Source organism: Sipha flava, unplaced genomic scaffold, assembly GCF_003268045.1.
Source record: "Sipha flava isolate LNK unplaced genomic scaffold, YSA_version1 42_pilon_pilon, whole genome shotgun sequence".
NCBI lineage: Eukaryota > Metazoa > Arthropoda > Insecta > Hemiptera > Aphididae > Sipha > Sipha flava.
Window position 1 is genome coordinate 874,467 of NW_020273159.1, and position 61,131 is coordinate 935,597.

Genomic DNA, 61,131 nt, shown 5'->3' on the forward strand with positions numbered 1-61,131 from the left:
AAATGCGCGTACACCAGTAACAGTCATCACAATATTGCTGTAAAATAGTGTTAATTTTAATTTCAAGAGACTGATGTTTTGGAACTATTTGACATGAATTTCATACAACTACAATTGGTTTCAAATATTACTGTTTTACCCAGGACTTGAAACCGGTAACCGTTTTTTCCCAGTAAACGGTTACGATGATTACTTTTTGGACTGGTATCCGCTTCTCGGTTCTCGTGTTTCGATGTAGAGAAGTTCATGGGCGCAACCAGAGCTCAAATATTGGGGGTGCTGAAATTACTGAAAATTAAATTAAATGATATTTAACTGTAATTACTATAGATTATAAAGATCTAAAAAATAACAGGAGTGAATTATACATTTGAACTTAGGGGTGCTAAAAACCCTATTGCACCTCGGTAAAGGTGGAAAACTATAACGGTAATAGTTTATTTTTAGAACCGGTTAATTAATCAATACTGTAAATCTCAAAACCAATTAAGATTAAGAAAATTTTTTTTAATTATATTCTAAATATTCGAAAATAATTCTAAAATAATTTATTCAATTATTTTAGAATCACAAAGTAAATATAAAAATGTAAAAACACCAAAGCAAAAATAATAATCCCATGTGTTACAGTTATTTTGGTAACCGGGAATCGATTATCGCTATTTCTAAAAAACCACAAAGACCGGCAACTGGTTCCAAAAAAATTTCCTGGTTCTCTAGACCCGGTAACCCATTTTTCTGGGAGCGGTTTCAAGCCCTGCTTTTACCTAATAATAATGCAACAATTTACTGCAAATTACGACAAATGTACTACTTCAACTTAAATGTATCTCATAAATACTATTTATGCATAAAACAATATGTATAAAATACATAACACATATTACGCACTCACCGGACACACATTTCATTACATTCATTTAGGTATTGTTATAGCATAATGTAGAAACAATTAGTTACAACATGGTAAAATCAAATGATATATTTTCATATTAAATATCCAACTATGCAACATGAATATAGTAAATATTATATTTATACAGAGTACCTATAATGCTTTAGTAAATTTATACGCAAGTGATGCCGCAGTATATATTAATTTACAAACACAATAACGATAATAATTACGACACACGCATAATAATAAGATGTTATGTAATATGTTTTTCATGGTTGGGATACATAGTAAATAAGTGTATAATATCCATTCTTACACACAGTAATATACAGGTTCTTGTTATTCTCCGAAGTAATAGTTCGATTTACTGACCAAAATTGTCAATACAGCCATATAGGTACGCAGATATAAGCACGCAGTGTTAGTAATCGTGAGTATTCATGATGATTTTTGAAAAAATGCTCGTCACATTTTTAACCTTTAACTATTTATGCTTATACACAATATTTTCTTTGTCATTGCTCGTTAAACGTTTTAGCAGCAATACAATTACACTTCTTAATGATTTTATTGATTTTTTTATTTTGTTTTATTAAAATTGTATAAGTTTACAACGGTAAAAGTAAAATTTATAAGATAAAGAAAAATTACGTATTGACTTCAAACATAAAAAAAATATTCATATATTTATATATTATGACTGATGCGTGATGAACATGCTTTAAAAATCATACATAGTAGTATATGAGAACACAGTGATCAAAATGGAAGAGGGTATGAAGTCTGGGAGGACTATCAGATTACAAAATTTACCGGTGCAAATTATCAATATTCCATCAAGAACAACGAATTTAATTAGATGATTTACTACATTTTGTTTAAATCTTAGCTTCATATCATATCTCCGATAAGTATGTATCATCAGTGGCGTGACGAGATGGGTAATCGAGAGGCGGCCGTCCCACAGTTGGGGGGTGGGTGGGCAAGGCCGTATCTAAAAATTTTTTCCGGGAGGGGTCCAAAACATGTATATTGTAATTTTATTGAATTAAGATTTTAACTCTTGATATTTGGTTAAAAATAAGATAGAAAAAGATTTAATCTTCTTTTATTAAAATTAATATCATATTTTCATATATGATATGATATAAAACTAAAAGTAGTCAATGATTAATTGGAGCTTAAGTCATTTTTGACTGAAAATATTTAAGTTGGTATTGAAATAAATAAGTATTTTAAACATTCGTAAAATATTGAAGAAATTTCGGGGGGGGGGGGGGGGTCCAGCCAACATGGACCCCCCTAAATATGGTCATGCGAGTGGGTTTTGACAAAACGTACTTGCCTCTGAAAATTTTTAAGTTCGCCACACCACTGCATGTCATCACTAATGTTCCTGCACCCGATAAAAAAATATATGAATCCACTAATACTAATAACATATATAACCGGGTCGACAACGTGTTAAACCCAGCATGAAAAAACTCCGATAGGTCACCTGAATAAATAAGTCCAGCTCTGGGAAGGTTTAGGGTAGATCGCCTTCTGTGGCCTATTATTATACCCGGACGACGCATAATAACAGGTATCATTCGTCCTTGGGAAATGGTATTTTTAAAACGAACAAATACTAAAGTTTCGGTAACCGTATTCATCGATAACTCGCTGGCAGTATTATATTGTCTTTCGAGGAGAACGCGACCAGTTATGAAACTAATTAAATTATTTAAATAACGAATCGAACGCATTTTTCATCTCGTTTTACTACATGTAATACGAACCGGAGTGTTTGACGGGCGCGAAAACGTTCCCGTGAAATTTTTTAATCAGCGTGCTGGTGGTTGTACGCGCGCGTTTGCATACATTCGATGTGCATCGTTTGCGGTCCCGTAACGATTTGTAGTAGAAATAACTGCGTGAGAGAAGGAGAGAGGTTATTTCGAAAAATGTTTAGATGTATCGTTTGTTTTTTTCCTACTGATTATTGTCGTAAATTATTCATACAACCGCCACCGTCGTAGTGGAAACGAAAAGACGGAACAATAAAAATCGACCAAAACCAGTTTCACGTGGACCGGGCGACGGGGAGGGGAGGGGCGACCCGGGAGCCATCGTACCTGTTTGTCCGTCGCGGTGTTTTCGTTGGCCGTGCTTTTCACGGTCGCCACCGTCGTGCGCGCGCGCTGCTTCCCGAACGTCCAACGGACGACCAACGTGTCGTCGTTATCAGCTATTATTGTGCGCAACAACCACGGGGTACCCGACGTAGATAACGACACATGTACGCGCATAGAAGGCGATCAGTGCCCCGTGGTGGGTGTCCTTGTCGTGTGTCTCGGATTTCCGCTTTCGCCGTCGACGTCTCTTTTCTCCTTTTTCTTTTTTCTGCCTACGCTATACCGGAACACGATCAGTAGCTGCGGACAATTTGCGGTTTTGTTCTTCCGCTTCGCCGTCATTGCTCGACTGACGGCTGTCGCGCCGCGTTCAACGGACCTCACCACCACCCGAAGAAGGAGCGCAATGCGCGTCCGCGCTATGGCGGTGCGCCACGTCTAGAAGAACTGCCTCTGTGGTGGCTTTGCAGTGGTGGTCATCCGTCCGTGCACCTCAAGACATCGCCGCGTGATGGTCGTGAAAAAAGAATACAACATCGATTGGGTGCTGCCCAAACTCAGGAACCGGCAGGTCTTGTGGAACGTCGCGTCCTGTATCACCCTGGCCGCAGTCGGCATATTCAGCAAGATATTCATCAGTGAGTGTCCCTCGCCTCCACTAACAGCTGCGCTGTTCATCATTTAACCATTGTTTTTCCCATGTTTTTCACTCGCATTGTATGTCTACCGTGTTCATTAATTTTATTTTTACTCCTACTTGCTGCTTTAGAATGGTTCAACAAAGCAAAAGTGTACAACCTCGTCTCCTTCGATAAAGCCATCAACCGACCTGAACACGTACCACTAATTACGGTTTCCAATCATGACTCGTGTTTCGACGACCCTGGAATATGGGGTGAGTGTTACATGCCGTGTTGATCTTGTCACACCACCGTTAAATTGGTCTATCCGATTGATAAAAATATTTATCCGATCATTTTGTATTATTAGGTGCGCTGAGTTGGAAAAATTTGTTCATGTCCAATAAAATGCGTTGGGCATTAGCTGCAAATGACATTTGCTTTACAAATTCATTTTGTGCTCATTTCTTTATGCTTGGTCGATGTGTGCCAACTATTCGAGGTGCCGGAGTATATCAGGTAGATAAGAAATGTTTTTAACCAAAACAAATTAATTTTTACATACCATACTAATTTACAAGAGTAATATTATTACTTATCAATAATTTTGATTAATTATTATCTAGTAATCTCTAGATTACTTAATTTAAATATATACATAAAATTATTTAAATAATTAAAATAAAATATATATATATATATATATATCATATATTGATTTCGAATTTTAGATAAATGTATGTTCATTTAAATATATTTTTGTTTTTTAAATATTTAAGTGCTTGATTTTACATACATATATTATGATTTTAAAACCATACATTTTTGATTAACTGTTTTATTATTCTGATGTCTGTTTGTATCGTGGTTAGAAAATATAAAACTTAAAAGTATGTTATCGATTTTTTAAGTATGTCATTAGAGGTCATATTGATTAACTCCTAATACTATTTCTTTTTTTAGTGTGTTACTATATAAAATGTATATGATTTAATCAACATTTCTTTACTATTTATTAAGATTCAAGTAAATATAATATTTACTTTTTTTATATCTAATTTAAGTAACTTATTCACATACAATATATAGTATATATAGTTATTTTTTAACCAGTTTCTTAATTTATTTTGGTAAAGCATACATTCTAATATGATTTTTAATAACTGATCTGTTTACTTTTTAAAATAAAGTTAATAAATATATGTAGGTCACACAATTAATATATATATATATTTATAGTTTATGCATAATCAAAATTTTAAAATTTGAAGCAAACTACGTCTTATTTTTTCCTATTTCAGCTTTTATTTATATACATATATTAAGTATTATATTTAAAGATATTGAATAACATAATAAAAACTGTTGCTTAAAGTTCAACTAAAAAAATAAAAATATTCATAATATTTTGTTTCGAATACTGAATATTTTTTATATAAATATTTGATTATAACTTTTTTGAAAAAATAATAGTTATAGCATCTTCATTTTATTTTGAATCTAAAAAAATTCCTTTAATTTTATTAAATATTACTTATCATTAGAATTGAAGTTAAACTAACTTTTTAGTTTTGATAACTAAGTAATTTTAATTTGACTATTATAATTATATATGCTTGTATTAAAATTACTAGAATATCATTAAAATAAAAATAATTATTTCAATGTTTTATTTATCTAAAAATATTTTAAAAAATATTAGAAAATTAAATATAAAAAAATTATCAATTGTATATAATCACATGCTTTAATAACTAAATGAAATTGGTCCAGTAATATTGTTTATGAAACAAAAAATAATTATTTTGCTACGAATATTATGAATATAAACTTAATTGCCCAGTTTTTTTTCAATTTTTCTATTGGTAACCAATTTTGTATCTAAAAACATTAATACTTTCAATGTAGGGTTGAAAATTGATTGAAAAATTAAAATACATATATTAACCAATTTTTAAACCAGTGTTTTGCTCAGAATCAAAAAAGAAACAGATTAATTAATAAAAGTGAAATGAATCAAGCGTAAAAAATGGATTTTTATTTTTACAGGAAGCCGTTAAGTTTGGTATAGAGCTATTGTCTAAAGGTAAATGGCTGCATGTGTTTCCTGAAGGTCGAGTCAACATGAGCAAGGACTACATACGTCTAAAATGGGGAGTTGGACAAATGATATATAAATCTTCTATTTTGCCTATTGTTGTACCCATTTGTCATGAAGGTATGGAAACTATACTTCCTAATGAACCACCATATTATTTACGAACTGGTCGAAAAGTAACATTTAATTTTGGTGAGCCTATCGAGTTAAAAGAATTAGTCACCAAGCTAAGAGAAACAAATGCAACTGAAGAAGAAGCACGAAAAGCAATTACAGATAAAATTGAAGAAGAATTACTTAAATTGAAAAGAGATACTATTTTGTTACACAATAAATTAAGCTCTTGACGAATTGATTCTCAATTGTTTAAACATAAATATTTTATGGTGATTGGAACTTTCCTTAACTAAATTATATCTGTTTTGATAATTGATATTAATATACATAGTTGATAAAGCATTATGTTTTAATATTGTTTTAAATATTACTAATATTTACTCAACGTCACATTTTTATATAAAAACTTAAATTGTTTGCTTCAAAATATTGAATGATATTCAAAAAGTATCTAGAATACAAATTATTTTTATTCTCAATATTGAAAATATACTCTATTTTTTAAAACTTTAAAACCTCAACTTTTTTTAAATTATTTTCTATGAGCTTCTTGATTAAATCACTTCATGAAATAATCACTTTAAAATCAACATTCTCTTAAATCTTCCTAAGACAAATCAGCTATATAAAATTTTTATTAAGCAAATGGTTAAATTTAATTTACAGTTGTATGTATTACGGGGAAAAATATTTAATCACATAAATCAAATTCTTTACGAGTTCTATGTAGTCCAGTTATGTCTTAGGGTAAAAGAATATTTCTATTTAGTATTTTTCTTAAATTTGGTTAAATTTTTTGTTTTAAACTACTATACAAAATATGACATTACTTGTTACTATTTCTAATAGTACATAGTATTCAATAATTGATCCATTAAAGTCACAAAAATGCTTTGAAAATTTTAATAAAATATAAATCATTTCTTTTTATCATAAATGAAATTTTTTTATAAATAATTAGACACTGAATAATTATAAAATGAAAACATTTGAAATTATATAAAAATAAAAAAAAATAATGTCAATGCTCAGATGTCTATACTCAATATTAAATTGTAAAAACATGAATTTATTATAAATGCTTTTTGACTTAATCTTTTATATGTTACATATATATTTTTTGACCTTTATATTTTTCAAGAAAAATTTTAAAATATATAACTTTTCTATGTTAAAATTACACTCAAATAAATTGACTTGTCAATAAAATGAAATAATTTCCGTCCTATCAAATATTTGTTGATATTTATTTAAAATGGCTTTTATTTACTGAAAAAATTGTCATTAAAATATACATAGCTCATGAATTATTAATAATTTAAAATATTTATTACCAACTTAATTTTAGTTTTTCATATATAACTATAAAATTATTTTTTACAATTTTAAAAATTTCAAATATTTAGTTTATTGTTTATTTTATTTGTAACCAGGATATCTAGTCAATTTCTTTACACAACTTAATTTTTAAAGAATATTTTATATTTAATTTTTCATTAACAGCAGTAAGAGACTTGATGTCAGGTTTAATTAGTTTTATTTTTCTGGTGTAACGTATACTTAGGGTTAATCTTGCCAATATATTTGATTTGATAATAACAGTTTATTTGTATGATTGAATAATCAAATTTTATTATTGTATTATTATATTAATATGTATTTGTTTTTATTATTAATTTTTTTTACTATAGTTAGTTAAGGTGTAACAATTATTGTATTTTTGTATTTTATATTGTGTACAATAATTGTTATTGTTCTAGTATACAAACATCAACAAAATGCAAGTATGATTAATACACATTTAAACATTGTCATGTAAACATTTTTTCATTGTCAACAATATATTTAACTTTATGTAAAATAGTAAATTTATATGGTATTATAATTTAAACAAAATCAGTGGTCATTGGTTACTAAATTTGGGCACATTGTAATTTGAAACATTAATTAATTATACCTACTATAAATTCAATTAGGTTGGTGTATTTACTTTAAGCAATATTGTAATTGTTAATATGTATTTGTTGTTACTGTATTTAATTAAGAAATTACATATCTTATGTTATAAAAATTAACAGTAATAATGGCGTGCCAGTGTGATAATGAATAATATATAAATATAAAATGCATTATTTGACGTTTTTACATTAGGATTACATTTATTGTAACAGAATTGATCTGAAAAATAATAATTTGATTCATTTGTCTGTTAAATTCAGATAAAATCAATTGAGTCTTGTTGCCATTAACAATACTATGCCAAAAATTAAATAATCCAATGGTTGATTAACCATCCAAAGCATAATTCTTGGTCAGATATAAAGCCAGCATATGGAAACATAAGTACAAGACTGATAAACAATTCCATCTTCTGCTGAAGTTGTTACTTAACTAACATCAACAACCATACCACTTGACACCCAACCAATTTAAATAATCACTGTGACTGCAAGATTTTCTGTATCCATTGACCAAGCATAGTGTCTCACTAATGATTGACAGTTAAACTTATAAGTTATGATTAAAACAAATGTCTATCGATCCATAATTTCAAAATTCCTTCACTCTGCAGTGATATACAATCTTGACATATGGGCTATACTTCATAATGGATGAATTTGTGTTATTAAAAAAGTAAATACTATTATGTAATTAGAAATATGCATTAAATTGTTATGAATTGAACGATGATAAATTGACAAAAGGTGATACATGCGTAAATCCTCAGATGTGCAAAATAGTCAGTTATAACTAGTGTTTCAATTTAATTTTGAAAATTTTGCTGGCCATTAATAAAATATAAAATTTTTTTTTTTGAAAGTTACAATTTGAAGCAAAGTATGAAAATTGATTATTATAACTATTAATTTCTTAATTAATGTTTGCATTTTTTTTATTATGAGCCAACAATATTTAGATCTACTTTGGCCTTCAGAGTCTTAAGGATCCAACACAAACCGATATAAAAACCATTTAAATGTAATAATATTTGTATGACTTCACCATTCTTTTTCATTCTATGTACAGTGCTTGCAGGTGATATGTTGCATCTAAATTCAAATGATTGAAAACCATAATTTTCTGTCTGTCTATCACACGCGCAATACAGTTAGATGTTTTTTATTTCCAACATACTGATCGATCAATTTATGTGATCAGAATTTGGAATTATTATTTGAATTCTTCTAAAAGTTTACTTTAAATTTCTTTTAAATGTTGTGCTTAACATACCAAAAACTTAACGTCTGTTAATTTTTATGTTTTCAATTTATTTCTATTTTGTGAAATTTTGGTAGCCAAAATCAAAAAATTTGAAAATTGATCTGAAGTAAACTAATTGAAAAATTCGTTTTAAAAGTCCTTATCGCGTCAATTGTTCGATTAATACGCTGGACAATAAAAAACGTTTTAATGTATTTGTTACGCACAGGGGCATATTTAGATTTTTTAGGAGAGTAGCTGAGGGATTTCCTTTTTACAAAATTTCACAATTAAAAACAAAAATTAGAATTTTAGTAAACAATTTAAATTTTAAATTTTTATTGTTTAATCATAATTTATTGTAAAAACTAATGAAATAAAATACCTGCATAATAATAATGAAAGAATTTTTATTAAATTTAAATTTAATTTTTATGACCAAAATTGTCGGATATACGAGTATAAATATACACTAAATAACATGAACAATTTGATAATTTCATATAACAATGATAATATGAGCTAGGTACTATATATATTTTATAGGATAAAATTAGAATTGACATTTTTTTTGAAATTTCGGGGGGCTACGGCCTCCTTAGTCCGTCGTAAATAAGCCCCAGGTTGCGCATGTGATAGATAAGACAGAAAATAGTGGCTTGTAATCAGTGGCGTGACGAACTCAACAATTTTCAGAGGCATGTACATTTTGTCGACACCCACCCACATAGCCGTATCAGAGGAGGGTCCATGGTGTCTGGATCCCCCCCCCCCCGGAAATTCCTTCAATATTTTACGAATGTTTAATATACTTATTTATTTCAATACCAACATAAATATTTTCAGTCAAATATGACTTAAGCTCCAATTAATCATTGACTGCTTTTAATTTTATATCATAATATCATATGAAAATATGATATGAATTTTAAAAAAAGATTAAATCTTTTTCTGTCTTATTTTTAACCAAATATCAAAAGTTAAAATCTGAATTCAATAAAATTACAATATACATGTTTTGGACCCCTCCCGAAAAATTTTTTTATATATGGCCTTGCCCATCCCCCCCCCCAAAAAAAAAAAAAAAACTGTGAGGCGGCCGCCTCTCGATTACCCATATCGCCACGCCATTGCTTGTAATCCCTTAAATTCAGTAAGCTAATTAATAATTGTATTATATAAAATCATTTTTTGTAATATAGTGCGGATACATTGAATTAGTATGGATATATTATTTATTAGGAATTATACTAAATAAATCAATAAATTATTACTATTCGGTTAATACCAAATAAAAACTTTTTAAAAATAATGTTACATTTAACTATAAACTGAAGATGCAATAACTGAACTGTATTTATATACTCGTAAACTTTTGAAATTAAAGTGATTGTACCTGTTGGAGATACACAAATATTAATCTCGGAATGCCCGGAACCAGTCCGATATCTTATCAGATCGATATATTTGCCGGGACCGCCGAGAATATTCTCGAGATCGACTATGCTGTCGTCGCGTTCATATGATTGTATTTTTTAGTTCTTTTTTTTGTGATTTTCCATTAACCACGAGATTTGTCTCCGAAATATATCTCTGTTGGTTGGAGTCTCCGCTATTTCCTGTCATCAGTATACTTGAGTTTCCGTCGCACGTGTTTAGAGTTACCCACGGTCGTGTGGGATAGAATCCGACGGGACCCTTATTATTGTTTTTTAAATTGTAATTTTACTGTCACACATTTTTGTTCATTATTATAAGCTGAATTATTATTGCAATCAGTGTGAGACGCCCACTTGCAAAAATTTAAATTATTAATATATTGTAATATACAGCTATAAAAAAAATTAAATTGTCGTCTTTCCATTTTTTAAAGTAAATTATCCCGCGACACCCTGACCGAACCGAAAACGACGTGCGAGTCTTAGATCTCTATATTTAACTATATTATATTTTAATTGCGAACGGTAAAGACGTAGACGTGGTGCCGCGTCGGCTTAAGCGCAAACAACAGTATTTATATAGTTGAGAAAAAGTATATTTCTTATTTTCTATATAACATAATTCACTTGTTACTTTTCAATTGATATGACTTGTAACCAAGGCTCAATACAGAACACCGGAAATTTTACGATTTAATGGATGGTATAATGTCACGTGTTTTGTATACAGTGTGCGTTTTAATAACACGTTAAAACTATGATGTTTTATTAAATTAACAATAGTCATTAAAATACGAGTCTGACGAGTTGGTATGAAAAACTATGTTCAGGTGCACACGGCATTGTCATGCAATTAAATCAATTTCGGTCCGGTGGCGATCATTCTTTGCGCCTATTCTGCACACATGGGCGTTATTTGGGGAGGGGGTAGACTATGGCAAATGCCCCATTCTAAGAAATTTTAAAAAGTCAGCAGTTCTTTGTACTATGATCAAATGCTAAAATCGGTAAATCGTAAATTTTTATTTACTATTTTGTACTCAGAAATCAGATAATATTCTCGTTTAAAAACATGTTCATGGTTTATTAAAAGTTGAGAAACACTGGTTCCTCCCCAGTTTATGACAATCATTATTACGTGAACCTTATAAATTTTATTTTTGATATATTATATATTTCTATGTATGTGACCTTTATAAAACAGTTTTCGTGATATCGAAACAATAAAAATTTAGCTCATACAGGCGCGTACTGGTCCATCGGGATATCGGGAAAATTCCAGTAAGCCCTCTCAAAAAATATAAGACCTGGGCCCTATTAAATAAATACCAATATTTTCAGTTAAATTCAATAATTTTATAATTTCTAACAATTACAATACAATAATGATGGATAGTCGAGTTCTTAATTTAGTACCCAATGGGAAATGAGTAAAGAACGCAATTTTTCGAATAATTTAATTGATTTTATCATTACCATGACATTACCAGCAGAATCGGTCTGTAATTTTGCTGAAGTTTGGCCGAAAAAACGACTTGTATCAGCACGGGAGTACAGTAAATTTAAATATATTGCAATTTCTTTAGGCATATTTACAATTTTGTTTTTTCCAATAACCTGCTTGATGCATTAACCGTTTTTATAACTAAAAAAAATCTATCTGACGTTACATTCGTTGGTCATAAATCCATGTATTTCTTAAAAATATCATATAACTCCCCTTTAATATTAAATGATCATGAAGAATTTTTTTCTGAGTAGAGAAGTCAGTTGTTAATGGTGAAGTTAATGGTTCACTACAATTACTATACTGATTGTCATTTTTCGTATTTATGCTTGTTTCCATTCTTTGCAGTCAAATTATCACTGGTTCAATTATGTGACGTAATCACATCGTCAATAAAAAAGAACACTTATCAAGAATAATTAATGAAATTATAACAAATGCCGGGATAAACGGGCCAAAAACGCCACAGTAATATTAACAAAAAAAGTAATAATACTTATGATTTTTTTGTCTTAGCCCTTAAACTATTACAGTTATTATTTAATTGGGTAAATTGAAACGTTTCATATTCTTTGTTTATCATCATGACAAATTATTCATTACTTTACATGTTTTGTTCCGAAAAAATATTTTATTGATAGTCTATCGTCCATAAATATTAAATATTTAAATATGTAGGTAACCGTAATTTTTTAAATATTATGAAGTTAACAAATTTAATCAATTGCCCCACCCTTTCAAAAGTTGAAATGACGCCCTTGTCTGCACAGCTGATACGAAGTATCCAGTTCAATGTGTATTTCGTGAGCAAACAGTGAAATGGTGACAACTTTTGAGTCGAGTCATAAATAACGTATTGAATTTCATTAATTATCGTTCTTTCATCGGAATAATTATTACATTCGTTACTAAACTAATGAAGCGCTAACTTTTCGCCAAACGAATCACTATTGATTTATGTAAATTCGTAGTTACATAACTGACGACGCTGAACTGCCATTACAGAAATGATGTGAACATTCAAAGAGGTTTATAGTTAACAAATCATAACGAAATGTAGATACATATAATATTCATTTCGTTACGATTTAAAATAATTGCCACGTTCGTACTATCTAGTACCTATATGTAGTTCATATTGGTATACGAGTGTACTAGATATTTGTAATTTTGGAAATATTTTGTCTATTTTTTTTCATTAGTTTAACCATTATTTATTTATTTTTTCTATCAAAACTTTATACAGATAAATGACTTGATACGTAAAAATAATGTTGATTATTTGAATATTTATTTCATTTCAAAATGCACGTATCATAATATAGAGATTACAATTTTTCATTAAATGACGCCATCGCACTCTAGTACCTTTTTTGTAAGTCTACAACGACGTACGACGTACAGATCACTAACAGATAATAAAACTGCAAAGCCTACATGATAATGGCTGCTTTAGAAACAGTATTCTTAAAATAGATGTGCTATAATTACTATGTATATTGTACAATGATAGTTAATTTATTTTAATAACTAATCGTCCGTTTGAAAAACCAGGGACGTGTATTATTAGATAATAATATACAAAATGAACGTTACCGCTGTACATTTTTTTTTCATTTCGCATTTCAAATCAAATTATTTTTTTTATAAATATAATTATAAAATAAATGTTCAGTATTTTTTATTTTATTTTATTTTTTTCCTAATAATAAAGGTCCAGTGACCCCTTCAACTTGGACATACCTTGGGGGCCCCGGGGCCTAGGCCTAAATACGCCATTGTATAGAGGTATAATTTCAGTATTTTCTGGATTTAAATATATGTTGTCATCAGTACCTATATTCGATATAGAATTTAATTTGAATACAATTTAGAGGAAGACTTAACTTTTTTGTATAACTATTGAGTGAAATTGACTTCATAAGTTAATTAGTTTAAGCTACTATGAAAATTAATAGTTTCTTATACAATATTACGTTGAAATTAAGTACATATAGAAATATAACGATTATCATAAATACTAAGTCGAGTTAATTTATCAACTATTTTAAAATATACGAGTAAATTTTCCGTCTGGATTGATAAATATGGATTGGGCTTTTTATTTGTTAATCTTAAATGTTCATCATACTTTAATAAATTAAAATCATTGTAGAATAATCCATCTAACGTAAGTACAATGTTTTGATGCCACAATTTAAGTATTAAATCGAAAACACGTAAATTTACGACGTACCACACAAATTTGCGTAGTGAATAACAACGTATCGCCTGGTGACAGATCATTGATTTTAGAATATACTACTTTTAATATATTCTAAAAGCAATACTAAGACTAGTCTCCAGAACTCCGTATGAAAACCGCTATCGTGGCGAGTCCCACTAAACTTTGTTTTACCTCTTATATCTAAGAATTGAGACGGTGGTTTCTTGACCGACTCGACCACTATATCGTGATTCGCAGAATAGCTATCGCGTCGTCCATCATTACCGTAAATTCCAAGAATAGCTCGTAACGTATGTTGTGTTTAACATGGTAATTTGTATGCATATTGATTTGTGCATAGTACAGACGCATCCATGCGTACACTATTATTTAGACGTATATAAAAAATATAGTTGACAAGTTATATTATACGAGTAGTTGAAATAATATTTCAAAAAATTAAAATAGATTTTTTATTTGTTCACGTTATAATTATTGGGGGGACAGCGTCTCAAAGTTTTCCATGACGCACCGTCCCAGAAATGCACATATTTTAATCAATTTGATTACGTCGAAAATATTGAACTTCATCGAACTTTTCTTTTTCTATTAAAGAATAATCGATTACAGTTATGACGTGAAAGTGTGTTTAATAGTTAATAATAATTACGACTCTTAATTATTCATCTTTCTAACATTAATCCTTAACACTGTTTATAGCTATGTAAGACTAGTGTTTTAAAAATAAAATCATTTTAATTTTATTACTATGAAAACAGTGATCTGTCTATGACAAAATCCAATAAAATCTTAATAAAAACATTCCGTATTAAATGTACGCCTTTTAGTACAATAACAATAAAATGGTTACATGTTTAATAAAAAATATGTGTTTGAATTCGAGATTCGAAATTTATATTTGTAAAGCATTTTTCTTCCGAACAGAATTTTTATGCAGTTTTCTATTACAGCTTTATTTTCGACAACTATAAATTCAGGAAAATATGATTGCCACACGATTTCAAAATAATTTCAGTACCAATACAATATCACTGATTATAAATACTAGTATTAGAATAAATAGTACTTAAAATCTAAGTACTACTTATCAATGATAATACAAACGTGTGTAATGATTTTTAAATATAGCTACGTGACAAATATTTATGTCAACTTTCAAAAGTGTATTTATATTATTCTTTAGTATCTGAAAACTTTTTTACTAATTTCAGGTGAAGTGCTTTCCACTCAGTTCCCAATAAATATTTTTAGAACAAAATTAAACATAAACGTAATATGTTTATCGTAATTTACAACATGTAATAATCGTAATATTATAATATTTTTATAATATGTATATCCTGATATATTATATAACGATACAAAATTATAAATTGAAAACAACCATTAACAGTTGAAAATATATTCTGCATAATTCGTACACTTCCTACTTATACATAACAAATAAATAATTATAGTTTTTGTAAAAATGTGCCGAAGTGTCGCAGTTCGTTTTCTCAGTGACGAATTAATATATATTATTTTAAATTACCATTTCAGATGATAAAAATTAATTTGCTTAATCACTTATTAAGGTTATGAAATGACTACCTACCTATTTATTGAAATGTTAAGAGACTTACATAATTATTGTTATTAATATTATATTAGGAAACATGATGTATCATTATGTAATAATAAAAACATGGTATCATTTTTAAAGTGGTATAGCATAATAAATCGACAAAAAAAATTATCCAACCTACGCTTAGAGTATAATATGTTTTGTCGAGTTATTGTTATTGTCTTATGAATATACAACGCACATTGTACTCATAATCTGAGGATGTATTTGAAGAGGTAACGCTTGATAATTACATGATTTAGAAATATTATTTAGGAAGTCATAATGATCATTAGGTATCGAAGATAAGTCGACGGATCGAGTAATATATCACGAAAAGTTAATAGTTATACGAGTATATAATTTAGATGTGTAGACGAATTGGAGTCGATGCGGTAATGGGAAAAGTACGTATTTTGACATATATAGATATATATATATTTAGTTATCACGTTACATGTTAAATGGATATTCTTAGTTTGAGTTCAATCGATAAAATCGGTGTCAGTCAAAAACTCGAATACGTTTATTTTATTTTAATCGTCGTAGTTTAGTAAGATTTTGAAAGAAGCGAAAAATGAATTGGTTAGTGATACAATGGAATTTTTTATTGTGAACATTTTCTTAGTTAGTAAATATTAACCAAATATTTCTCGTATGGGTCAAAATATTGGTGGGTGGTACTCAATGAGTACATCAAACAAGTTTCTTTCTAATATTTTCGATAGTTTACCGTTAACACTGTAAAACTTGAAAGTATTATGTAATACAATTTGTCCAGCGTTAAGAAAACGCCACACTTGCACGTATTGTCTCCATATTACAAACGTAGAACATCGTGAATTTACATTGAGTAGTTCAAATGCTGTTCAAATTAAATTTAACAATTTAATAATTGTGTTTTTAGCTTTAATATTACCGTAAGTTAACATACTATCAAACATAAAAGGAAGAACAATATTTGTGTTTTGTTGGTCGATATTTTTCGATATTTTAATTTTCAAATGAGTTTTTTTTTAACTGTAATATTTTACAAAATCAATTAAAAATTAAAACAACGTAAAAACCAAATTTTTTTTCAAAAACCATACATTTTTCCAATGATTCACAGAGATTCTCAACTATAATTTTGTCATTTTATTTCATATCATCATATATATATATATATATATATATGATAGCAGTATCATTGAATTGAAATTTAATTAATAATTAATAATTAATTTAATTTGAAAATTCATATTGGGTCGTGATTATTGATTACAAGTGAAGTGATCGGTTTTGTAAAATGGGGGCTAGAATATTACTGATGCATTTTGTACGAGGCCTCTCTAGATTTGCCAATTTTATTTAAACCCTTAAATCCATCACTGATCATTACGTTCTCGGTAATGTCAAAAGATCACTTGCTACTTTTTACTTATACTACATGTTCCACGTAGATACTGTAAAACAAGCTTTAAGAATATAGTCGTGTATCCGTAAACTCACGCATTACACGCATTATAATTTGGTATTATATTACATTGCGAATAGAATTGTAATATTTTTACTAAAATAATATGCATTAAGGCATCGCTATGTAATAAGCCTATTTTTGGTACTGATAAATATTAAAATTTACACATTATGGCGTCTTCTAATAGTTTTCCTGTAATCTAAATAATATAATATAATGTTATTTCTTACAACACATGTATTTTAATACCAGCAATGTACTAATATTGAATTTCTATGATTTTTAATGTCAAGATATATTTTTCACTATTTTTGACAAATCAGATTTGTACATGCTGATCGCAATAAGTCAACAAGAGTTGTTGAATCAGCAGATTTCAATGAGCATTCTTCGGATATTTTATTTTTTAATCAGTGGCGTCATTTCAGTTTTTTTTTAGAGCAGGGCAGTCGGTATGCTCTAATTAAATTGCCGACCTGGCGGCATATTTGACCAAAGTGCCGATAACGAGGAGAAAAGAGGACGTTAAACCTGTTTAAAAATATAATGATTTATGCTTTGTATACAAATACCCGTGTATAGTACACGTCTCATTTCTCTAATTTACAACATGTCAATGACTCTATAAAAAATATTCTGATTTTGATTTGCAGATTTCAGAATAGCTAAGCTCTAGACTGTGTTTAACGCCCCCCCCCACCCAATGATGCCACTGTATTGAATATCGAGTTTCACGAAAATATGCTGATGTGAAAATGGTTAATAGTTAGTGGGCGACTTTTCGTACTGATTTGTAAACTAAATTCTGAAATTCAATGCATCCACATTATCATTCTCTCTTTCCTTCGAAAATTATTTCCACATTTTTGTAATTTTTTAACGCAATAAGTTCGTCAAATACCTTCATTTAATCGTATCCCGAATCAAAATCATTCGATAAACATTCTTAAAATGAGTATCATTCCTGGTAAAAATGTTCTTATTTTCACTAGTCTTTTTAGCACTTAAATAAAGTTGTATACTTTTTCTTATCGAGCCCACGCATTCTTTTTGGACCTCATAAAAAATTAAAAAAAATATTAAACTTTAATAGCCGCAGGCAGGGCCGGCACTAGCAAATATTGATGGAGAGGAGTGTGTTATAAATATTCAAATTTGCCGACTACTTTCTAAAACAAAATCCTACAATGCTAATTTAAATTAATATGTTTTAACGATTGACAATCATTTAAATAGGTCATTCATAGATGGGGGGGGGAGTATTACTCTCCCCACCCTCTTAACACCAGCACTGGCTGCAGGTCCGACGTTTGCTCGCTCACACCCTCCATCCCATCACCATCGATTGCAAAAACTTCACCACCGCCGTTGACGTCTATCTTCTGGGCAAGGTCTCGGACCCGTGTACCGAACCGGGAATGAACAGGCAAAGGTACACCGCGTCGCGCGTAGTAATCGTACCGCAACGAACTAACACGTTGCCAGCAAATGTATAATTGGACGGGGGAGGGGCAATAATTTTGGGCCCTTGCATCATTGTCCATTTAATATTACGTCTACTATTAATTTTAAGATAACGTTTTCTACGAACATGAAAACATATTAAATATAATAGTTAATGTATACGCACACATGTTACGAATAATAATCAAATTCATAATAAATTGTATTGTCGAATAGTTATCACAATAGATTTATTAAATGTGTTCAGCACGTTTTCAACACATAGTAAAATTAATTCGTGCGTGAATTTAAGAGGGGCTTTGCCTATCCAGGCCCCTCTCCTGGTTACGTGCCCTCGCAAACGCCGCAGTAACATCAATGATAATAATCTCATTGGCAGTCAGCGCGTCGCATTTCCGCAAACGCGTTTTCGCTCCGGTCACAGCATTCCGGACGCGACTCGTTCTCCCGGACTGGTCCTGGATCCCGGGAAAACGCGATCAACGTCCGGTTCGACAACGCCCGGGATGATCGACAAGCGGTCGGGCGGCCGTTGGAATTTATCGTTACGTAACGCGCTCCGATCTCGGTGACGTGGTTATCTAGCCTTCACCCCATCCCCCGCTCGAGCGAACGGAAGAAAACGTTTTTTTTTTTTATTATTTTTATTTTTTATCTTCTCCCAGCCGCGGCGAGTCCAACGACGAACTGGTTTTCCTCGTTTCACAACTCTTGCACGCCCGCCTGAACCATCGGTCTTGTAGTCTTACGATCTAAACGGAACTGCGCTCTTTACTCATCGGGACGAGAATCGTTTGATACGTGAATTGTGATGGAGTAATACCGTTCGTGTACCGTTCGGATTCCGAACTTTTGCTCGGTTTAATTTTTTTTAACGTGACCAGTGACTAGCTCTTGGATTGCCGTGAGAAAAACGTATGGACAATATTAACGATAAGAATCCTTATTTTTCAACTCGTCAATGCGGACAAGGCGAAAAGAGTTTCACAGCTTACACGGTTTCGCCAGGCTCGTCAACATATTCATCGTGTGCGTTGGGAACTCGACTACGCCTTTTTGACGAACGCGACGATCATATTTTGTTCCTAAAAATCAATAACAGCCAGAGGTATTATAGAATGTATTTAGAGATAATTATCGTGCGTTTAGTGCATTAACCCATAGATAAAAAACAGTGCACGACTTAAGGTACCTATTTAATTAATTTAACCAATGAAAATAATCGAATTTGATGGGTATGATCATTAGTAAAGCAATATTTATTGTTTTAAAATTGCATCACTTTCAGCAGTAAATTTTAAAAGCTCTAAAAAAATTACCTCTGATGATATTAATATAATCCATCTCGTACAGCCTTTCTGTTCCACTAGTTCCACAAAGGTAAATTTTTCTTAATCAAACATTTCATTATTTCAAATACTCGTTTTAATACATAAATTCTTTCTCCGGCTTGTTTTACTCTTCATATTCATCACATTACAGTTGATCAAATATTCAATACCATCATTATTTGAAGCTTTGACATAACTTTCAACAGCACAAATATGTACTTTGTTAGTTTCATGAGATTCTACAACTGCATAAAAGTTTTTGACATTTTTGCAGCTAGTAGAAAAATTAGTTGATGATGTAGAGAAAGCAATTCATATGCAGTATAAGGATTTAACCTCATTATTTTTTCCACGTTGTAATGTCAACCATTTTCTAAAAACAGTTTTACATCTCTGATCCTCCCTATTATATATAATTCGAAAAGAGACCATGAAACAGTATGCAACAAGGATGTTGTTTTATGAGATTCATTTTTTATTATTAATAAAACTATTTTTGGGAATCACAAAAAAAAATATTTTATCTGCAGCAATATATTTCTCAAGCTCATGTAACGAAAATTAACAGGATAAACTACTTTAATCAGCCTATTCTTAAGCAGTTTTATACAAGTAAAACAATCAATTATTATTTTTTACTAATAAATTAATAATTATGATAAATAATGTAAGCACAATGTAATAAGTAAATATATAGTAGCTAATAAGTATTATATAATTAAAAATAATTTATTCATCAAAAGATTTTCTCCTACAGTTTCAACTAAGCAACTTTGGAATTTTTTTGAGTTACATAACCATCTTAATACTAAAAATTTAATATTAAAAATGAATTACATATACTACTAATTACATTAATACATTAATTACTAATAATATTGAAAAAAAAAATTCATTTGACCCGTTAAACATTTTATTTTATAGATTATTAGATTTTTTTTTTTTTTTACCTGCAATTTAATATTAAAATATATCATGTAATATATATAAATAATATAATTAATGAATCAATAGATAGTAATTAATTAAGTACACTGTACTAAATTATTTAAACTTACCAACGAATATATTGTTAGAGATGCATGTAGCAACCGATCCGAATTAAATTATTTTTGTTTTGGGTCATTAGCAATAGCCTGAAAATTTACTAGTTTTTTTAACGAAGAGTTTCAGGTTTGATTTTTTTTCCATAATGTATTATGTATTCATTTAAGTATTAAATTATATCTGTATTTAATTCTACTTTAAATAAGCAGATTATTTCATACATAATGTTAGATATACGAATACACGACACTACGACAGAAATCAGAATCACAGGAATAACAAAGAAATTTGTATCGTGCATTCATAGTATTATAGTATCATGGCTATTATTAATTTATTTTTTATTGAAATTTTGTAAGTATACAATTAATCTCTAAAATTATGTGATCATATTGAATATGATTATATAAGCAACCCAGAGATAAAAAAAAACAAGATGGTGGCGATAATGGCAATAACAGATTGAGAGGAAAGTATCTGGTGTATATTAGTTGTAATGTTGAGAGAGTACAGGCGTGAAAAAAAATTTGAGGAATGGTTTATAAAGAGGTAATTTATTAGAATTGAGTAAATAGTTTTAAGTGGCACTAAGGAAATATACAACTAAAGTAAGAACAGTTTCAAATTTTATTGAAATAATTAATAACAAAAGAGTATTATATAATAATAATAAAGTAGAATCACTGGTTAACTTATGGAACATGACAGTTCTAAAATTATTAAATTATTTAGACAACAATTTCTACAAAATTTATTTACAATAAATAAATTATAAAAATAAAATTTTACATATTGCATTCTTAGAAAATGGTTAAGTATTATAAGTTTTTTTATTTTCTTTCATTTTGATAACATTTTTTATTTATTTTACATTTTGCACATTATTAAAAATTAAAATAAATATTAAAAAAAAAAAAAAAAAATGTCCCATAGGAATATCAAGTTAGCTAATACATAAAATAATATTTAAACCCTGTACAAAAATTGTTAGGAAAATATATTAATTAATATATTTTGAAAACTTCTGAATTAATTTCTGAGAATCGAATTGTACTAATAAATAAATAAACATTAAAGTTAACAGGTTTAATGCCGCTGTTTACATTTGTTCTGTTGATGAATCGTATAACATACGAGTGAATACGAAAAACACAAACAAATTAAATGTATTTTAATTAATTTAATCAAATCAATTTAAGCCTTTCCAAAGTTAATATAGGTTTGTAATGTAGTGAGCCGGCATTCGAAAGTACGACTCAAAACGATTTAGAGATGAATTTCATATTTTTCATTTGTTTACTTCAAAAGACGTTGTTGAAATATAGTATATGGTTTTAAATTTTTTAAGAAAATAATTACTTTTAAAAAGATTAATAAGTTATTTTATTTACTGAGATATATCACGGTAGTTAAGCGTATACATATATCACTGCCCAGTTAAAGAGATAAATCATATCTAAATTGAAAGCATTAGGTCCTACATCCCTTTTAATACATAGAATGAAATGCACAGTACCATAAAATAGTTTGGGAAAAAGGAAAAATCTCAAGGCTTTTCGTTGTTCAAAAATTAAATTAAAAATACGAAATGTTCGCTTAATTACTAAGACGAATATAATAAGAAAAATAGCAATAAAATTTATATGAAATAAAAAAGGATAATATTTAATAAAATTAAAACTATCGAATTGTACTAATAAATAAATAAACATTAAAGTTAACAGGTTTAATGCCGCTGTTTACATTTGTTCTGTTGATGAAAAAGGAAAAATCTCAAGGCTTTTCGTTGTTCAAAAATAAAAATTAAATTAAAAATACGAAATGTTCGCTTAATTACTAAGACGAATATAATAAGAAAAATAGCAATAAAATTTATATAAAATAAAAAAGGATAATATTTAATAAAATTAAAACTAAACAAATTAACGATATTAAATTGTTTTTTTTTTTTTTTAATAAATATTTAAATCCTGTGCTACAACAAAATTTTATTGCATTTTTTTTTTTTTTTTTTGATAATTAGTATTCAAATTAAAAAATGTTCAAATTGTATTATACAGTTAAAAAAAGAATCCAAAATAGCCATTTTGAAAATAGGTTCTTAGAAAAATTATGGTTTTAAAATAACTCGTTAAAGCTTAAGCATGGATTTATTATACATTTTAAAGTTTTTAACGATGTAAATTTAATAACTACAATTATTATACAATTATTATACGTTCTATCAAAATAAAATTGGCGATTACAGTTAATTTTTTCATGAAATCATGTAGATGATTTAAAATATTCTGTGCATTTGAAATTTAATGCTATAAGTATCATTATTATTGAAGTAGGCAGAAAAAAAGGTAATTATTCAATTAACGTTTAATATTTAAAATTGTAACAAATTTTATAGTATATACTTTATATTGGTTTCCCTTCATAATAATCGTGTAGAATCGTGGTTTTCAATCTAGGATTCGCGAAATATTGTTTGGGGTCCTCAAAAATAATAAACAAATGATTATTCAAATAAAAATGTATTATTTTAAATATCATTTTGATTATTATAAACTTACTATAACATATCAAATAAAATAGCGTGTAGCATAATCTTATCTGACGATAGATTATGAAGTAAAAGCGATTCTTATTCTTATTCTTATTAGTTACCGAGTTTAATTGACTTTTTATTTAATATCTGGTTATACTTATACTTGTACCGTATACGTGTATTTCAACAATTTTAGTCACACATTTTTTTATTTAATAATATTTAATAGAAAACTCGATATAGAAACTACAATTTCAAAATTCAAGTACATTTAAATAAGGAAATTTCTATTATACAGGAGTGTAATAAGTCGGAAGACTACCGGAAAAATCTCAGTGGGCCTCTCAAATGATGAGATAATCATGAATGTTTGGACCGTTATTTTTTTTATATGATAATGAAAAAGTAATATCAATATATAAACTTATAATGGATTGAATAATTAAACTGTATAGTTGAAATAGATATAGACAAACGATACAATTAGAGTATGGTTGTTTTCAAAGTGTTTTATACAGTTTAATTTAATCACATAACAAATTAATAACCCGGATAAAATATTGGTTCTTTATTATTATGATTGAAGCAATAGATAAGAAAAATATAATGTGTTTAATATAGTATACTGTACCAACAGCTCATATACTCCTTTATCTTTAAATGTTTGTTCCTAAAATTCCAGCTTCTTTGTACTTTCAAACCAAAAATATGCGTGTAATTATTTTTTTTTTTTTTTGTAGTTTAATTCATATTTTTACATTAGCTTTCATTAGTATTAGTATACAATAGTATATCATATAGATACATAACAATTATTGATTTTTCCCTTAAATTTAGTTATACTCAAGGAAATAATAATAAAAAAAGGAAATAAAAATGGTATTTTTTTATACTTTGTATTAAGAAAATATAATTTTGAAACACTTGTTTTTTTTTTTTTAATAAAATAGTATTAAATATTAATAATTTTTAAATTTTATTTTATTTTTTTATTATTTAATTAATTTTATTAAATCTTAAAAATTATCTGTTTGATATAATATTTGTATATCATTAGAATATGTTGATTTTGAAGATTGATTCCTTTCAGGGAACTTTTCAAGGTATTATAGCAAGTTACCAATTATTCGAAGGTGCTTCAATAATGTTAAATTACTAAGTGTTTTGACTGGGAAATTTTCAATGAATATACTTGTAAAGAATACTTTTAACGGTATGTTTGGTAATTTATTTTAACACTTAGAAAAATCAACGAAGTTACAATTATGACAATGATCGAAACAAGCAAAGCCTCCGTACTGAATGACTGGATACGTTTGAATTTAGTGCCGATCCGGAGCCCTAAATAATATATATATATACATACTATGTTGGTGGATATCCTTCTGTAGCTGACCCCATACAAGTATGACGTTCGTGCATTTGTCGCTCCGATTTTTACAACTTATTTTATAGATAAATATTGATATTAATGTGAATATAATTTATAAATTATTGGAAATTCGTTCGTACGTATACAATGAGATTTTCGAAGAAACAATATATATTTTATTAATTTTTAAAAGCATGAATCGTTAAAAATACGTTCTCAACACATGGTATATTATTCATTACTAGATTTTTGCATGTTACATTATTGTTTTATATTAGTAATATGTGGTATATTACAGTGTAATCGAGAAATTCTCAATGTACTCCTACCACTTTCATATAATACCTTATGCATATCAGAATACTCCAGTGTATTATAAATAGTAGGAATATTTTAAAATAAATTAAAAAAAAAAAAAAAATAACAAATTTTGTATAAATTGTTTTACTATACAATTGTATATATATATATATATATATATATATAATGGTACAATTTAATAAGAAATACAAATAAAAATTGACAAAACGTGAACTTTACATTGTTATAATTATTGTTTAGAAAAGATTAAAATTGAATTTCTGAAAACATTTACAGTATTTTCTTGGGTGTTTTCTTATTTTTTTAAAAAAAAGAGAAGTCACAACTGTCAGTTGGAAGAATCCCAAGGGTTTTGACCAACTCTTTCTCTTATATGTGCACGTTATTAAAATATTCAATTATTTATTTTTATTTTTTATTTGATATGACATTTTTAAAGACCCCTCTCGTCAATGCATATTTTAAACAATATACTGGACGACATAAATATTGCCTAGTAAATATTTGTTGTCACCTAGAAAATGATATAATTAATTACTGGACGACAACGTTGTTTTGGTAAAAATTAAGATGTTTCTAATTATTTTAAAATGTTATTTATAGTAGTTCATTATGCTTGATTTTGTAACTTGTTTATCATTTCCTTTGATAATTTGAAGATGAAACATAAATTATATTGATTATCAGAATATTTACAATGGTAAATCCATGCAATAAAAGTCATACGATATTGTATTCTATTGTGTTGAACTATAATATTGTACATTTATTAAGTAACCTCAAAATGAATGTGATGAAAGTGATAATTAATAAACAGGATTGAAATTTCATAATATTTATATAAACATTATGATAGGACACGGTAAAATAATATAGTAACCTACCGAATCCTTATGGTTAATACATTAACGAATTTAAATTATTTAAAACGAATGTTGCATATTTATAGATATTTAGGCCTTTTCTCAATAAAATAAAATTGTTTTTTTTTTTTTAATTTATAAATGTTAAGGTCATATTAGGTATGTTACGTAAAAATAATGCTATAAAAACCGGTCCTTTAAAATATATAACTTAACAATTTATTAATACATTAACATAATAAGGTTTAAAATAGTCAGAAAATGTATACAGAAAATGTAGGCAATATACTTATGATTTTGCTTATTTTGATGTGGACTTTTTCTATAATTTATTAATATAATTTGGTTTTCTATTTTGTGTACTATTTAGTTTAATTGATTATAAATTATAACATTTTATTTTAAAAATAAATCAATTATATAGTATTAAATTACTAACTCATCTGTAAAAAAATCAATCCTATTTTAAAATTATGTATACGATGTATAATATATATAGATAACATTTTTTAATAATTTTCATTTAAATATCACTATAATAATTAAAACATAATAAATTAGGTAGGTACTTGTAAATAATACATAAACAATATTCCATCTGTTATTAATTGATATTCGATACATATCTTATATGTCACTACAACACCATACAAATACATTTCTGAAATATTATTAAAACTCACTTCACTAAATAATGTATTGGTATCTAGAAGTATATTACTAATAATTATTGTACTTATATTAATTTATGTTTTTAATTAAAATTCCATCATGATTTCTTTCTTGCTGTTTATAAGTATGGAAGTCCACATAGGCAGTTTGTCGATGATTTCAACAAGCTATCATTTCTTATACCTTGAATTTTTCGAATAAATTATTAAAAATAAATTTAAATTTGATTACCTAGTACCATGTGAGCAGCCTTATTTAACGCACGCCTTTTCCGTTACTTATACCGCTGCAATTTCGATCATCTACGTTCAATCGCAAATGCAAAAACCATCTAATAATTTTTAATAGTTTTCATTAAATCTTGTAAAATGTCTCTATAATTCTCTATTATCGTATAATGTGAATCTTTCGTATTTCATTCAAGTGTCTTAATTACTGTACAGTTGTTGCGTTATCACGAGCGCCACACAGTAGTGTGCGATCTTTGTCCCTGAGATAAACATACCATTATCGCCAAATTTAAAAACTAACTATAAAAATTAAAATATTAGTAAAATTAATATTTTTTAATATAGTCAATAAAACCATTATACAGGATGCTCGTCTAAACATTCCTACAAATAATTCCAATTTAAGCCATTTGTCCTCATCAAATAATTCAAATAGTCCAAATAATGAAGTCTGGTTACTAAAACAAACACTAATACATACTATAAAAAGAAGTCATTGAAGTTTCTCAAAACCAAACTTTAAATATCAACAGAAATTAAAAACTACTTTTATCAAAACATCGATTTGAAGTGCTATCACTAACGAAACCAATTGAAATCAACACAATTACATTAAACCCTGATGCAGTTGTAAATAACCCCGGAGAGAACTCCCAACAAGAAAAAAATCATACATCTATTTCCTCCTATAATGATAAAAGGAGTAAATAACTTTGTAAGTTTATGTTTTGAGTTCATAGACCATATGGGTTCTGAAAACTACTCATTATAGTCAAATGTCAATAATCTTAAAGTTCAAGCAAAAAATCTAAAAACCTACAGAATAATAATCTCCTTTTTACTAAACTCAGAAATTGAATTACATACCTATTAAATGCAAGAGAACAAAGCCTACCAATAAGAAATCTCCACCTAACTACCAACACAGCAGAAATTAAAATAACCGAATATGCCGACGATAAAGTAATTTACTTCACCCATACTCCATCCTGACTTAGTTTCTACTTTTCTCCAAAGTCACCTGAACGACCAATCATATTATTACTTCCACTGGCATATTAAAATAATAAATGAAAACAAATCCGTACCCACTACTTTTGCTCTCCACCATAGACATTGTCTATTAGACAACCTCTTCCAGTACATATAAACAACAAACCTATCCTAAATTCCGATACAGCCAAATATCTCGGCCTAACCTTTGACAGACGCCTAACATGGGCTAAACACATTCATACAACAAAATTAAAATTAAACCAGCGTATCTACACTCTCAGGCCCATTCTCGGTAAGTTATCAACACTATCCCTCAAAATCAAAATTCATATCTATCATTTTCTTCTTAAACCCATTTGGCTGTACGATATACAGCTCTAAGGCACAGCCAAAATATTTAATATAGGAAAAATACAAATGTTCCTATCAAAAATTGTCCAAATAGGTTCGAATAGATTTTTGTTTGGTTGACCACTATTAATACTGCCACTTTCTTCCAAATAATTTAATTTTGTTAAGACATATTGCACAGAATAATTTAAAACCAGTAATCTAAAGCCATATTACCTACGTTTGTTAATTGGTTACCGAGAAACATTTATCGCAGTCGTTAACATTTTACATTGATAAATATTAGTTGAATACATTAAATTCATATATGTATATGCTATGTAAATAGACTTGTAAATAGAATACAATATGCTGAAACATTTTAATTTTAATAAATCAAAAAATATGTATGTATATAAATATATTAATACCTAGTACATTTTACGTTTTCTTCAGCTGATATGTCCGAAAAGTTAGTTGTTATTTTTTTTATAAAACTTGTAAATTATTCACATTGTGAAACAACATAATTAGCGATTACGATATAGTTATACAAAATTGAATATTATTTATTAAGATTGCAAGACAAACGTAAATTTGGAATTACATTTATATATAAACATTGTGAAACATGTCCACACCGCATGTACAGCCGACGTTAATAAAACACATCCTTGATAAAATTATTTTAATCAACCTTGAAGTCGGTAGTGAACAAAACGTATTAATTTTATTTTCTATCATAATACATTTTTAAATTTTATATTTTCAATAGTAAAAAAGACAACTAGATATATTTTTGATTATGTATTGGGGGTCATTAAATTTTTTTAAAAATTATCATTAATAAGTAATCGAATACCGAAATGAGTAATTTAAGTTTAAACGGTAATTTAGTATACTAGAATTGTGCCCACTACTATTTTATTTATGTACAGTCATAATATTGCCATAATGCTGATTATAAAAAATTTTTCATTTTGCAATAGTTAATGATTTATTACTTTTTATATCTCAACCGTAATATAGGTAAATTAAACGTGTTAATTACATAATTGATAACAATCTAATCAATGTAGAACAGTTTAACAATCTTTAATCAAGTATATTTTATTTTTTAGTTTACACTGAAAGTATATTTATTTGAAAATAGTACTCGTAAATATAATTTTCTTCATATAAAATTAACACAATGATTAGGTCATGATAGCAACGATAAACAAAATATACTTTTAATTTGAATTGTTCATGAGTGTTTTTTCCAAATAAATGTATAAAAAAACAAATAATAGCAATATAGATAAATTAAAAATTATATATGACTAATATGGATTTTTATAATTTTAAGTAAACAAATTAAAAAAAATTAATTAATTGCATTTTAACAGATTATATAAAATAAACATCTCTAACTGCATATTTTTTTTATTTTTCATGAAAAAAATATACTATATATAATTTTAGTCCTATAAAATAGGAAAAATAGTTTAAAACTAATAATCAAATATTAATTTAATAAAATTTTACTAACCTTTTACGATTCTTAATAATAAGAAACATTAGAATGAAAAATATTAATTTATGAGTGAAAAATGAATACTTTTAATTGAAACTTATTTAATAAATTTAAGTACAAATTTAAAAATAATTAAGAAAAATATTTACTGTGTTGGTGATTATAACAGTAATATACTCATAAAAAAAGTTAAATATATTTTATCATAATATGGTAATATTAATTATGGAATTTATAAAAACAATTTCTACCATTGTTAGAACATAAAAAAACAATGCATTTAGAATATTGAATAAATGACTGATATTTGCAATCGTTCATTTGACGAACTCTTCTATTTACCATATGGATTTGCCAGTGATCCAAGTTATCTTATATGATATCCATAGGAGGTAGTAATGTATATCTATACCGAGATCATTTAAAGTTGAATGTACAATGATAATCGTAAAAACATCAAATAGTTCGTACAAAATAAAATGACGTATTTGTTGTGTTACTTCATCGTAATGCATATATTAACGGTGAATGTAAACACATTTTACTCACTAATGTAGATAAATAAAATATCAATCGTATTATCTCTCTAAACTATAGACAATATAGAATCTTAAAATATTTTTTTCCAACAATTTCCAAACATAGCTTCATTCCTGCAAGCTGCTAAAAATAGTACGTCTTTTTTTCTGTTGTCACTAATCAACAAAATACAATCTAAATTTTGAAGTATGTAATTCGCTCCAATGGTGAAATTATGTACCATATCTTACTTTACTGATAGTGAAAGAAAGTAACAGTGTTAAAATACATTTTTTATCACTATAAGTTGTCGAATAAGCAACATTAATCACATAATGCATATATGTCTATACATGCAGTGAAGGGTAATAGGATATTTATTCTTATTAAAATCAATAATATGTTGAGGAAATTGATTATAAATGAGTGCAGAACGTTTTGAGAAAGTTCTAGGTTTCATGTTACGTAATATCATAACGTTAATCATTTTCAATAATAACTATATACTTTTCTTTGCATTAACGCGGGTTGTATAGGAATATTACAAGGGCGAATTCAAATATTATTATAAAGGCAAAAAAAGTGTGTTTTAATCAACAGTCGACCATAATTTAAAATGATTACATTAACTTATCAATTTTAAAATTACCATTAATCATCTAGTTATCAACAATACGGAATAAGATATAAGAAATTAAACACGTTCTTCATTAAATTATTAAATTCGTCCGTTTAAAATGCAGTAAATAAATTACCAATTTAAGAGGTTATTTCGTGCCAATTAATCACCAATTAGACGCTGATCGAAACGAAAAGCTAATGATGATAGTCGGTAACTAGTTTATAATCTTTTGACGGAATGAAAAACATTTGATTAAAAAAATCGTCATCGATCATTAAAGCATTGTAAACAGCTATTACTCAACCAAAATTGAATTTAATTCACGCATCGGAAGCACGTATTCTCGGTGAACATTCGTCGACGAAATAAAGAGGGGTCACTTCAGATTCCCGTGCACGTGTAAGAACGGCGGCGATCTACTCCGCGTGGCAAAAACGCGAAGTCGTAAGAAAAAGTGATGTGGACGCGTGGGACAGTGGGCGAGGGCAATATTCATTCGTTGAACTTAAATAACGTCTTATCAAAGTGGTGCCCAATTATGTATAGATCAATATTGTAATCGTTAATAACATTAACGAGACCCGGCACAGTCAGTCGAACGAAAATCACGCGCGCCGTCGGTCGGTCTCACGTTCCAGAACACATAATACTCGCTTCCAGGGGCACGGTGAACACAACCCGGATCCCGTTCCGTACACGTGCCGCTAACTGTTCACCGGTTCGAGGGGGTGAGGGCACACACGTTCGCGTCGTTATTCCGAAACCGATGTCGGCGACGGCGGTACCATAACGATCCGCCTTCGCACCGACCGCGACCGGTTCAAAACGGTCTTTTTTTTTTCTTTTCCACACGCGACAACCCTTTGTTCCGATTAATATCGTTGGGTGACGTATGTGTTGCAGCAGTTCGGACTGAAAATGTCGACTGTTAAAGGCGTGATGGCGAACGTGTCCGTGGAGCCGGTGGTGTTCCTGTACTTCGTCACGATGGTGTTCTCGGGGTACTTGAGCACGAACCTGTTGCTGTACAAGGCGTGCGACCCGACCGGCGCGATGGCCCAGCTGGTGGGATCCAAGTGCCCTGACGAGGCCAAGGCGCAGCACGTGGTGGCGCCGATCAACGGCTATAAGCTGCTGGTGCAGCAGGTGGTGCCCGTCGCGCTGGCCATGTTCGCGGGCACGTGGAGCGACCGGCACGGCCGTCGCCGCAGGCCTCTCGTGTTGTTGCCCATCATCGGCCAGATACTTTCGGACGCGCTGTCGCTATACTGCACCGTCCGGTGGTCGGTGTCCCCCGCGGTTACGGCCACCATGCAGGCGGCCGCGATAGCGTGCTCGGGCGGACCGGCGATGCTGTTCAACGGCATCAACTCGTACGTGGCCGACAAGACGGCAGAGGAATGGCGTACGGTCAAATATGGCATGATCGGCGGCGTCATATCCGTGGGATGCATACTGGGAATGCTCGTGTACGGCTCGGTCATCGTCAACGTGGGCTTTGCGGCCGCGTACCAGATCTCCATAGGCCTGGGTCTGTTGTGCCTGGCGCTGGCGTTCGGTTTCATGGACGACGCCGAGCTGACACCGTCCGACAAGCTGCCGCTGTACCGGGACGTATTGCGCACCATAAACCCCATGGAAGTATTGCGCAACTCTTACGGCGTGCTGACCAAACGGCGCCAAGGCAACGACACCGTCATCCTGTGCATCGTCGTGCTGTTATGCGCTCCACTTACGTGCATACCGCTGGAGGGTGGGTACCGTTTGCGTTATTTGCCGTCGTCACCGCAAGGCCGTCGCTACCAAAAACTAATAGGGAGGTGGGATTAAAAATTTGCCTACTGAAAGTATGTAATTTGCCGAACCCCGAATGCAAAATTAGCTTCTCCACTTACTAATACTTAATATTTTAAATATATAAGTAAGTAATGTTAATATAATATGGTTCTCGTCCAACTACTACCCGGCTCACGACCAATGGGTTGGGAACCGCTATCATACGGCTTTAATATTCATTATTTTCTTATTCATTATTCTTCATCTTTATTAATCAAAGACACCCTGTATAAAATCTAATACACAATTTAGTTTTAAAATCATTACAAATATAACGTAAGCATATGAAATAAAAACGGTAATAATGATATATAATAAACATCTAATTTCATAATTTTTGATGAGTGGTTCTCCCTTTAGCCGACCGTGTCGAACGGTATTATTGATTATTTCTGCTACAATTAGTAGTTAGGTTAGACCTTAGAACTAGGTAAGGATTACGATCTCATAAGGTACGAGAAGAAACTTCAAAATTTACCAACGATCTACAGAGATATTTTACGTGAACTTATTTTAATTAAAAAGATATAAAATAAATTTTCTGTTTTAGGAGAGATGTCAGTTATGTATTTATTTTTGAGGTATAAATTTCAATGGAACGAAGAACAATTTAGTGTTTTCAACGCTTATCAGATGACCGTTGTATTAATAGGTAACATTTGAATAACTATTTAACACAGTTTAGATACATGGAAATGTATTTAAAATACGTATTAAACATATATTACTTTGTTTCTTATTAATTTATTACAACGATTTTTTTTTACAGGTACAATATTTGCATTAGGAATTTTAAGCCACAAATTTCGAATGGACGATGCATTGATTGGTACTATCGCTGCAATATTTGATTTACTTTGTGCTATAGCTTTCTTTTTAGTTACACAATCATGGCAACTATACATAGGTAATGTGATTGAATAATAAAATAACAAAATACTTCAAAATCTTATTTTAGTGGTCATGATATAATCGAATAAATTATAACATTCATTGACCACTATCTAAATATTTATAATATTCAACAAAAACATTAATCATGAAATATTGCGTATTTTGTTAAATAACATCATATTACATTATATTAAATAGGACTGAAACATAATTTATAAAATTAAAATATTTAAAATATTATTAAAAACTTTTTTTCGTTCCCGATATAATATAGGTTATTTTTTTATTTTATCTACAAACGCTTGATAGGTATCATACTTTATAAATAATTTTTGTGGATACACTTAAGTTTTATGTTCCATATAAATCATCTATTAATAATTATAATAAAAATGTTTTGATTACATTTTAGTGCCACCACTGGAATTATTCCGAGGAGCAGCTCTATCTTTAACAAGTTCTATAGCATCAAAATGTGTTGGGCCTACTGAATTAGGTAATAAAAACTGTTGAAATAAAAGTCATAATTTGTTACGTTTTATCATAGGATATATAATATACTGTTCTATAGTCAATGATTTATTAAAGTTTAATTAATGTTTACAATATTTCTATGAACCGTAATTCATAGATAGGTACGTGCAATGTTTTATTTAATGTTGATATTATTTTGCAGGTGCGATGAATTCTGTAAAATTGCTAATGGAAAGTTCGCTAAAAAGCGGATTTTTACCGTTTTACAATTTTATGTACAACCATACGTTTGAATCTATGCCAGGCGCATTTTTTTTGATTAGTATTGCCCTAACTGCTCCACTAGTTTTCAGCTTTGGGTAAATAGTTATTTGTATGGTTTATATTCAAAACTAAACACGAAATAATGTTCTAATAATAAGACGTTGTCCAAATTTTAGGCTCGAAATTTAAATAATAGTCATTCAATTTTGATTTTTCTAGTTACATATACTACATTCGTCGAAAACAATTGAAATCCACTCCTAATCTGGAAAGCATCAATGGTATTACAATACAGAAGACGGAAATAATCCCAATCGATGAACCGACAGATATAACAAGTCACATTTAATTTAAATATAATCATCTTGGTATATAATATATTTAAGCATTTGTGTATAGCTGTATGTATTGTGTATATACACAATACATTGTGTATAGCTTTATGTTTTTTTTTGTTTGTATATTTATTGAAGATAAAATAAATGCTTAACATTAAACAAAGTTTAACAATGTAATTTGTACACATCATGTAAGCAAATTTTATAAATACATACATTATTATTTTTCCTTTAATGCATAGTAAATAATATGCGGCTTGATTTTATTTAAACACCTGGATACTCTGTTTATGATTTTAATTATAAAGCAAAAACATTATGAACCTTATACTTATTTTATTAAGTTTTTAATTGGTCAACACTATGTAATATTATGTAATATATTTTTGTGTTGTAAATATTTGAGGTACATATATATCAAGAAAACCATTTCATACCGTCAGTGGCATATTTTCAATTTTTTCTGGGGGGGTCCACAGTTTATACATAATTAATATAAACTATATTGTCTTGTAATAGTTACGTCCTTATGCAGTTTTTGGAGGAAGTTGAACTAAATATATAATGTAATAATCGTATAGTCTTATGTAATATATATATACCTATATATTGTGTTTAGCATTATATATTATAAAGTATTGTTATAAAATAAATTCCAGTTGTCTCGATATTTTGGCCAACTCCTCTATCACTTCATCAACAGTAATTTAAACTTCCCTGTGAATGTTTAACATACCCAATTCTGCAAGTATATAAGAATTGTTGTTAATTTTTATATTTTTTTGAGAGGTTCTGGGGGGTCCAGTATCCCTGGACCCCCCTTTATATACGCCGCTGCATACCGTGCTTTTTTGTTTACTACCATAGAGATGTAAAGGGACAGTACAATTATTATATGGCTAACGTGTATTATAAGTGATGCTTCAACAATTTTCATATCTAATTTATTTTGTGATTTGGTGCACGTGAACTTCATGAGGGAAAAAGCACGTTCAACACCTGCATTAGAACCCGGCAAAACAAAACTCTACTACTTTTAATAAATAAGAATGTTCTTTTTTAGTCTTTGATAATGTTTTAAAAATAAAAACCATTTTGCTCTGTTTCTTGTTTATGCCATTCATATTTTTTTTTTTTTTAAAAAAACTTGAATTGCTTAAAATATTTTTGTTCATCTATTGTTACGTTTGATGTTGAACAAATTAATACAATCGAATTTTTATTATTTTTCCACGTAACTACCGATTTTGGTGTCATTGTTACCAATACAACATTTACCTATGTAAAACTGATATTTTAAGGGGTAAAACGTTTTGTTGCAAGTAATTAAAACGTGAAACTCTGCTCAGCCACTGTTCGAACACAGAAAAATATTCCACTATCCTCAGCTTCACCGTCGTTGTTACAAAATATTTTGAATTCAATATTCTCACAGATCACCTAGTCAAGTTTAAACAACTATTTCGCCGTTTACTCATTGTTGCAAAACGACCCTTATAGAAAGTCGTTGAACGCAAATATCCCGTTTCTTAGTGTACATGGTATTTACCGCATTCCTCGCCATTACGTCAAGCCGGACGGGAACTTTTTTGCTCGATCGGATGGGCGACACTGTACGGGCTGCTCGTGCATGTGCAAAAACGGCGGGAAAATCTAACTTTATCATCGAACATTTGTTTACATTGGTGAATTTTTTTTCCATAGCGTACACAGGATTTATACATTTTCCAGACAGAAAAAGCATTATTTTTTGTTTTTCCTTCTCGTGACGAGTCGCCTCATTATCGGGGTTTCATGTATCGTGAAGTCCACAGTCTCCAGCTCTGATTTTCATTTTTTTTTCATCTCTATTTTTTCCGTCCCTATTCTCCAAACGGTAATATGCAGGTACGTGGTGTGTTTTGTGTTGTGTGGGCTATACGGCGGCGGTTGTCGTCGTGTCGATCCGATTGGTACGCGGTCGGTCGGCGCCATCGGAAGACCATGTGGGCGTGCTGAATACCTATTACAATGTGTAGCGTCGTTTTTAAAACCATGATACTCGATTTTACAGAATGCAATAAAAAGTAGGCAGTTCGTCAAAGAAGGGCCTACGAAGAACGTGAGCATCAACGTGAACTATGATAAGTTGGAACAGATTGGTGAAGGGACGTATGGAGTCGTGTATAAAGCATTGGATAAACAGACGGGAAAGTTTGTAGCTTTAAAAAAAGTCAGGATGGAATCGTAAGTTTTCATTATTCCTAGTGGGGGTATATTTGATTTTAGTGAATGAGCGTTTTCCATTCGGTATCATTTATTTTTTCTCTTTGTCTCTCCCTATAATTTTCGTTTTTTTAAATATTTAAATTGTGTATTGAACATTATACACAGAAGTGCAGAAGGTGTACCTTCTACTGCGATGAGAGAGATTTCATTATTAAAAGAAATGAATCATGAAAATGTTGTCAAACTTCATGATGTTATTATGTCAGATAAGAAATTATTTTTAGTATTTGAATTTATGGATCAAGATTTAAAAAAAGTATTAGAATTACGCAGAAAAGAATATGGATTTGGATTAGCTGAACACCAAATTAAGGTAAGATTTGACTATAATCAGCCAACTAAAATAATAATATTTAAAATAAATTAGCATATTATGCTTCTTTACTAATAATAATAACTCTTTGTGATTCCTGATTAAAATTGCCAAGGTGTTTGGTTTGGTATATTATTTTATAAAACTATTTATATTAATTTTTTCGCTTGAAGAAAAAAAAAACAAAAATAATATTTTATCTAATTAATATTTTTATTTATATTAAATGTGAATTACATATTACAGGTCATATTTATTTAATATTATCTAGGTAGGTATATGGTGTATACCATATTGTAAAGTTCTTGTAAAAAGGTATTATTTCTATAAAATACACTTTAATATTTATTAAAATATTTGTGAAAAATGTAATTTTATATAGTATTAAAAATAGATTTTAAATAAATGCTAAATTAGCCTTGTGTCTTGAACTAAAATTTTTTGTAAAGATTCCATGTCATAATATATTTTTAAAATTATGTATTTATGTACTATAATCATACTTCTAGGTTTTGGATTATATTAATTATTTATATATAAATCTAATTTTCGTATCTATCATTTAAATTATGTGAAATTTCAAAATTAATCTTTACAGTATTTATTGCTTTATGTTTCTTTTTAAATTAATCAAGAATCATTTATCTTATTATTATTATTATTATTATTATAATATTAAATTAACATAAGGATTTGTTATAAAATTAAAATATATCTATTAATTATAAAAATCACAGATCTTTATAGAAAGGTTCTATTAGATTTCCAATAAATTCTTCATTTTTAGTTAATGGTTTCCGATTTTGCGGACAGTAAATTATATAAATATTTGATTTACAATTTCCTAAACAAATTATATGAATCTTCTCGTACTAACTACTTCTTGATGTTTCATGGTATACTATAATATTTTAAAAACATATTTTTGAAGGAGGTTCCATGTAGAATGTCTATTTTTAGTAAATCAATTAAATTTCAAATACTTATGTCCAGTATGGACTTCTATATTATTCTTCATTTATTTTAAAAAAAGAATGAGTCTAAACTTTTACATGCTATATGTTATTGATATTTTGATACCAGCAGATACCACCAGACCAAGAGTGATATTTTTGACAAATCAAATGTCTTTATATTTTTTTTAATGAATTATATTGTATGTTGTATGCTTATAGTGCATATGGAAAATTATAAAATTGTAATTATTCTACTTATGAAAACATGTTTAAAAAAATATTGATAGTAAAATATAAAATTGTTTTCTATTTATACTCAATCATTATTTTATTTTTAATTTTAGAGTTATTTGTATCAAATACTGAATGCCTTAGCTTATTGTCATATTCATCGAATTGTTCATCGAGATCTTAAACCTCAAAATCTTTTAGTGAACAATACTGGTAAAATCAAGTTGGCAGACTTTGGTTTAGCTAGAGCTTTTTCTTTTCCCTTGCGTAATTATACACATGAAGTTATCACTTTATGGTATAGGGCTCCTGAAATATTGCTTGGAGCTAAAGTTTATACTATGGCTGTAGATCTTTGGAGTCTTGGATGTATATTCACCGAAATGGTATGTTTTTAAAGTTTCTATTTTTATTAATTATTTTTGCAAAATAAATATTTTAAATTTTTAAATAATATCTTTGATTGTAATCTGATGAATAAACATAATCATTATGTGTTACTATAAATATGATAAATTTTATTTCATTTAATAGATCACATTGAGACCATTATTTCCTGGTGATTCAGAAATCGATCAATTATTTAGAATCTTTCGTACTCTTGGAACTCCAACTGATGCAACATGGCCTGGAGTACATAAATTACCAGATTTCAAACCATTGTTTCCGTTATGGGAAGCACGACATATAAATGATTTCTTACCAGAACTTACAGATAAAAATCAACAAAATGTTTTTTATGTGAGTAATAGTGTTTATTAACAGAATAATAAAAATATTAACAAAACTTTCTGAATTTAACACAAAATAAAAATAACTACAGTCACATAAAAAACTGTGCTACTAGTTGTTGTGGAATTAATTGTATTTACTTATAATGTTTTTGATGTTTGTTTTAAATCTATAATGATTTAAATTATATGTTTCAATGTTAATTCAATATATTGTGATTATTTAGTATTTAATTTCAATCACTTAATGTATAAAAATGTTTTATAAGAGTATTAAGTTAATACAAAATTAAAATATCTATTATAAATTTATAGTAAATTATAGTGGTTTTTTTTTTAAATATTAATAATATTATTATAAATATAGTATACTATAATAGTATAGTAACAATACAAAATATTAAAAATATTGTTTATAAGTTCTTAAATATTTTTTGTGTTTTCTATAAACACTAAATAAGTTTTTTAAAATCAAAAGTACTATTTATATTCTATTTTAAAAAATATTAAATATCTTATTTTTAAGCTTCTCATTTTATCTGGTGATCCCAAATTTTAAAATACCATATTTACAAATTATGTAAAAATAAGTAATTATAAGATTATACTTATAGTTTAATACATAAAATTAACTGTAATTTTTACATTTAAGTTTATAATTTTTAATATTTTTTTGATAACAGGCATTATGTACTTATAATCCGGCAAACAGAATGTCCGCTGACAAAATAATGGAAATGGAGTATTTTCATAATTTAAGACTGACATTACTTCCAGAAACACCTTAAATAATTAATATCAATAATAATGTTTTCTTTTTTATAGTGAGTTATGAATATATGGCTATTTTGGAATGTTTAAGACATTTAAATTGTACCTAAATTAAATTTTGAATTTTAAAGTGTAAATAATTAGTAAAATACCATTGACTACAAGTTAAAGTAGTTAATGCTATGACTTGGCTTTGGACCAAAAACATATGTATAAAAAATAATCGACAAGAGTTCAAACCTGTAATAATATTGATGTTTTCAATTTTTTCTTTTTTTTTTTTTTAACTGTATTTTATTATATACTGAATTTTGTTTGATTTTTTTTCCTGCTTAATTTTGTTTTTTCGAGTATGAAATTTATCTTATGATTACTTTTGTACTTACTGTATTATATTTTGATTTTGTAATAGTATTTAAACTGGGCCATTTTTATATCATCACAAATGTGTACTGTATCTAGAAGTTTAAATTATGAAGATTTAAACTATTATTATATATTAGGAATTGTAAATTTAAAAAGCCTTATGTCACATCTGGTGTGTTTTATGAAAATACTCTGTACAATAGGTGGAAAATTACATAGTTCTTAAATGTTGATTATGCTTGATCAATTGTTTGATCTAACTGCTTCTTCAGGTATTACCATGTTATTTTGTAGTGATGGTGATCGATTATATGCAGACCTTCTGAATCCAGCCTTATTGGTCTCCATTCCTATTTTAGTATACAAGTTTTCTTCACTAGTTGGTGTCACAACTATTTTGACTTGACTTTTGGTTCTTTCTTCAGGACTAAATAACTTCATATTTATTGGACTTTTCAAACTAGAACTCCTCCGGAGCTATTCAACAACGAAATGCAATAACGACAAGTTTTGTAGTGTTACAAAGAAAAAAAAAAGATAATTATGTTATATTTTAAAATCAATAATATTTAGTACAAAATGTTGCTTTTACAATTAATTATAAATACATACATGTACCAGTGAGTGTTATATGGTAGTGCAAACATATTTAGTAATAATCAATATAAATATCAATGTAAATAATACATGTGCTCTGGCTTTTATAGAACCTTGGTAAAAGCATTTACACTATGTTATTATATAATGAGTACTTCAAAGATGAAATACATAATAAAATAATTTTTATGAAGTGATGATAGTAGACTAAATTTCTTGTTCAGCTACATTACCGGCCTGCGATGATCTCGAGCTCTGTAAAAAGTCAGCAAAGCTGTGCATTTTATACAATTTTCGCAATATATGATACATGTCTAATAAGCCCCCAAAATTAAGTGCAAGCTTAAATATAGTGATTTAAAGTAACAATAGTTATTAATTATGTATATTTAACATTAATTGTATTATTTTTAATGGTTTTATTATTTTACTTAATAAGTTAAATAAAATATCTACTCTAGAGAAACAGTAAAAGTTTTCATAGTTGTTTAAATAGATAATTATTATCAAATGATTTCGATTGGTAGGTAACTTATTCAAAATTAATAACTATTATTCCCAACAAAAATGTGATTAAATAACTTCAGTAAATAATAAATGAAATATTAATGGATTGTTACCACTAGTGGGAAAGTTGTGTGAGTAATTACAAGTAGAAAATAATATTGATTTAAATGTAATCAAATGGTTTGACCCTTTGAGTATAAATTATTTTAGGAACGTCTTAATATAATATTTGCAAATATAAATCAACTGAATTGGTAAAATAGTAACGTTAAATGCGTATATCATAAATGAAATCCAAATATTGTCATTATATTATACATATAATAATAGGTATAATTTCGTAGATACGTAATAATACACATAAATAGCTATAATACGAGTATAATAGCTCTATACCTGTGATTTCGTCGGCGTACCAATCTGTCCTGTCGTTTGTTTAATGTAACTTTTGTCGTCGAATATTTTCACTTCTCCGCCACCGGGCCTGTGTTTCACGTTGTCCCATGAGCCCACCTTGCTTTGAGCTTTTATTTCCATTTTTTGATCCTCGATCTATAATATACATCACGTGCATGCGCACAAACAATTTAAATGTTGTGAGTGTATAATATAATATTTTTAAAGTATAATATGCAGTGTTAATCATTTACGGTATAATGCATCAAACGTTTGCAATAATGATGATATCCGAAACAGATTGCAATCAATTAAGATAATGAATTTTTTTTTCTCTGTGGTATCGACAAACACACGTATAATGTATATTCATAAGATTTATATAATATGCATATCAAAATCAACACAGAACGGTGGTGTAAAACAATTGTATATAAAATATATATGTATACAAAAGTGACGAATATATATGTGTGTGTGTAAAGTATGGCACATAAAACAATGCATAAACACAAAAACACACACTTATTTATTGTATTATACGTATAAACGATTGCATTGGTAAGCGTATTGCGAGTACATGATATTATTTGTATGAAATACCTACAATACCTACATTCCGCATACAAAATATATAGGTAAACGTTTCACACCTATATTTGTTTACTCACGTCGTGCGATTCCGGTTCTAATAATTGTGTCGATTGGCTCTAAACAAATTAAAATATATTTGTTTTCTATAAAAATAAAAGTACAAAAATGTGCACACAACCATCTCAATTTAAATAAACAATAACTGAGGTTATGTTTGAAACGGAAATCGTAACTAAATCACTATATATTATGACCGGTACCCGTCCATAAAATATTTTTAAATCATTTTTATAAACCAAATGTCTATAGGGCTAAATACCGACAATCCATTATGAAATATATAATATTATCGTGGTTATCATGAAAAATCCTCGAAATAAGCAATGTTTAAAAAATCATTACGGATGACCTGTACATTTAGGTACATAGGTAGGTACATATATTTTCACAAATTTAACAACTTTTGTTGATATTTCTGTAATACTAATGAAACAATTATTTAGCAATAAGTGAAGTATACATATTGAATACATCAAAACATCATAAGTTATTTAACACGTACCAAATGGGTTGAAATTTATATTAATTTGGTATATTATTAGTGGTGTATGCAATAATAAGACTACCTATATTATTATTATTTTTTTTTTTATTAGTTTCAGTTATAAGTGCAAAAATAATTTCAAACAAGCCAAATTTTTGTTTTGAATAAATTAAATTTTTTAAATTTAATTACCGTATGGGTTGTACGTATTATTGACTATTATTTTAATTTCCAACAATTATCATTTAACATTATATAAAATGTATTTGTTAAAATGCATTATTTGTTTAAATTTTTTTTTTAAAAAAAGCGAATTAAATTAAATTTACTTATCGATAGTAATTTTTGATTTACTTATTCGATTTTATCCTATCTGTATTACATTGTTATTGATGATCATTTTTTAAGTCTAGTAATTTCGATTTAATTATTGGCTATTCATTATACTAATTTATTTACCTACAAGAAAAAGGCATCTCCTGATTATAGAAAAAAAAGTTATATAGGTATTAATGTAGGAAGAACTTCAAAGCATTAATATATAATAATAATAAAACGATGTATAAATACATATGTATTAAAATATTAAAATTACACTAAGAACTTGTTACTATGAAACGTTTTTAATTTCAGTGTTTACTATATTTAAAATCATTAGTCGACATTACCTTAACTGCACCACCACCAGGAGTATGTTTGATATTGTCCTTGGATCCTATTTTCGGTTTTGCCTTGTCTTTGAAGTCAAGTTTAACAGTTTCAATTTTCTTATCACCACCGCCAGGTTTGTGTGTTTTATTTTCCAGCGAACCTACTTTGGGTTTGGCGTTCCATTGAAGCTTGACGCTTGGAATCTGAAAAAACCATCGATTAAATGTTATAATATGTTGTAGGTATCTATGTTGCATATATTATAAATATTTTTAGCATTCAAAATTGATTCTTCATAGTAAAATGTTTCATTAGAAAATATTGAATACATCCACCGAGTGTTTATTTTATATGGTATTATGAATAACTGTACAATAATAAGGTAAACATATTGCCAAATGAAATTGGATAAATACACTGAGCACGAAACGGAGTTATGGACAATATATAATAATAAAAGCAACTCACCCCATGTATACTACAAAAGACTATTCAGTGTTAATAAAATATTTAAATCTGAAAATATTATGAATGACAAAATTATTTTACCGTGTAAAGTAAATACATAGATAAGATCAAAAGTGGACAAGTTAATAAAAATAATTAACTTGAGTTAAGTTAAGTTAATAGAACACAAGATCGATAAATTAGAAGTTAATAAGGAAAAAAGTATTAACTTTTTTAGTATTCAGTTTAATTAAAGTTAATCTATTTTTTTATTCAATATGTAGACCACATAAAAAGTGACTGCATTCTTTAAAAGATCTAACTTCCTAAATTATAACAAATAATTGTATTGAATTTTTTAACATAATATCGACTGGTAAAAGGAAAAAGAGGCTAAGCAACCATTTTACTACTTTTCAGGAGAGCAAAAATGAAATTTTCATATTTTCTTAACTTTGGCGTTGGCGCTTCGGTATTTATTTAAACATTAGGAATAGGGTTATTATATATTTCCATTATATTATAAGTTACCTTGCTGATCTGATATCAATTACATGAAATATTAAGAACATTTTTTATCATAACGAATCAAACTAAAACTTACCTTTTTTTGGTGCTTAGCTTTTCATTTTTTTTTTTTTTTTTTTATGATAAATAACGCTTTTAAGATTGTTTAGTAGATTTGTAATAATTGTGCAACGTAACTAGGTATACCTAGTAGGTACGTAAAAACAACGTTTCTCATATTATCACTTCAATCAATATGAAAAATGGTTAGATACTCATAAGTTATATTATTGTTATTATTATGAAAGTTGTTAAGCAACAATCGTAGGGGCTAAGCACCATAAATTTGTCGCTTAGTCCTTATAATTTTCAATAGTGTCACTTATACCCTTAAAAGAGACGCTTGTCCCTACTTTTATAAGAGTTGTGTTGCTTGTCCCACAAAATTTAAATTCTTTTATTTACTAAATCTCATTATATTATTAAATGGTCAGAACAACACTAGCGCTAGTGATATCGAAAGAGTGTCGGTTATCCCGTAGTATACACTGTGTCACTTATCCCCTTTTGCTCGTTACTAGTCGATATACAGTTGTGATGACGAAATGTTTGAAAAATACTATGCCATTGTACATCAAGGGGCCACTCACTATCGTATTTATTTATCTTTATAGTTCAAATTTGTTGTACATAACATTCTGTATCCACGGCCAGAATCTAATACTAAAGGTGGGCCCCCAACTTACAAAATCTAATATGATCCTGATGTACAGTGTATGAAACCATTTTACTTTGAATGATTATTTAATTTTTATATTAATATTGACGTATAAACGAGAAATTTAAAAATTGTTTAACTTGTTAGATCATTTTTAAATCAATTGTGAAAAGCTAAGTTATTTCAATTGCCAAATAGACTGGTTAAAAATTTTAAAAAAAATTAACTTTTGAACTATTTAATTCCCACCTTTGGATAAGATATCCATTTAAATTAATTTCAACTGAATAGTATCTACTATATAGATGTACTATATAGATGTACCACAAACCCATAAACAGTTGTCATAATTAATTATTGTTTACCTTCTTATCACCTCCACCGGGAACATATGTGTCATTTTTCGCCTCAATTCTCGTGCCGGCTTTCCATTCTAGTTTTCTGTTTTCAATTTTCACCTGACCACCACCTGGTTTGTGGCTGGTATTCTGTAGTGAACCGATTTTAGATCTAACTACTTTGAGATTCGGAGATGGTGCGGATCCCACTTGTACTTTGTTCATCGGTAACTCTAAAATACAAATGAAACCGATTATATAATTCCATTAATTTCAACTAATGACGTTTCCTCACTTTTTTGGCCGATAGAATTTGCGTTTTCCGGGGATTTAGGCGTGATGGCTCTAGTAGGTGTTTTCAATTCGGATCGATCTTTTTTCGGAATTTTGCTTGGTGACTTTCCAACGTCATTTTCACCTCTATGATTACCCTGCATACAAAAAAATTATGTAAATCGTTTACTCGGATATTTTACTATTAGTTTTGACTTACTTTCGAGTTCGACGAGTCTTTGAGGGGCTCAATATCTGCAAATAAATAATAAACACAAATAAATGTACGTATTTATTGTATTGCTTTTATAGAATTATACGTAGGTATATATTTTATTATGCCGTTATAAAATATTGATAATAGTAATCATAAAAATATCTTAGTGTTTTCACATAGGCTTCTATCAGTTATATTCAACACTTTATAATAGGTATCAGCTGTACGAAAACGGAGCAACTACCTAATATGCAAATACGTCACTAATGGTGTGCGAAAAAAAAAATTTTATTATTCTAGTGAATACAAGAAATATTCAATGGACATTATGTTTATTATACCCTAATAACACATATTTTCGGTTTAGATATGACAATTAAAGTCATACTCAACATAACGATATTTTACTGTGCAGCAATCTTATATTGGTAAAATTAGGTAGGTACCTTTTATTATTTTTAAAGTATCGGGCCTCAAATTTTTACTCTGCGACACTATCGGTTCGTCCCTATTTCTAACGTTGTCCGCAATGGTCTTTGTTTTCGTCTTATTCCGATCATTCGTATCGTGTTCACCGGCCGGCCTAGACGCAGCAATAGCAGCATAATCTCTGGTCTTATTCCCCATTTCCTCGACTTTCGTTGGCAGCTCTTTGCCAAATGTCTTATCAATATTATCACCACCACCGTCCACCATCGAGTACTTCTGTGGTTCTTTGACTGGTTTCATGTGCGTAGCCTCAAAATGCGACTTTCTTAGTTCCGAGGCTCTATTTCCATGTTCCACGGCCTTTGGGCCTGCAAATTCTTTTTCTACTTTTCGCTCGTATCGGGACTGCTGTTGCTCCTCGTATTCTTTGGTTGATCTATCTTCTTTGTTCATGTCTGGTCGGGGTGCGACTAATTTTCCATTTGACCCTCCAGAACCAAATTCATTGACAACTTCCGCTTTCCTGTATTCCACCTGCCGCCGGATCTCATCCTGTGAGTCTTGTGGAACCAGCCTTCTGGCTGCTTCCTGCTCCACTGCTGCCTTCCTGTCATCCTGCATGTCCACCGGAGGTGGTCTCCTGCCATATTCGACGGGTGCATCATTCCTGCCACGTAAACTCACGTCCGCTACTTTCGAAATACCATCCATCACACTATCTCGCCTAATTATCGATGGTACGTCTCTAGGCTTCTGGCTGTTCGACAGTGATGGGCGCCTGATATCTTCATCCTGCTGAAACTGTTGCCTGTTGTAACGCTGTTGCTCTTGGCCTTCAGGCATCACCAGCGACGGTTGTTGCCGGCCGTATTGCTGATCCTGCTGTGGCTTGCCGTACTTTCCAGCACCTTGCGCCGTGGCCGCTGCCGCCAATCTTTGCCACTGCCTGTTCGGTTCAACACCTTCAGGAGGCCTACCACCAGCGTGCAACGTAGAATCCCTCCGATTCAATGGTGGTGGTGGTGGTTGTTGGTTAACAGAAGAGTTAACAACCACTTCTTCGTCGTCATCAATACCACTACCAACTACAGGTCTCGCGGGCCTACCGTTTTCCGGTCTAAACGGTTGTTTTTCCTCGACCCGAGTCTGCAAGGATCGGCGGTCCTGTACCAACGATGGTGGTTGTTGCCTGTATTGTTGTTGTTCTTGCGGAGGTGGTGGTGGCCTTTGTTGCATGTTGTAGTACTGCGATTGCGATGGCGGTCGTTGTTGCGAAGGTGTCGGACCTCGGACAACGTCCTGCGGTATACCTTGCCGGTTAAGGTTCCAAGAGTTTACCTTGTCGTCAGTCGTCCTGGACTGCTGCTGTTGCTGTTGGTGATGTGGTGGCTGTCGTTGTTGCTGTGGCCCTAAGGGCCTGTTGGGTACATTGTATTGGCCTTGCTGGTAGAATTCTGGTCGCTGTGGCCTCGGATTAAAATCTGTAGGCGCTCGCTGTTGTGGCTTAGGAGGTAATGTCGTCTACAAATAAAACACGAACGTATTACACACACGCGCTTGCGCGCCAAATAATATTCTATATTTGTATGTGTTGGTTTTGTATACGTGCAGGATATATGTATATGTATGTATATAGTACACGTACTTTATAATAACGTTATAATTACAAAATCAGTAATGATTATTTTTGATTGTTATCAATTTTGTGTGATGTAAAAAATACGATTTTGATAATATATATAAATTGATATCATACCTATATATAATATTATAATATATGAAAATATTATACTAATCTCTTACCGTATTCATTGGATTTCTCGTATCTGACCCATAACCACCGGAAGGTTCTATTATGCTATTTCGACGATGATTATCCATAATTGTATTATTAATTAATTATTTTGTTATTAATTATATAAATGTATATATTTGTTTATTTATTTATATATATATATATATTTATTAATTTATTTATTTATTGTTTAATCGCGATTTTTGTTTTTTAAATGTTAACATGCTATTTTATTTTATACTAAGTACGTCCGTTTCTTGCGATCACCTAAAAATTACAATTATGTTTATTTTTTTGTATACAGTGTTTATAGCGCTAGTAAACCGTGTTGAATTGTGACGAACACTTAACTTATAATAGGTAAACTGACTGACAGTGTGCTTTTATGTATACATAATACATTTTTATTATTTATGTGAGTATATACATAAAGTACGAATACATATACTTAATATACAAATGTATATATTCATATAATGCACGAACAAAATGGGGCAGAATCGATTATTTTGTATGTTTTGTGGATGAGGAGAGGGGTCGACAACGGAAAACTACTATATTTTACCAAACCTACTGCACGTCATCCATCGATTTCCGGAGCAATATAAACTAAACGGCTGTGCGCATTTAACACGGAGACCTAAAAAATTAACTAGAATTTTACATTATAGTATTATAAAGTCCATCCAAAAACCAAGGTGTTCATGTACTTAGGTAAATTTGTTTGTATACTAATATTATATTCTCGATAAAAAAATATTTTAAGATGTATTAAATCTGTTAACGAAAAGCTTAATTAATAGTTCACCCCAAACTAAACATTTTAATGAAGACGGATTACATTCGTATAATGATTCGTTTCAATAATTATTATTTTTTAAAATTAACAATTACTCGTATATCAAGCAGACACAATAATAGTAGGAAGATAAGTGCGAAATTGTAGAGGACGAAATACACGAAAAAAAATCTACGTATGGACACGCATATATATTTTAGTCTTATCTGACTAAGTATAATACATAATTATAAAAATAACGTACCTTTTAGACGAGTGTTGATTGCTCTACGGAAATAAGAGCTTTAAAATGTATCAAAGCTCGGTAAGTTCCGGTGTTTTACTGAGCATAGTGAGTACAACTCTAAACTTCGGCGTGATCAAAATTCGCGTGCTTAGATACGCGCTAATAAAACACTGTACTACATATAGGCACGACACGAACAGCTCCCAATTTTTATGGGGTGGAGGTGGGATGGTTTTTGAAGCATAGAAAGGAAGAGGCTTTCCCTCTATTTGCTATTTCCCCACCTATATAAAACCACTACGAATAATATACAAACAAATTTTAATCACTATACACATATGCTACATTTTTTTCCAGAGATACATTTTAGTAAAGCACATATTTTACATGTAAATAATATTTGTATATATATTTTATATTTGTTGATTATGAAATTGGAATGTACGATAATATCTACTGTTGCTTTACCCGTTTGTATCCTTTGACCTAAGTGAATTTAAAATGTATCTAATCTATTATATTTTATTAAATATATACGTAAAATAAATATTACAAATTCAGAAATATAAAATAGGCCTACATCTTTTATTTATAGTAATATAAGCATACATTGAATATATAATAAAATCCCATTAGTTTTTATTAAACCTATATTAAAAGTTTTACCTTTTATCTGTTATTTCTTACATGAATGTAAATATATCTGAGCACAATTTAATGTGTCCATGTATAAATCTTATTTTTAATTATTATACAATGTTATTTAAAAATTTATGTTAATTTATTTACGTATGATACTATGTATTTATTAAAATAAAAACTTAATACGAATATATATGTATATTTAATATTACCTACTACTAAAAAGATGCAGAAATACATACATTTCTGTAGTTGAAGGAAATAAAATAAAATACATTTTTCTTAAGTATAGATTCAGCACTTTCACTCTTATAGTGTACTTTAAACCCGTTTTATATATAATAATAATTTTATTTGAGACAAATTCCCCAATTAAAGGTATTTTCAATTATTTTGTTCCTCGTATGGGAATTTAACAACGTATGAAGATAAATTTCCATACGAGGAACAAAGGTACTTAAGATGCATTATAAGTACCTTTTTCAATTATAATTGTAGTCTTTATTTTTATAAAATGTTATGTTCATTTTAAAAATGTTCAAGTATGCATATATTATTCAATAACGATAAATATGAAATTATGATTTGTACATAGAATAATCCCTACATAGAATAAATCAATGAAAATAAGAATTAAAACGTATTTTATTAAATTTATTATATATTTAATTATATGTGTTATTATAAGTCACTTTTTTTTTTATATAATTTATCATAGTTGAAATAATTAAAAAGAAATAAATGTGTGACCAATGCAAATAATAAAAATAAATTACATAAGTTAATATTCAGAAAATTTGGGTACATTAACCTAATTTTATCGGTACGTATACTAACATATTTGATTGAAAGTTGTACAGGCTTTGGTTCAGTTAGCAACATAAAATATATTTAATACTTAATATAAACCTAGTTTGAATATGTAGGTTAAAACTTAAAATGCCGGTACATGTTCTAGTTTAACAGACAATGATGGCTTTTTTTACATTTTTTAATAAAAAAAAAAATATTATATAGTATAAAGTGAAGGCGCTGCCTAGGTAATAAAATATTGACATGCAATCCTGTAATAACGGCGTAATCTCCTATTTAGTAAATATCCACCTTCCCCTGTTTCCATTATTATTAGTTTCTGGAAGAATATACCACAAACAACTGTGAATATTAATAATAATAAATTGAGTCCCGCATAAGCAAGCCATGAATATATTAATGACTCTATACAGTGAAATAAAATTAGACTAATAGCTGTATATTATACCTTACCAGATAGCATATATATTTGGCTTATTTGAGAATTAAATTAATTAAATTAAATTCAAACATATAACGCTAAACTATTATTATTTAATATTTACACTAGGTACATAAATAGTAAGAATTAATATTGTTTTATATTTATTTACCTATTATACTTTGATTTACCTATATTACATATAATATATACAATTATGTTATTTATGAATTGTAAAATATTTTAAGCTTGGTGGTTTGTCTTACAATATTATCATATATTATTTTTATATTTTATTATTTTTAAAGTGTTAAAGTATGTTTTTATAATAGTGAAATAGTCGAAATATCAGTGATTTTTTTAAAATTGGATGAACACTATCCACTTCTTTGGGACATAAAATAAATGGACATGTAACATAAAATTAAAAAATAAAATATTTAAGAACTTTTATTCAAAACTTGACAATAAAGGATAAGTAGGGAGAAAGGATGAAAAACAAAAAAAACCTAAGTAAAAAATATAAAAGACGTTTATTGAAACGAATTAGTTTAAATTGTAAAAAATAAAAAGTCTTGAAAACAAAATTAGTCATGATTTCTCAGGAGCGCATTATTGGTTTTGCTAGCCATGTTGATTACACGAAGCGATTTTACTCGCCAGAGTGTAAGATAACTAATGATTAGCGATTAAAGTAGCTCGGCTGTCAACTTAATTCACAGGCGAGTAGCATCTATTTAACATGCGGCGAGTAAGCAAGTAGGTATATTAAGCGAAGTTAGTGGCAGCCAGTAATGTAAACGTCGAGGCTTATCATTCAAATATATGGAGTGTGACTTCTACTTATGCGGTAAAAAAGTAAAGAGAGACCTAGAACAAATTGGATGCAAAATCTAAAACAATGGTTAGGTTGCAGCAGTGACCAATTATTCAAGGCGGTCCAAGAGAAAAACCAGATTAATATGATGATTTCCAACCTCCGTTAGGAGAGTTAATCCAAGAAGAAGAAGAAGAAGACTTCTAATTAATAAATAATATTAAATATATGCATAATATATTAATATATCACTAGCCAAAATAGGTTTACAAAAATGTTTTTGAGATCATTTCTATGACGAATAAGATTATATAATATTTAAGTAGACATTTTTAAAATATTTAATAATATTACACGATAGTATTTATAAAATAAATAGAACAATTTTTGTAAATATGGAGTAGTCAACTATGAAATATATGATTTCATTGGGTAATATATGATATTATTAATTACAAGCTATTTCCAACGAAGCTTAATTAACCCATAAAAAATTTTACAAAAGCTCTATATGGTCACCAAAATCCACTTTTTTCTAATCTTGATTTTAACTATGTAACTATATAAATATAAATTTACTGAATTATAATTAATAATTTGTACAAAACTGGAGTAGAAATGTATATAATAATTTATTAATAATAAGTGAAAAGTAAAAAAAAATAAAAAAAATAAAAAATAGTTTTTACAGAATATGTTTTCCCTATAATGATTTAAATTGTTTGCCATAGATAAATATTATTAAATATTTCATTAAAGAATTATAATAAATATTTTTTACAAAAAATATTTTATAACTACTAACTACATGAAAAAATGATTATCATGAATAAAATTTAATAACTAATATACTAATATATAATGTTACCGCTTATAGAAATAATGTGTAATATTTCCATAATATAGTTATGATATAACATCCAATACGTTTTTTATATAATATAAATGTACTTAACTACTATTTATAACATTATATAGTTTAATTATGGTTATACCACGAAAAGAGCAACAGAAATCTTTAAACGCAGACGTATAATTCTCATAGTGCAAATATGATTGAAAAACATGTTTAAAATTACAATTTAAACTTTAAAAGCTATAAAATGTGTGCTTGTAGGTACACAATTGTACTCCTTTATTTTTAATATCTTAATTCTAAAACTCGAATAGTTTCGTGTAACAATCATCACATCATTATACTTTTAATAGCTCGTCAAATTCATGTAGTATAATTATATCAGGTATACGAAAATAAATAGTAAATGATAAATTTGTAAATGGTCACGTGATTATTAACAAAAACTTTTTTAATCAAATAGACAATCTCTACCTAGCTATACGTAGCTTAACAAATTAGTCTTAATATAGAGTTACCGCGGAGATACATGTATAACATATATACATATTATTTGATTTAGATAAATTGACTAATGATTTTTTTACAACGATTATCATAACTTAACCATAGTGATGCACATTTATGTTGATTCGTAGTAACATATATAATCGTACGTGAATTTAACAAAGTAACTGACTTGATTAATGCTACCAAAATGTGTTTTATAAAAATGTATATAGGTAGATTTGAATACACCTCTGACGTTCATATAGTTTTATATTTTAATAGCATTGATAGCATAATATTATATATATCATCCATGCGTTAAATAAAATAATTTATGTTCTGTGGAAATTCAAACTTACTATTTTGCCAAGCACAAGGTCTGTTTAAATTTCCGTTGGTAGCTACAGGTGAAATCTCGTTCTCAAATTGAATAGTTGATATTTGCTCAGGCGTTTGTTGGATGTAACTCTTGATTGGACTTGCATTTTCTGAAATGGAAATATAATTTTAATCCTATGTGATGAAAATACTAAGTATTATTTTTAATTTAAAGCTTATTAATACTTTGAATGTTTTAGTAAGTACAATAATCCAATAAACAAGAAATTTAAGGAATTTTTGACAGTTTTAAAAAAATTTAAGATCAAAAATTCAATTGCTTGTTTGTAAACGTACACTTATACCTTAAAGTGTAATATTTAGCGTAAGGCTAAAAAAACATAGAGATAATCTCCTTCAGATTTTCAAAATAATGATATTCACACCAACATTTATATTTTTGAATCATATAAACGCGATACGCTGAATAGTATATTTAAGTCGATTTGAGCTAATATTGTAAAAATTTAGTTTTTGTTATTTTCAAGTTTATTTTATTTGTGTATGATTATAACTTGTAATTTTTTAATATAAATATAAAAAAATGTCAAATTTTATTTTTGTGCATATATTGTAATTTTTATAAATTTAGTGTCCGTCAAATCGCGAGGCCTCTGTTTGGACACTTCAGGCTTTAAGACGGTATTATCTATATGGTTATAATTTAAAGGTTTAATTTGTAATTGAAAACATGAGTAACGATATTTTTTTTATTTATTTATCTATTATTATTTCATATTTATCGATTTATTCTTAAATTATAGTTGATTGAATTGGTCATGTTTAAGAATTTTATGTATTTAGCATTGATTATACCCATAAATGACTGAATTATTTAACGAACCAATGTCTAAGTGATTTATAACTGAATGTGTTTCGTGATATTAATTATGATACCATCATCACATCACAACATAAAAAATAAACTTTTGAATTCGACGAGAAAATAATTGAAGTCGAGAACGTAATAATAAGTACGACTACGTCGTATTCGTAAATCAGCAAAAAACGTGTGCGTGGTATATTTTTGGTTTAATAATGTAATTTTTATAAAATACAACGTGATACAGTTTTATATACAGAATTATTCCAAAGAAAAAAGAAAGTCCGAGAAATTGCCAATTCTGTTGCGAGTTGAACATTTTTACTCGTATCCGTTTCCAATGCCCGTTCCAACGATTCACGTAAATTCAGGTAACTAATATGTAGAATAGAGTTTTTGTTGCAATAAAAAATAATTGATTTCAAAAAATGTACATAGTATAGTGCAGTATTACAAATGTAGTATAATACGCATACCATATTCGTTTCGTAAAAACACTTGGTCGAGTGCGAGTGCGGGCCTACACTGGACGGACATCGCGAACGGGATTTACTACTCGAAATTCAAAGCTTTGGCAAGGTATAGACTTGGTCGACGAAAAATGACTGGACGATCAAAACGACGGTCAATCGAAGAGGTAATGACGAGCGCAGGAGCACGAGAACCGCGAACGGAGACGGATTGAATTGATGAACGGATGAAATGTTGGTCGATTGTGTACCGATATCGTATGCCGACTGCACGGCGGCGGTATCGTATGTCGACGGTAAATCGTTTCACATAATCGCGGCTAAAACCGGTATACTGCCGTTAAAAACTGTAATATATTTTTTTCCTCTTATTTATCTACATTTTTTTTATATATTATTTTCTCTCGGCGTTGGTGGAAAAAGTGAAGTACACATTGCAAAAGAGGGCAAAACAGTTTTCGCCACTGTAGTTATTATTATGAGTTTCTTTCGCCGTGCGTGCTCGGGAAAGTCGTGTTTTATTATGGACAGACCAGTTCCGCACCTCGGTAATTGTCTGCGAGTGATACGTATCGTATATCGTACATATGGTATATTATAAATGGCTTAAGAGATATAGAGTAAAATTCGTTTCAACTAATAAGCAAAAAAAAAAAAAATCTATAATTTATAAATTTTTAAGAAAATAATAAAATAAAATTTTAATATAGGCACTATGTTAAACATGGATTATTTGGTGACCTATAGAATAGGCGAATGACACAAAACATCGTAATATTAAGCTCTAGATGGAAGGGGTGATTTTCAGAAGTTCAGATTGTGGTTAATCTATGTATATATATATAAAATATATAAAATATACATATATAAAATTGGGTTAAACTATGAAGTGTATCTCCAAATAAATATGATTTCGTCGCTAAGTGGTCCAAATTTATGTACTTTTAGAAATAAATCCACTATGAAATACATCCGTTACATAATCGCAATCGCTGTGATCCAGCAATAAGAAGCAAATATGCGGTATGTTCATCGAAATACGAGTACGTTTACAGGTAAATCAAAACATTCAATCGAAATATTTATATATAAATAAGATAATATTTATCTAGCCACCGGTTGTCTCAAATCCTGTTGTAGACACAAAATAAGAAAACCAAGGTGAATCATATGAGCATAAGTAAGTAGAGAGAAAGGACGTTTTAAAACTTTTCTTTGGAGTTTATATTTTACCTTAATCCGGCTCTTGTGTAAATAACTACGTGCGAGGGAAAGTCAACGTTAATTGTCAGAAAGCACGCGGTGTTTGAGCAAGCGGGAGACCGAGCAGGATACATAATAATTATACACAGTGTAAAATAGTAATAACAATGAAGCACAAATAGTTTTAAACGGGAAACAGCGTATTATGTAGTTGTTTTAATTCGAGCCGCCGGCAAATTACGTGTTACATTGTCATCAGTACGAAAACAATGCGGCGGTGCACGGATCACTTTATACATGTATAAGCGCGGCCATTCGACGTGATGTGCATGTGAAAATTACTTCGTTAGACTTGTTGAGAAAGCTTCTCGTTAATGCGATAATGTGATATTATTATTATTATTATTATTATTATTATTATTATTATCCGACTGTACGTGCTCGCACATTTATTTTATTACCGTGTTATCAAATGTTAATATTATTTGTTTTTTTTGTACGGAAATTGTCGAATGATTGAACTTCCATCACAAATTAAAATGGTCGAACAAAACTAATATCCTAACTGCATTCATATCAAAAAGCTGAATATTTAAAAGTTAAGCACTAAGCGGTTTCCTACACCCAATTCCAAAAACCGCTAAGAAATATTTTTATACATCTCGATACATATGTTTATTCATTAAAAATACAATTTAATTAGACTTTCTTCTTCGCATAAGCTATTATTTAAACTTTTAAATTAAGTTTCTTTTTTTGAACATTTTTATTGGACCTAGTACAGTTTGACCACTACCTATTTTTGACCCGATTGCATTTAGACAAGTCCCATTCTATTACCCAAGTGCATTTTGACCTTATCTTGATGTATAACTTTCACGTATTGTCGTGTAGCAGAGTTTCGCAATGCGTTCCGATATACTGTGATATATTGCTGGTCTATAAATTTAGTTACATTAGTCCCGTTGGAACACTACCAAATATCCCTGTAACAGAACCCCGACGATCTAAATAATGTTTCAGTTTAAATATATTGAAATTGAAACTTAAACACTTGTGATAAAACAATATGTTGGTTTTTAAGAATAATTTATCTGTATGATCAACAGTTAAAGATACTGCACTGTACCTACAGTGTCTAGCGAAACCAGGTTTTCCTGGTTTCGGGATGCTGGTTCTCGCCACTAGATTGGGTTTGCGGATTGTGAACAGCGGTATAAAGCACTCTATTTTGAAGAGTGGGAAAGGAATGAAATATAATGAATATGTCCCCCCCCCAAACAGCGAACTTGCCTGTAGCCGGATTTTGATGGTGGCTTCCACCTGTAAAACTCGGTCGCGTAAAATGTCGATTGTGTCCTGGGCCGCGGGATTGGTCGACGGTCAAAAGTTACTCCGAAATCTTTATCTGTAACCTCTCGGGGCGGTAGCTAATCTTTCTGGAGTAACTTTACACAGCCCAGGTGTGTTTGTTACGTTTCACGTTCTTCCTAGCCGCAAAGGGGTTCGCTAGAGCGCTAACCTCGTAAACGGTTCGTGATGGTGGCGGGCCGATTGCATGTATTAACCCGGTAGATGGTGAGCTGACCTCCCGCCGTCATTAAATGTCAAACCTTTGATCTCGGTATAAAAAATGAAAGGTACGTCGGGGAACGCTGTTAGCCCAGGCTGGTATGTATCCTAAATGTCTTGCCACCACATTCAGTTCACCCACGAACTGCGGTTGGATTCAACAGGGCTTATAGTTTCGTTCGAGACGTAATTGGCCGACAAACATTCGCCCGGGTTCCTTCAGATTATCCATTAACGGTACAAGAGTTGGCAGCCTGGTGCTGGTGGTCCCTTTTGACGATCCGAAGCGCTCCCTCGTGCTGCATACCGCCTTGGGGTGCATTGAACTTCTGCGGCCCATAACTAGTGCCCAGCGCTAATACACGGTCCGCAGTTATAGGGGAGCATTTGCGTTCACCACTAAGCCCCAGAAACCATCTGTACCTACATAGTATGTAAAATCTTCTCTGATAGTTCTGAAGTTAAAAATTTTTTAAAAAATGTAATTTATACATTTAGCCCTACTAGGGCTATTTTCAAATTATTGATAAATATCTTAATCAATATTGATATATAAATTATTATGAATACCCTAGACCATGTATAGTCTTATCGTGCATACATGGTTATAGTTGGCTATAGTCAATATAATATTAATAGTATAATACTAATAATAGCAATGATGTATAGGCGTAGCGATCGAATGTGTTCAAAGACGAATGACGTTCAATCTAAACTAGTCTTGAATTAGTGTACGTGCGCTAGCAATAGATTTTGATATGTCTTTATAAAACGTGAAGATTAAAAGATTAGTTCTATATTATGTATCTACACGCATCCCGAACACGTACAACGACGCTTTCTCGCCTTAATTTAGATGTCTTGTCTGAACGATCGTACACGCCCATTAGCCATTTACGTACAAATGCACTTATTACGACCTGTTTGCTAATCCCTGTTATCATCAATTACATATCTAAATTGTTCGTGACTTATAATCGTAATCAAGACCATGCCCACGTTTATGTGACACGTTTTTATGTAATGAATTCCAAATTATATTTTATGTTCTTTTTTAAATACTCGTGTTTATTGTTTAAATATTTTGGATTTGTGTATATTGAGACAATTGTACAATTATAGTTTACGAAACTACAAAGATGGTCATTTAAGTGTTAACATTTCCATAAACTCACGTGAAAAGTACGTAAACATTTTTCCCTCGTCATTGTGCATCAAAGTTTACATTGAAACAACATAGATATAGAACAGAAATTATCAGCAGTGAAATTGGACGTTGGAATTGAAAGATTCTTCGAAAGCGTCATACTTGGTGATCACACATTCTTAGGCGTATAAAATATAATTTATTAATTGTTTAGTAGATTGAGCGATTATAAGATTTATAAAGAAAAAATGTAATTTTTGTGTAATTTTCATTGTTCTTGTAAAAGTTAGGAGCTGACTAGACTTGATCTTATTTGATTTTGAACATCGATTACATATTTTGTAGACTATAGAATAAATATTAAGTAAAATTTAAGATATTATTTGGTGTCTTGTAACGAAGAAGAAAATATTATAAAAATATTTAAAAGTTAGGCATATCTTGAAATATTTTCGAATTATTCAGGTTGACATTATTACTCGATAGTTGTTTTTTATTAGCTTTTTTTATACACGATCAGGATAATTGCGATCAACACTACATAATTGAGTTGCTATAATTGATATTGAGTTACAATATCGTATATAAACAATAAGGTGTAACAAATTTTATCTTTAAATGAATAAACGTTAGCACGCAAAATATATTTAATGTATGTACATAAATATAAATACATAAAACTATACTAGATATTTGTAAACAGATATTAATTATCAAAATAACTATTACGTATAAACATATTATGTTCACACAATGTAATTCAACGTAATGAAATAAATAATAAAATATAAAATTTAAATTAAAAATTATTAAATGGTTAATACTCATAAATTAATTAATAAATAAATAAATAGTTAAATATGTAAATAAATAAATCTTTAGTCTGGAGCATTATTATATTTGTAAACACCTGACGATGCATTAGAAACCGTTCGTACTTCACTTATTTATTACTTATTAGTAATAAGTACGTACTTATAAAATAATAAGTTATTATTTTTTTTATAGAAGTACCTAAGTATTTCGAGTCAAATCTATAAGCTTAATAATATATATCACCTTAATAATATAAAGTTTGTACGGTACATTAAATGGATTAAATATAAGAATGCAATAAAATAACCACACATACGTAACCGGAACCGGTGAAAACAATTTGTACCCATCACACCTTTTTTATAATCCATTTGCGCCCGAAATCATAACCTATTTGCGCCCGAAATATTTTTAATAAAAATGTGTTAAACCCATGCAACGTTGCAAAGTTATATTCTAGAATACAAGCCATACTATTTATTAACCTTATAAAGTTAAAACTATTGTACATATTGGGCATAATCGAGTGAAAATAATCGAGTTAATCACTATTGTAGCTTAATAATATGATAAAGAAATAAGAAAAATTTTAACTTTTTTTTTTTTTAGAAACTTCATGCGCCTTTAGAGTTTTTAAACTGCAAAAACAAAATAAACAAGTCTACTCAAAACGTATATCTTATAGTAGATTCCAAGGTTAAGGTTAAATATAATAAAACCGTCTGTATGGCTTTTGTCCATTGTTTATCAAGTACACAACGGAACCATAATGTGTATGTAATATACAATTTAAAATGTATTGCTTATTGAAACACACAATTCGTTAGTCTTATTACAATAAAACTTAATTGCATTTTCTTAAAGCAAATGTTTAAAACAATATATACCAATGTAATTTATTTTATACATGTGTTATTAAAAACATTATGCTTATTTTTTTCTACGTGTAACAATCCAATTGACAACTAAGCGTGTAACTGCATAATTTACGATACGAGAACCCTTCGTCCTTTAGGATAATCGTCAAACAGATGAACCGAATCAAGTAAAATGTGTGTGTGTGTGTGTGTGTGTGTGTGTGTGTGTGTGTGTGTGTGTG

The 61,131-nt window shown here is 29.1% G+C and overlaps 4 protein-coding genes across 12 annotated transcripts; 3 read left to right on the plus strand and 1 right to left on the minus strand.

The window, feature by feature from the left end:
• Positions 1 to 2,178: 2,178 nt before the first annotated feature.
• On the plus strand, positions 2,179 to 6,192 carry LOC112689117 (tafazzin homolog). The gene is made up of 4 exons (XM_025562640.1): positions 2,179 to 3,653; positions 3,785 to 3,910; positions 4,006 to 4,154; positions 5,685 to 6,192. The coding sequence occupies exons 1-4, from the start codon at positions 3,527 to 3,529 to the stop codon at positions 6,078 to 6,080; spliced, it is 798 nt and encodes a 265-aa protein (XP_025418425.1). The 5' UTR covers positions 2,179 to 3,526; the 3' UTR covers positions 6,081 to 6,192.
• Positions 6,193 to 19,124: 12,932 nt separating this feature from the next.
• LOC112689169 (hippocampus abundant transcript 1 protein-like) lies at positions 19,125 to 34,987 on the plus strand. Of its 7 annotated transcripts, none has more exons than XM_025562733.1 (7): positions 19,125 to 19,858; positions 32,012 to 32,858; positions 33,492 to 33,593; positions 33,711 to 33,848; positions 34,248 to 34,331; positions 34,512 to 34,668; positions 34,793 to 34,987. In XM_025562733.1, exons 2-7 carry the CDS (start codon positions 32,024 to 32,026, stop codon positions 34,920 to 34,922), a joined length of 1,446 nt encoding a protein of 481 aa, XP_025418518.1. In that variant the 5' UTR covers positions 19,125 to 19,858; positions 32,012 to 32,023; the 3' UTR covers positions 34,923 to 34,987. The 7 variants fall into 7 exon arrangements, with proteins under 7 accessions (XP_025418518.1, XP_025418515.1, XP_025418517.1 ...); XM_025562730.1 differs by having other exon boundaries at positions 32,009 to 32,858; positions 34,793 to 34,985; XM_025562732.1 differs by lacking the exon at positions 19,125 to 19,858 and adding an exon at positions 31,211 to 31,933 and having other exon boundaries at positions 32,009 to 32,858.
• A 1,589-nt stretch (positions 34,988 to 36,576) lies between these two features.
• LOC112689253 (cyclin-dependent kinase 2-like) lies at positions 36,577 to 40,445 on the plus strand. Its single transcript, XM_025562871.1, has 6 exons — positions 36,577 to 36,798; positions 36,965 to 37,137; positions 37,285 to 37,492; positions 38,793 to 39,065; positions 39,214 to 39,420; positions 40,094 to 40,445. The coding sequence occupies exons 1-6, from the start codon at positions 36,793 to 36,795 to the stop codon at positions 40,196 to 40,198; spliced, it is 972 nt and encodes a 323-aa protein (XP_025418656.1). The 5' UTR covers positions 36,577 to 36,792; the 3' UTR covers positions 40,199 to 40,445.
• Positions 40,446 to 40,455: 10 nt separating this feature from the next.
• LOC112689252 (microtubule-associated protein tau) lies at positions 40,456 to 48,673 on the minus strand. Of its 3 annotated transcripts, none has more exons than XM_025562868.1 (9): positions 48,569 to 48,673; positions 46,783 to 48,286; positions 46,340 to 46,374; positions 46,142 to 46,277; positions 45,874 to 46,079; positions 43,854 to 44,039; positions 42,719 to 42,757; positions 42,048 to 42,203; positions 40,456 to 41,024 (listed from the first exon to the last, which is right to left on the minus strand). In XM_025562868.1, exons 1-9 carry the CDS (start codon positions 48,644 to 48,646, stop codon positions 40,791 to 40,793), a joined length of 2,574 nt encoding a protein of 857 aa, XP_025418653.1. In that variant the 5' UTR covers positions 48,647 to 48,673; the 3' UTR covers positions 40,456 to 40,790. The 3 variants fall into 3 exon arrangements, with proteins under 3 accessions (XP_025418653.1, XP_025418654.1, XP_025418655.1); XM_025562870.1 differs by lacking the exon at positions 40,456 to 41,024 and adding an exon at positions 41,031 to 41,399 and having other exon boundaries at positions 48,569 to 48,672; XM_025562869.1 differs by lacking the exon at positions 42,719 to 42,757 and having other exon boundaries at positions 40,458 to 41,024; positions 48,569 to 48,672.
• Between the last annotated feature and the right edge of the window lie 12,458 nt (positions 48,674 to 61,131).

What these genes read in the sequence shown, in the direction of transcription:
- LOC112689117 (XM_025562640.1), top strand. Translation starts at nt 3,527, where the DNA reads ATGGTCGTGAAAAAAGAATACAACATCGATTGGGTGCTGCCCAAACTC. An exon ending in ATTCAGCAAGATATTCATCA is followed by an intron (nt 3,654 to 3,784) that starts GTGAGTGTCCCT and finishes TTGCTGCTTTAG; the next exon opens with AATGGTTCAACAAAGCAAAA. An exon ending in CGACGACCCTGGAATATGGG is followed by an intron (nt 3,911 to 4,005) that starts GTGAGTGTTACA and finishes TTGTATTATTAG; the next exon opens with GTGCGCTGAGTTGGAAAAAT.
- LOC112689169 (XM_025562733.1), top strand. Translation starts at nt 32,024, where the DNA reads ATGTCGACTGTTAAAGGCGTGATGGCGAACGTGTCCGTGGAGCCGGTG. An exon ending in ATCATGGCAACTATACATAG is followed by an intron (nt 33,849 to 34,247) that starts GTAATGTGATTG and finishes ATTACATTTTAG; the next exon opens with TGCCACCACTGGAATTATTC. An exon ending in TGTTGGGCCTACTGAATTAG is followed by an intron (nt 34,332 to 34,511) that starts GTAATAAAAACT and finishes ATTATTTTGCAG; the next exon opens with GTGCGATGAATTCTGTAAAA.
- LOC112689253 (XM_025562871.1), top strand. An exon ending in AAAAAAGTCAGGATGGAATC is followed by an intron (nt 37,138 to 37,284) that starts GTAAGTTTTCAT and finishes CATTATACACAG; the next exon opens with AAGTGCAGAAGGTGTACCTT. An exon ending in GATGTATATTCACCGAAATG is followed by an intron (nt 39,066 to 39,213) that starts GTATGTTTTTAA and finishes TTCATTTAATAG; the next exon opens with ATCACATTGAGACCATTATT.
- LOC112689252 (XM_025562868.1), bottom strand. Translation starts at nt 48,646, where the DNA reads ATGGATAATCATCGTCGAAATAGCATAATAGAACCTTCCGGTGGTTAT. An exon ending in TACTTTAAAAATAATAAAAG is followed by an intron (nt 46,375 to 46,782) that starts GTACCTACCTAA and finishes ATTTATTTGCAG; the next exon opens with ATATTGAGCCCCTCAAAGAC. An exon ending in CTGGTGGTGGTGCAGTTAAG is followed by an intron (nt 42,758 to 43,853) that starts GTAATGTCGACT and finishes TAATTTGTTTAG; the next exon opens with AGCCAATCGACACAATTATT.